Source organism: Apium graveolens, chromosome 3, assembly GCF_009905375.1.
Source record: "Apium graveolens cultivar Ventura chromosome 3, ASM990537v1, whole genome shotgun sequence".
Classification (NCBI taxonomy): domain Eukaryota; kingdom Viridiplantae; phylum Streptophyta; class Magnoliopsida; order Apiales; family Apiaceae; genus Apium; species Apium graveolens.
This window is the reverse complement of record NC_133649.1, coordinates 82,584,444-82,645,391: the sequence shown is the minus strand read 5'-3', so window position 1 is coordinate 82,645,391 and position 60,948 is coordinate 82,584,444. Positions and strand designations below refer to the sequence as shown.

The 60,948-nt window shown below is 35.0% G+C and overlaps 2 protein-coding genes across 2 annotated transcripts; both read right to left on the bottom strand.

The window, feature by feature from the left end:
- Window positions 1-20,135: 20,135 nt before the first annotated feature.
- On the bottom strand, window positions 20,136-20,837 carry LOC141714391 (uncharacterized). Its single transcript, XM_074517912.1, has one exon. It carries the CDS (start codon window positions 20,835-20,837, stop codon window positions 20,136-20,138), a length of 702 nt encoding a protein of 233 aa, XP_074374013.1.
- A 3,326-nt stretch (window positions 20,838-24,163) lies between these two features.
- Window positions 24,164-29,680, bottom strand: LOC141712510 (protein FATTY ACID EXPORT 1, chloroplastic). The gene is made up of 7 exons (XM_074515481.1): window positions 29,395-29,680; window positions 28,441-28,678; window positions 27,644-27,811; window positions 24,820-24,866; window positions 24,696-24,736; window positions 24,490-24,611; window positions 24,164-24,392 (listed from the first exon to the last, which is right to left on the bottom strand). Exons 1-6 carry the CDS (start codon window positions 29,479-29,481, stop codon window positions 24,518-24,520), a joined length of 675 nt encoding a protein of 224 aa, XP_074371582.1. The 5' UTR covers window positions 29,482-29,680; the 3' UTR covers window positions 24,164-24,392; window positions 24,490-24,517.
- Window positions 29,681-60,948: the final 31,268 nt, after the last annotated feature.

Below are 60,948 nucleotides of genomic sequence, written 5' to 3'. Positions count from 1 at the left end.
CTGCTTCTGCCCAAAAACTTCTAGGTAACTTGCTTTCTTGCAACAAAGTCCTTGCTGTCTCTTGCAGTGACCTATTCTTGCGTTCCACCACACCATTTTGTTGTGGAGTCCTTGGAGCCGAGAATTCATGTGATATTCCTCTTTCTTCACAGTAAGTAATAAAGTCTTTTTGGAATTCACCACCTCGATCACTCCTTATTCCTACAAGCTTTGTATTGAGCTTATTCTCAAGTAATTTAATTAGTTTCTCAAACTCATTAAAAGCAGCATCTTTAGTTCTAAGAAACAATACCCATGTAAAACGAGAATAATCATCAACAATTACAAAACCATATTGCTTACCTCCTATACTTTTATAAGCTTCTGGACCAAATAAGTCTAAATGTAAAAGTTATAAGGGTTTAGAAGTAGATACCATTTTCTTTGCTTTGTGAGTACTTCTAATTTGCTTGCCTAATTGGCATGCCGAACACACCTCAGTCTTGACATACTTGATTTTGGGTAAACCTCTGACTAGCTTCTTCTTTGAAAGCTTGTTAAGTAAGTCCATGTGAGCATGACCCAATCTTCTATGCCAAACATAAGGATCAGTGTCTATTGCAGCAAGACAGCAAGTATTTTCTGCAACTCAAAGTCCAAAATATATATATTTCCTTCCTTTCTAGCAACTAGGGGGACTTTGTTAGTACCAATAGTAATAATACACTTATCAATACCAAAGTTAACAGTATGACCATCATCATATAACTGACTTATGCTAAGCAGATTATATTTAAGGCCTTTAACATATTGAACTTTATCAATTGAAATGTGTTTATTACCTATTTTACCTTTGCCAAGAATTTGAAGAGTTTTGCTATCACCAATAGTCACTCTTCCACCCTTTTTTATCTGAAGACTCAAGAATTGTGCTTTGTCTCCACTCATATGTCTAGTACATCCGCTATCTAAAATCCATTGAGTTGATTTGACTCGAGCGGCAAGACACATCTACAAAACAAATAAAACAACTCAACCTTTTGGTACCCAAAGTTTGTTGGGTCCGACATGGTTAGTAGATAAAACATATAAAACATGTAAATCAGATTTCTTTATCCATTTTTGGATAAATCTAGGTGATTTAACTCTGCCAGCCTGATGATGGTAAGCTGTCTTTGTTCTGCCATTCTGATCATAGTAAGCTGTTTTCTGTTTGTTTCCTCCATGATATGATTTTTGTCCATTCTGAACTTTGCAATGCTTTTCAAGATGCCCTTTCTTTCCACATCTGTTGCATATCTTCCAAGGCATAGCATAATCATAGGGTATCCCATGTTTTCCTTCATATCTTAGAGTTTTATCCTTCTTGTTTGCATTCATTCCAATTCCTTCTCTGACCAATGGAATATTTGTGTTGTTCATCATAGATTTGAGACTTTCTTCTCCTTGAACAAACGATCCCATGCCCTTTTTCAGATCCTCCACTTCCTTTGTAAGCAGATCAATCTTTTCAGCTTGCTGACTTATGATTTCAGCTTGCTGAGATGGTTCTTCTGCTTGATTTGAAGGTGTTGCATCTATTGATTCTCTGAGTTTGAACATCTCCAAACATTCATCCCTTGCTTCAATCTCCTTCTTTAACTCTGTGATCTCCATTAATTGAGTCTTGTTTCTTTTGAGGAGAATTTTGTTGAAGTTTTCCACATGACTAACTTTAGCTTGAAGATCCTTGATTTCAGCCTCTTTGTCAGCTTGTGTAGGTACCTTCTTGTCAATCCAAGTATCTACTTTGCTCATCAAATCTTGAACCATAGTCTTGAGATAATTATTCTTCTCTTTTAGCTTGCTATTTTTAGCTTTAAGAGAATAATATTCACCCATAGATACATTCTTACATTCCTGCATGGTTAGTGGTTCCAAAACAATATTTTCAGAAGATAAATTATATTTACAAGAGTTTACCTCACTCTGATCTTCTTCTGAATCACTATCTAGGTATCCACTTTCTGAATTTCCTCGAACAGAATCATCATCAAGTCCAACTAGGGCAAGATTGACCATGTCTCCACTTGAATCATCACTGGAAACCGAGTCATCATCACTCCAAGTCATTAGAGCTTTAGCTTTCTTCTTATCCTTGAAGACATTTTGTTGTTTTGACTTCAATTTGTAGCAGTCCCGCTTATAATGGCCTGGCTTTCCACATTCAAAGCATGTCTGATCTTTAGAATCCTTGTTGGGCTTCTTGTTGTTGGAAAATCTGCCTTTATCTCTTTTCAGCTTGTTCTTCTTCTCGATCATCTTTCTGATCTTTCTGGATATTAAAGCTAGTTCTTCGTCTGACTCATCTTCAGATTCCAGTAAGCTATCATTAGTGTGAAGAGCTAATTGCTTCATTTGAGCAACTGGAGCTTGCATAGAACTTGATTGGCTTTCCTTGATTTTGCTTTCAAATTGTTCCAATTCTGCAAAAACAGCCAATTGATCCATAATATCTATAGTTGGAGAGGATTCTAGAGCTGTTACCTTTGGTTCATAGATAAATGGCACAGCACTAAGTATCTTCATGTTGATTTCCTCTTGTGGGATATGTTTGCCAAGCTGCTTTAAGGCATTCATATTTGTAAGTCATATGTCATAGCCTATTTGTATATTCGAGGATTCAACTCAACTCAAATAAGAATGTAATAAGTAAATAGTGGATCTACCGTCAGAGAGATCTCGCAAAATAATATCTGTCAAAGGATTCAGAAACAATGTTCATCTACAGACTTGAGGAGTTAATTCACTGGAAGAAGTTCAAGAAGTTGATCATGCCTCAGTGATATAAATCAAGATCGTGGATTTAATCAAGTGACAGAGATCTCGTCAGGGTATCAATAAATTACAAGGATTTAATCTGAAGAAAATCAAAGTGTCAAAGTCAAGACATGAAGAAACGTCACGGAAGTTAGTCACTCATGAACCAGACAGTACATCGAGTGTCAACGTTGAAGTGGTGGAATTGATTCATAATTTTCAGTGATTTTCAGAAGATTTGCAGAAGAATGGTTGCTGCTCAAGACTAGAATTAATTCTCTATTAATTAATTAAGTCATCTAATTTAATTAAGAAAATAAATTATATCTGCGAAGAATAATTTATTTATTAATTGAATTAATTGATTAATTAATTCTGAATTAATTCTAGGAATTTTCAGAAGTTTAATTGGATTAAATTCAAGCATTAAATCAGCAAGACAATTGAAAATGAACTAGCATGACAATCAGGATTGTCATACCGATTGTCATGCTAGGCCATATTCAATTGTCACACCGAAAGTTACTCTAGGAGGATGATTGTCTTGCTAGTTCATTCTGATTGTCTTGCTAGTTCATTCAGATTGTCTTGCTAGTTCATTCAATTGTCTCACCGAAAGTCTTGCCAGCTATAGGATTGTCATGCCAAGTCAATTCTATTCGTTTGTTGATTTAAAAAGAAGCAGAGAAGCAGCAACTTAATATTGAGAACACAGAAGTCAAGAAACAAGGCAGAAAAGAAAATCAAGAAGAAATATTTCATCTTTTCATCTGCATACTTCAAGATTAAATTTCTAGATTGTAAAGTTAAATCCAATCCACTAGAAATCTTTATCTTGCTCTTGTGTATCAATCTAGCGGATTAAAATCCCTAGAACTTAATCTCAAATCGCGTTTAGCATTTGATTCTAATTATTGCAAAAATAGAAAAAGTTCATGTCGAATTTATTCTAGATTTGTGATAATTGATTTGAGATTAATACCTTGTAATCGATACAGTTGTTGTAACACATTTCAAGTTTAATAATATTTTTATTTAACTTGAATTTTGTTTCACATTTTTTATTCCGCATTTTATTCGATTATTTGGTACTGTTTGTATTCAACCCCCCTTCTACAAACACATTGGGACCCAACAATTGGTATCAGAGCCTTCTGATTAACGAACAAATCAAGATCCTAGACTTTTGTGATTTTTCAACTCCTTGAATTTTTATTTATTCAAAAATTCATAATGACTTCACATAAAGTTGGAACCGTTAAAATTCCACAATTTGATAAAGAGAATTATATCATGTGGAAGAAGAAGATGCTATTATTTTTACAAGTTGCAAATCCCAAATATTCAAACTTGTTAAAGAAGGGTATAAAAACTCCGATGATTATTGAACCGGAGGTAATAATAGATGGTGTGGTGACTACTGAAGCTAGAACCTATCCAAAAGAGCCTGAAGATTTTACTCCTGCTGAGAAGGAAGAAACCTCCTTGGATGCCAGCCTTCAATTAATATTAATTGATTCCCTTGATCCCTTGATGAACAGACATGTGATGAACTGTAAAAATTCCAAACACATGTGGGAAACTATTGAGGTGATTAATGAAGGCACAGAGGAAGTTAGGGAGAACAAGTTGGAAATCCTAACCTCTGAATATGAACATTTCAAATCAAATCCAGGAGAAGGAATTACTGAAGTGTTTGAGAGGTACAATGCGTTGATCAACAACCTGAACATCAATGGAAAGTATTATTCAATCAGGGAGGTCAACAAAAAGTTCCTTTTAACACTGCCAGCTCATCTTGAACATAGAATCACTGCCATTAGAGAAGCTAGAGATCTGAGTGAGATTTCTTTGGACAGGCTCTATGGAGTGTTAAAAACTTATGAGTTGGAGCAGATTCAACAGAAGGAAGTCTACGGGAAGGATAGAATGGTCAGCACATCTAATGCACTTGTAGCTGAAGGTCAACAACAACAACAATCTCAACAGTTAGAAAGAATGGTACAGTTTTCCAAGGGTGAGGAAAATGAGTTAGTAGCAGAATATGATCCTCCTACTACAAATCAATCAAGTGATGATTTTTATTCCTTGGAAGAGCTGGAGCAATTGGAAGATGAATCAATGGCCCAAATTGTCAAGAGATTCTCCCATGTCAGATTCAGGAGGAATCCCAAGCTTAAGTACAAGTCCAACTACAACAAATTCCAGAAAGGTGGATCTTCATCCTTTAACACCAGCAGTGGTGGATACAAAACAGGGATGGTTGATCGGAGCACCATCAGATGCTATAACTGTAATGAGTTGGGACACTTTGCCACAGAATGTAGGAAGCCAAAGCAAGTAAGAAAGAACTCTGAAAGGGCTTATCTGGCAAAGGGAAGAAGCTGGGATGATACTGACAGTGAAGATGAAGATGAAGGAAATCTTGCTCTTATGGCTATTGATGGAAAAGCTTCATCGTCAAGAATAGAGGTAAAACTTTCTGATGCTGAAATGGTTTATCATCTAAGAGGTAACTTAGATTGTGCACGTCGTGATAATGAACTGTTAAGTTTACAGATCACAGACCTTGAGAAAGAGGTCAATGAATTAAGACTTGTGCACATTAATCAAGACAAATTAAAAAAACAGGTATTTTTTCTAGAGAATAGAGTTGACTGTTATAGAAAACTCGAAACTATTCTCAAAGACAAGATCACCGGTCTTGAGACTAAGGTTAGAGCCTACTTCAATTCTTGTTCGAAGGCTAAAGAGTTCTACAGTAAGCAAGCTGTTAATCAAACATCTGGAATAGGTTATGATTACAATGCTGCTATTGGAGAATTAGGCATAAACTCCCCTCCTCATGTCTGTGCTAAAGGGAGGGAAGTACCACATGTGCTTAAGGGTGTTGATGAACCCCTCTATAAAGCATCAATTGCTGAACCATTTGATGCGACCTCTTCTGTTATTCAAGAAGAAATACGTGCTGAGGATCATGCTTATGAGAAGATTGTTTCCAAGTCAAGTGAGTCGAAAGTTCCAGTCAAAATTGTGAAAGCAACTGAGACTAACTCAGACACACATGAGTTGGATAACAATAATGCCATGTCTACCATGCATAAATTGCCTGCTGTTAATCACTCTCATAAAGCATGTGGTGTTGCTAATTGTATGTCTTGTGCTTTTAATATGATGTATGCTTATTTTAATGGTAAGCATGTGTCTAATGATAAGACTACTCCTCGTCAGCATGTGAATAACAAGAAGCATGATAGGTCTAAGACTGCTAGTCCTTCTAAGGCTAGAAAGGAGACATTTGTGCCTAAGCTTAAACATAAATTTGTTAAGGCTGTTTACAAGGTCAAATGTTCAGTCATTGAGAAAGTTGAGATAATTAAAATTAAAAATGTTGTTTTGCCTGATAAAGGACAGTTCTATAAGTATGCCGGGCCCAACCAAGTTTGGGTTCCGAAGAAGGTCTAATCCATTTGAAGTGCAGGGCATTAAACAGGTGTAACCGGTAGTGTGGATTCTTGACAGTGGATCATCAAGACATATGACCGGAGATAGAGCCCTGCTATCAAATGTGGATTGAGAAAGCTGGCCCCCTGATTACCTTTGGAGATAACAGCAAAGGTTTATCTGAGGGATATGGCTGTTTGCAAGCTGGGAATGTTATCATTGTAATTTTTGTATATTGTGCTAGGTTATTATCAGGAAGCAGTATCTAACATATAGCACCAGTGACGAGACTTGAGAATATTACGACATATCAGGCACTTGCTGCACATTACACTTGGAATTGTACTCTAGTAAGATGTGTACAAGTGTACTCCTGGTTGGTGAGTTAAAAGAGGAAGTCAGTGCACCACAGTTCATGGACTTTGCAGCTGCAGATCTATTGGACTATGCAATCTCTTCTTCACAATCTCACTTCAGGTTGGTATGAACTAGTATACTGCTCAAGCAATCGTCAAGGACATGGTATGGCACTCTAACTGCAGTTACAATTTTATATGAATAAGTAGAGTCGTCATATTTATAACTCTCTTATCACTAAGCACAATCATATTGTTTTATATGTGCAGTGGTATATTATTATGCAACATAACAATTAGTATCTAAAGTACTTGACAAGTATCGGTCAATGATATCTTGTTAACATTATGTTGCAGATATTTGTAAGCTTTTGATATGAATGAGAATTACTTAGACTCTACCCTAAGTGATCAATGTTTTATCAAAAACTCATTCATATTGAAAAACAAAATCAAACTTCTTTCTACATTAGTGATTTCTTATTTCATGTAAAATCTTTTGAAATCACTATTGTAAATCATTTTCTCTCTATTACCATATGTTCTGTGTTACAGGTTCAGTCTCCAATGACTTTCTTTCATTGACAGTCATGAGGTTGAAAACCCACAACGTCTATCCCAGACTGTAAAGACAAACACAAAAACAGAACCAACCAACACTCTCTTACCACTAAATATAATATGAATGAGCGTGAGGGAGATAGTGCCTAGTGCACCACATAAGGAAGGTTCTGTAGTCAACCCAGTGGCTCTGTCTCATATATAGATGAGTAGTATTTAAACCGAGACAACTGCTAGCCCCCATACATCTCAAAAAGATGTAATGGCTGAAAAGGCACAAAAACAGTTACTAGATTCATTCTCTCAACAGGGTGAGTCTATTGAATTTTGCCTATCGGCCAAGGTATCCGATGTAGTGTCACCACTTCAAACATAATCAATTCTTGATGCACAAGGAGAGGTTACACACACAAAGGATGAGTTGACGGAAACAAGAGTTTCGACCATTTTAAGGTCAGATTCGATTGTTCAAGGTTCGTTAGTGGACCAATTGCCTTTACAGGTGTTAGGAGAGGATACTGATCCAAAAGCCATATGTCAGTGGTCAGTGTCTACCTCCCCAGGCTTAAATCCCCTGGATGCATCTGCGGATAGTGGATCTGACATAGGTGCAGATCGGCAACTTGTTGACAATGATTCAGATATTACCTGATAAGTCACAAGGAAATGTCTTCACAGACATTAGAAGGGAACTTTGATCTTTATGCTAAATTCGTTGGATCATTGTTTACCTTCCCAGAATTCAAATCTGGAACCCTAAAAGGGAAACTAGCAACTTGTAAATTATGACTCAGATTCATCTGACGAGTTTAACAAGGATGGGGATTTGCGAACTCCCATTGCACCACCTGTGACCTCCTTAAGGATGGCTAAGGTGATTTTCCTTGCAGGTACAGCTGGATTATGGAGCTATGAGAGAAGAGTGATACACTTGTGAGAATGAGTGTAAACACGAGTGGAGAGAAGAGTGAAACACATGTGAGGTACACTAAACAGGATCACACACTCACAGTGAGGAAGAAAAAGAAACTACTTGTTATTTCTTTTCCAACCAAGTGAATATGAGAACTCCTTCAGACGACGGCATACATTCTTTCTTTAAGGGGGAGATAAAAGCTTAAGTAATAGTTTGGAAGATTCCTCAACTAAGGGGGAGAAATAGCAGGGAGGAAGAAAAAGATCCTACATGTACACTACACCACACCATTGTTGTTTGTAACTACGGATCCTATTGTACGGGAGAGGTGGTAAACACAAGGTGATTTCCTAGTAAGGGAAGAAGCTGTTAGGGGAGTACCATTGGTTTTTATCTGCGGATCCTATTGTACGGGAGAGGTGGTAAAACGAAGGTGATCTTCTTTAATCAGTTGATTCTCATAGGGGGAGAAGCAAGAGATATGGGCTTCTCAACAGGAAATGTGGTTGTACAAATGAAGATGGAACTACTTGAAGATATGTTCAGTCTAGAGGAACATCTACTTGGAATCTGGAAAATGTTAAATCTCATCCAGAACTTTTCTGCTATTTACTTTGCATGTATGTTTATATCTTTTTCTTATTTGTTAGTTGAGTTATCCTCTAGGTATTTGTGTGTTATTGTCTAACAAACAAATAGGGGGAGATTGTAAGTCATATGTCATAGCCTATTTGTATATTCGAGGATTCAACTCAACTCAAATAAGAATGTAATAAGTAAATAGTGGATCTACCGTCAGAGAGATCTCGCAAAATAATATCTGTCAAAGGATTCAGAAACAATGTTCATCTACAGACTTGAGGAGTTAATTCACTGGAAGAAGTTTAAGAAGTTGATCATGCCTCAGTGATATAAATCAAGATCGTGGATTTAATCAAGTGACAGAGATCTCGTCAGGGTATCAATAAATTACAAGGATTTAATCTGAAGAAAATCAAAGTGTCAAAGTCAAGACATGAAGAAACGTCACGGAAGTTAGTCACTCATGAACCAGACAGTACATCGAGTGTCAACGTTGAAGTGGTGGAATTGATTCATAATTTTCAGTGATTTTCAGAAGATTTGCAGAAGAATGGTTGCTGCTCAAGACTAGAATTAATTCTCTATTAATTAATTAAGTCATCTAATTTAATTAAGAAAATAAATTATATCTGCGAAGAATAATTTATTTATTAATTGAATTAATTGATTAATTAATTCTGAATTAATTCTAGGAATTTTCAGAAGTTTAATTGGATTAAATTCAAGCATTAAATCAGCAAGACAATTGAAAATGAACTAGCATGACAATCAGGATTGTCATACCGATTGTCATGCTAGGCCATATTCAATTGTCACACCGAAAGTTACTCTAGGAGGATGATTGTCTTGCTAGTTCATTCTGATTGTCTTGCTAGTTCATTCAGATTGTCTTGCTAGTTCATTCAATTGTCTCACCGAAAGTCTTGCCAGCTATAGGATTGTCATGCCAAGTCAATTCTATTCGTTTGTTGATTTAAAAAGAAGCAGAGAAGCAGCAACTTAATATTGAGAACACAGAAGTCAAGAAACAAGGCAGAAAAGAAAATCAAGAAGAAATATTTCATCTTTTCATCTGCATACTTCAAGATTAAATTTCTAGATTGTAAAGTTAAATCCAATCCACTAGAAATCTTTATCTTGCTCTTGTGTATCAATCTAGCGGATTAAAATCCCTAGAACTTAATCTCAAATCGCGTTTAGCATTTGATTCTAATTATTGCAAAATAGAAAAAGTTCATGTCGAATTTATTCTAGATTTGTGATAATTGATTTGAGATTAATACCTTGTAATCGATACAGTTGTTGTAACACATTTCAAGTTTAATAATATTTTTATTTAACTTGAATTTTGTTTCACATTTTTTATTCCGCATTTTATTCGATTATTTGGTACTGTTTGTATTCAACCCCCCTTCTACAAACACATTGGGACCCAACAATATTTATTTGGAATCTAGCTTGACTTTCTCGAATAGTTTCTCCGTCTTGAAGCTTGAAATTTCCAAACTCATTCATTAGTTTACTCAATTTCACCTTTCTTAAACTCTTGGATCCTTCGTGATACAATTCCAGAGTATCCCATATCTCTTTAGCTGATTTGCATGAAGAGACTTTATCACATTCACTAGGACATAACTCATTCATGAGAGAATTCCTAGCCTTTCCATTGAAGTTGTATTTGATTAGTTCAGCCTCTGTGAGATCATCAACGTCTTTCACTTTGCCTTCTTTGTCCTTGAACTCAAAAGGACCCTTCTGAACAACTCTCAAAGCGAGTGGCTCCTTGGATAGATACACTTCCATGCGACCTTTCCACCAGTTATAGTTTTCTGTACCAAGCAAGAGAGGTGCTCGGTAATCTAAGGTTCCTTCGGGATATTTGTCAGCCATTTCGATCGAATACTATTCCTGTTACAGAAAGATTAGTATACCAAAGCTCTGATACCAACTGAAATTACACCTAGAGGGGGGGTGAATAGGTGATTATGGCTAACTAGGATTACTTTTAAATTTTACCCGATAATAGCTTACTGAGATTTTACCAACTGAACTATAATCTGACAATGATAGTAAGCTGAGATGACTAAATGCAATGCAGAAAATAATGTGCAGGAAAGTAAATAGAACACACAAGAATTTTAGCCAGGTTCGACCCCTAAGCCCCTATGGTCTACGTCCTGGTCCCTTACCAACTTGGTAAGAGAATATATTATTGATCAATGAAGGTTACAACTACAAGATACAACAATATATCTCCCTTTATCCCAGCTGCTGATAATGGCTTGCTGAAACCCTGTTTAAGAACCTGCTCTCTAAGTACTATACTACCCCGTAGTACAAACTCCTCTAGCAAGTACCACTAAACCCTTGTTTCCCTAGCCAACTTATCCAGCAACTAATCAATACAATTGAACAATACAAATCAGTGATAAAGCTTATAACTCAAACTATAAACTCTCTCTAAGATGAAACACGTGTATATATTTAGAGCTCGAGAGTATTTTTTAAATCAATAAAGATCAGGAGTTGTATGTGTTCTTGCTTGCCAAATCGTCCCCATAAAACTGCAAGAAAACCTCTTATATAACCACACATTAACATTTGAAACCTTCTCAACAACTTACAACGGCTAGAATCCAATTCTACCGTTTAAGATCATTAGGATGGTTTCCAACGTTCATGTGTACGTTAGATAGAAGAGAAAGAAAGATGTTCAACGTACAGAAAATATCTCTTCTATTAAGTAGAGGATAAAACGTTTTAATCAGTAGATAGAAGATAGAGTTTGAAAGAAAAACAAACTCCTATTCTTTAGGAAATCAATTTGAATGATTAAAAACGATTTATAATTGAGCTCTATATATATAATGCACGTATATTTATTAGAGAAGTCCTTACAACTGATATATATGAAGATCCTATAAAATCTCCATGAAATTCGACTTCCTTGTTGAATCTGGACTGTGCATCTTGGCTTGCTGTTATTCTGACAATCGTGATCATAGCTTGCTGAAATAGATTACTGTCTTATGATAGCTTGCTGTCATGATACTTAAACAGCAATGACATTAAGCTTTTATATCCTGCAAACATTCTCAAATAACAACATGATGGCTTGCTGTGTTGTGATCATCAAAATTAAGGATTTACAAATAAAATATTCTAAATATCACATAATATGTATACATATTTTTTTTAATTATATATATTTTTCCTAAATCTTCTCGAGTTTGATCAAAAAATTGAAAGTTGATGGAATTTGCACATTTCTATTTTCTTAAGTGTGTTTGTATCAATATTTCATAATTTCTCGGTTTTAGTAATGACTTTGAAAAAAAATACTTTATATTTTATTGTTATTGTACTTTTAAACATACTTTTATTAGATTTATATTTCAATTTTGAATTGTAATAATTTTGATTTGTTTGTTTATTTTTATAGCTTTCTGATATTTATTTAGGATTTTCATTTAAAATAATTGTGTATTATAAATGATTAGAAATGACCTTATGCTCACGACCAAACGATTTAACGATATCATTTTAGTTACCTTATACTAAATATATATAGATATAATGTCTCTTGAAATTTTATTTTATTTTTCAAAAATATTATGTTTATTAATTTAGTATTATGTTTTAATTTATTTAATTTTAATATTAGTAATATATATTTAAATTATTATTACATATTCAATTGTTAACCTGTAATAATAAAAATAATTGATAATGATGCTATGTATTTAAGTATTTGTTTTTTTTATTAATTTAGCTTGTATTCCATTTTCATATATCATTTTGTTGATGATATGTATTTAAGTATTAGATTTATTATTATTTTAGCTTGTATTCTATTTTTATATTTTTGTATAATTTGAAATTAATAAATATCAACATACCATTTTAGGTGGTTAAAAAGCATTTATTTTATATATTTTTCTTAAATTTTTTTCATGACAAAGTAGTGTAGAAATACTATTATAATAAGCCGCAACATTTAAAAAATGGAGTATGTGATCAATTTTGATCAATTGTTATTTTTACTTTCCTTAGAATTATTTAGATATTGTGTAATATTATGTTATTACTTAAATTACTATTTTTATTTTTATTAGTCGGTAATACATTTACATTTATTTAAAGTACAAGTATATATAAAGTATATTAATAAGTAAAAGTAGTGTTAATTTTAGGATTTCTTTTATAAATTTTAAATATATTAGAAATACTACTAAATAATAATTATAGAGGATTTCTTTATATGTTTTAGGCGGTTTAGTGGAAGGCACGCATATTCCTAAATTATGGTTGCACACATGGTACAGCCTACAGGTAACAGGATATCCTAATTAAGTTCAACTTTCCTGTTCAAGTCGAACTTTTGTGGCAGCAATGTTCTATTGGTATTACCCGCTAATCTTGTATTGGTATTACCTAATATTAATTAAAATAATTGTTTAAAATAAAAAATAATGAATATGTAAAATTTATCAAACTTTTAAAATGAAGTATTGCGATGGATTTGACTATAATAATTAATTATATTTTAAAAGTAATATGTTTTAATATTTTAAATTATTACAATTAGAATATTTTAATTTTATTTAGTAATAAATGATTAGGGCTCTCAATGGAGTGGATTCCGACATATATTGTAATCCGGTTTTCGGATTTTTATACTCACCCCTAATTTTTTGCCTCATTTTACCGCGAGAATTTATATTATATTCCCATACCCGCCCTACGGGGCAAAACTCAGTCCCCGCCCCGTCACCTCATTTAGTGATTAATTATTTTTGAAAAAATCGATAAAAATTAATTTTATAATATATTATATAACGTTAAAATAGATGCATACTTAATTTTAAATTAAATATTCAAAAAGTTTTATTATAATATATATAATAATAAATAAATTATAGTTTATTTTATACAATAAATAAATTATACTACATGCTATAAAATATTATATTATAAAAAAAATATATTATATTATATTTGAAGCGGGGAGGGTTTTCCCACGGGGATCATGAAAATACCATCAATGCCCCTATTTGAGTTAAAATTTCCCCTTCACTTCCCCATTTCCTATTTAAGCGAAGCGGGACACCCCAGATAGGGTTCCCTATTTTTCCTGTCTCATTCAGAAGCCTATAAATGATATATAGTTACACTAGAAGCCTATAAATGATGTGTAGTTACACTCTAGGTTATACTAGAAACCTATAAATGATGTGTAGCTACACTCCAAATAAGTAGAGTTTCGACAAATATAATCAATATCAAATGGTTAACTAAAATTATAAACAAAAATTTAGTACACTGGTTAACTAAAGATTTAGTACTTTAATCCATGGGAGTGATAAGTTTTTCACTATAAATTTTAATTTTGAAATGCCACGTAGATTTTTATCCAAGGGCTTGTCATGTTTAGAGATGCTAGCATGCCTATAAGCTCCTGGCATATGAAAAATCTAAATTAATATGTATTGGAACCTTATTATTTCGAGAAGGTCTTTTCGTTCACTACAACTTTCGTTCTTTATTTTTTTTCGAAAAATATCGTTTAGAGTGTCAAAATGCTTAAATAAAGATTTAACTATAATTAAATATTTTAATTTTCTAAAATAACCATGAGAATTTTAACAAATTTAACAAAAAATGGTATAATTTGTCGTGCCGAAAATAATAAAGGGATATAAAGTACAGTTATATAATGTATAAGTAAAGAAGTGCATTTGGACTATAAGGGGATATATTTTACAAATAACTCTTGAAAAGATAAATTGAATAAGCATGTACGTATTCTTAGTTAAATTAAAAAAAAACTTAATATGCATCCTCCCAATGCTTCGTGGGTATTTTGGAAGGTTCGTCCCGTCTATGGATATTTTGATAATAAAAACTTAAAAGTGATATATTTTGGATATTGTTTCGGGCCTAAATAGCAGAGGATTACATGGTATACAACACCCCTTTGACAAAATTTAGCCTTGAATTCTCGAATTAGAATTAGATATTTTTTTGGAATTTTATATTATCGTATATGCAAGTAATAATAACAAGAAAAGATGATTCTGATTCTACTTTGATAAAAAAACGCTGAAATGCCGAATATAAGTTAGATAATAAGATGCTGATAAAAAAACAAAATGATAGACTGATATCTTGGCAGACAATTAGTATATTGGAGTGTCTAATGTTTTTAGACTTAATTGCATATTGATGGCTTGAACTTTGTTCATTTTGCACGAAAATGATTAAATCTTTATTTGTGCCAATATGATGGCTAATTGTTGAATATGTCAGCGGTTTGGTGGCTCTTCGCCCCTCTCGTTAAATTTTCCGTTAAATATAACGGATGCTTATATTATATGAATAAATAACCCAAAATTGAAAGTTAGGGTTCATGTTATAAAAATTAGCCACCATAACAAATCAAAATCTCAATATCAACCATTATATGCTGTTAGTTATTTGTTAATGGAGAAATGGAGGCTTAAGTGGAGACCTCATTGGTCGGAGGCCAAACCGACGGTTGGGAATGTAGTTTTGTGTGTGATAGTGTGGCGGTGTATGTGTGCGGTCTTGTCTTGTGTTGTGTTCGGGATGACAGGGAGAGACGAACGGAGAGAGAGTTTCAAAAAGAGAGGGAAAGAGAGAAACGAGGGAGATTGAGGTTTGAGAAGAGAGGGAAAAAGAGAGACGAAGGATATTGATAGTGATTAAAGGATGTGTGTGAATTATGTGTGAATGATATGTATGTGTGAGTGCTGTGTATGTGCGTGATATGTGTTTTGTGGGTGGAGCAGGGGAGCCACCACCACTACGGTGGTGGCGATGTCCATGAAAAGAGAGGGATGGGAGAGGCAGAGAGATTGAACAGAGATGATAGATGGAGTGAAGAAAGAGATTGAGAGAGTGAGATGCTGCTAGAGAGGGAGAAAGTTTATTACGGTATTACCCCTACAACCGTTAACATTTAACGTTGAATTTAACGGGAGGGATACAGAGCCACCATAATACTAAGAAATTAATCAATTAGCCACCATTTTGACACAACTAAAAATTTAACCATTTTCGTGCAAAACGAACAAAGTTCAAGCCAACACAGTGCAATTAAGTCATGTTTTTATATAGTAAAATATAGATATTTTATACTCCCTCTGTCCCTCTCATTTCTTTACATTTTCCTTTTTGGGATGTCCCATCCAATTGTTTATATTTCAAAATTTTCCAAAAATAGTAAAGTTTTTATTATTTTTAAAATAACTACATCCACTACTTCTCTCCACTATATCCACTTTATACATATAATATTATTCGGTCCCACTACTTTACTCACTTTTTTAATTTTCATCCACTACTTTATCATTTTTATTAAACTCCGTGCCCAACCCAAATGTAAACATTTGGGAGGGACGGAGGGAGTAGTTTTTAGTGAATGCTTAATAAAATGAAATTTTATTCACTTTCAACTACATTTATTTTTAACTAATATTTATAACCTTCCGATGTGCATTATATATATATGTACATATATGTATATATGTATATATATGTGTGTATGTATTTATAAATTATGATCAATTCTTATTTTTACTCTCCTTACTTATTTTTAAAGACAAATATTGAATGCAAAAGTGATTAAAATGAAGAAAAACTTTTCACAGACTAATACTTAAACATGTTTTTTTTAAATCTGTCTCTTACATTTTACTTAGTCTGCTATATAACCACCCAATGAGAATCTTCTCCGAACAACCTCAAAATTCTTTTACAATCATATCCCTAATAATTGGGTAAAACAAAATAACAACTACAAATTGATAGGCTAATAAAAGACACACTGCTGTAAAGTAGTGACAAAAAGGATTTGCAGTTGAGCTGCATATGTGACACTGAGGTCCCCTCAATACTCCCCCTCAAGCTGAGCTGAAGTTGGAACCAAAACTCCAAGCTTGCCTAGAAGGTTGTAATGTTGTTTGATGGATAAAGGTTTTGTGAGCACATCTGCAACCTATGAATGGGAGGGAACATGGTGGGTAATGATGGAACCAGATGCAATCTTGTCTCTCACAAAGTGGCAGTCCAATTCTATGTGCTTCGTTTTCTCATGCAAAACAGGATTGGCAGCAATTGATAGAGCAACCATGTTGTCACACTATAGAACAGTAGGTGGAAGATTGTTGAGTCCCATATCTTTCAGCACGACTATTATCCAAGTGATCTCGCAAGCTGTGAGGGTCATTGCCCTGTACTCGGCCTCAGCTGTCGATCTGGCCACCACACACTACTTCTTTGACTTCCAGGATATAGGAGAGTTCCCTAGAAGTATGCAGAACCCAATTGTTGATCTTCTAGTGGTTGGGCAACTGGTCCAATCACCGTCACAATATGCTTGAATCTATGCTGCCAAGGAGGATGCCAGGAGAATGCCTTGACTGGGATTAGTCAAGAGGTAGCGGAGAACTCTTTTGGCTGCCTACATGTGTACATTGGTGGGATGCTGCATAAATTGGCTGAGAACATGGACTGGATAAGTGATATCTGGTCTTGTGACAGTTAAATAGAGAAGTTTGCCAAGTAATTTTTGGTATGGGTGGGGGTTTGAGAGGGGTTCTCCTTTAGTTGGTGTGTTTCAAATGCACATCCATAGGTAGTTTCAATGCAGTAGCATTTTGCATCCCAAATTCAGCAATTAGGTCCATTGTGTACTTCTTTTGAGAGATAAAGAAACCAGCACTTGATCTATCAATCTCTAGGCCCAAGAAGTATCGTATATCACCAAGGTCTTTCATGTGAAAAGATTTGGAAAGAAAATCTTTCAGCTCATTTATTTTCTCAATGGAGGTCCCTGCAATCAGAAGGTCGTCTACATAAACCAACACCAGGGTGATAGAGAGATCAGTGGTTTTGTGAACAGACTATAATCTGTTTTTGACTGAACATAGTCAAGGCACAGTAATGTTTCTGAAAGTTTGCTAAACTATCTTCTAGAACTTTGTTTCAATCCATACAAGGACTTTACCAGATTACATATCAGGTTTACTTCGGCTCTAGTATCTTCATCAGATGGATCGTATGGAATTCGACTTCCCAAGCCTCAGTAGCCCTTTGGAAATTTCATGTACACTACTTCTTGGAGGTCACCATGCAAGAAGGCATTGGTGACATCCATTTGAATTACTTTCCAGTCTTGAATAACAGCCACTGCTAGTAATGTTCGAACAATACTTAATTTTTCCACAGGTGTAAACGTGTCTAGGTAGTCCACACCATACACTTGATTGCATCCCAATATGACTAACCTTTCCTTGTGTCTCTCAACACAGCCATCCGGGTTGAACTTAGTCTTGAAGAGCCATTTGCAACCTATAGCTCTTTTATGAAGAGGAAGAGTGGTTATCTCCCATGTGTTATTTTCCTCCAAGGCCTGCAATTCTTTATTCATAGTGTCTATCCAGCAGTAGTATTGAGAGGCTTGTTTAAAAGTCACAGGGTCTGAGCTTTTCTCAATAGAAGCCAAGAAGCAATATAATGGTTGCGGAATGGTGAGGTCCCTCACTTGGACTATATTGGCACTGGTATTAAGAGAGTGCACATAATTGTCCAACCACACTGGTTTCTGGGTGACCCTGGTGGATTTTCTTAACACGGTTGCAGGTGGTGTAAAGATATGAGTGTTATGTGTTAAGGTATGTGGAGGTGTAGGAAAGCTTTCTTCTGGTTCAGCATCCCTATCATCATCATCAGGTATAAACAGATCATCAAAATCTGTCATATTTTGTTTGGATGTCTCAGGTAAGGGCCAAGGTATAAGTTCAGTGTATGAGTTTTTTGAGAATGTGTTTAAGGGAAAAATATATTCATTAAAAATTACATCTTGAGAGGTAAATGTTTTCATGGTTGTGAGGTCCAGAAGTTTATACCCTTTGGTGTTTACTGGATATCCAATTAGCACGCATGGCATACCTCTTGGTTGTAATTTATCACTGGTTTGGGATGGATTAGATGAAATTGCAAGGCAACCATAAGCTTTCAAGTGACTGTAGTCAGCTGGTTCTCTGTGTAGAATCTCGTAAGGAAATTTAAATTGCAGAACTCTGGTAGGGAGCCGATTTATAATGTGAACAACTGTCATCACAAAATCACCCCAGAAAGACAGTGACAGTCTTGACTGAAATATTAAGCTTCTAGCTACCTGCAAGACATGTTTATGCTTACGCTCGGCTCTAGCATTTTGTTGTGGGCGGTTCATACAAGAGGTTTGGTGTGTAATGCTATTAGCAATTTAGAATGATTGACATTTAGAATCAGAAAATTCAGGAGCGTTATATGTCCTTATAGTTTTGAGTTTGGCAGAAAAGTGTGTGAGGGCATAATTATGAAAGCTTTGGAGGTATGTAAGGAAGTCAGATTTGTGCTTCATCGCATACAACCAAGTGACCCTAGAGTGGTCATCTACCAATGTTAGAAAGTACATATAGTGTTCTCTAGTTTTTACTTGATATGACCCCCAAATATCAATATGCACAAGATCAAACACACTACTAGCATATGAAGTACTCAATGCATAAGGAAACTTTGTAAATTTTTCCATAGGGCATGTAAGACATACCTGATCAGCTTTTGGATGTATGATTTTGATGTGAGAAATATGTTGAATGGTTGGTACAACAGCATGCCCCATCCTCAAATGCCAAGTTTCTGCTGTAGCACCGACCAAATTACAGTGATGGTAGGTTCCTTGATCTTCATTGTCAACCAGGTAGTACAGCCCTTGATGGATGTAGCCAATGGCTTGTGTCTTTGCAGTTTCCAAATGTGTAATTTCACAAGTCTGAGGTGTGAACTTTATTGCACATTGAATGACTTTCAGTAGTTTATGGATGGTGAGTAAATTGTGCTTGAACTCTGGCACCACCAACACATTCTTCAGCATCAACCCACACTTGAGTTTAACATCTCCAACATGAGTTCTGTGTGACACATCACTAGTTGGAAAAAGGTTCCTAGCTGCAGTCTTGATATTGGTTAGGGACTTTGTACTTGAAGTCATGTGGTCGCTCACACCAGAGTGTACAATACAAGGGTCATTGTCTTTGGAAGTCACATTGCTAGAAACCATTTCAGAGAACACGTTTTCCAGTTCTTCATCTGAATCAGTGCGCTTCAAAGATTGTAAGCATTTTCAGGAAATAATTTTAGAAATTTTTCAAGTTGCCGTGCACTAAATACAACATCCTGAGAGGCTTGTGAAGACACACTATTCGCTATTCTTTGGGGTCGTGGCTTGTTCCCCCCTGCTCTGTTGTGTATTGGTGAAGCATTGTTTCGAACACCTGGGGTCGATATTTGAAGTCCCATTTTGGGTAGCCCCCAATGGACCAACATTTATCAGTCATATGACCCCTGCCTCCACACGCCTTGCACATGTTTGTACCATTGTGTTTTATCTTAGATAGGCCTCTGCTGGTCATTGTCATATGCTCCATTTATGTGCTTTGTAGGACTGCTATTTGAGACTCTTCTTGTTGGATAACTGCATAGGCTGCTTCCACAGTGGGAAGTGTTTGTTTCATCAACAGCTGGCTCCTTAGAGGCCCATACACATCGTCTAACCTATTCAAGAAGACAAATAATTTTGACTCTTCTTTTTGTTTAGCAATCGCTTCTAACAAAGCAGTTTCATCAGTGGCCACAGATGTGACAACATGTAGCACATTCATGGAATCGATTTCTTCCCATAGGCTAGCCATGTTTGAGTAATATTCGGTTACTTTCATCTTGTTCTGAGTTAAACTAAACATATCTATATTCAGTTTATATTTTCTTGACCCGTTACTCAACTGATCACGCCGTTCTAAATGCTTCCATATCTCGAAAGCAGAATTTATGAAAAGTATAGATTTTCTAATGTTATCAAAAACATTAGCATGTAACCATGAAATAACCAAGTTATTACAAGTATCCCATTGCATACCTTGATTTTCATCAGTCAGGTGCCTAGTGACTGTGCCATCTACGAAGCCAAGCTTCCGTTTTGAGGCGAGTTGGATCCCCGATGATCTCCTCCAGCTCCTATAGTCACCCGCCCCTTCTAACTTTGCAACACTTACCGACAATGGGCCATCAGAGGGGTGTAAAAATAAAGGGTTTTGTAGATCAGTAAACGAGAAGCGTCCTCCATTAGTCATTACTATGTTTCAAAGGTTTAAGCAGGGTGTGTTATATAAGAGATTGAATATGTTTTTAAGAGTTGAAAATATGGCATTCACATCTCTGATACCATAAAGACAAATATTGAATGCAAAAGTGATAAAAATGGGGAAAAGTTTTTCACAGACTAATACTTAAACATATGGTTTTCAATTAATCTCTTACATTTTACTTAGTCTGCTATATAATCACCCAATGTGAATCTTCTCCTAACAACCTCAAAGTTGTTTTACAATCATATCCCTAATAATTGGGTAAGACAAAATAACAGCTACAAATTGATAGGGTAATAAAAGACACACTGTGACAAAATAGATTTGCAACTGAGCTGCATACGTGGCGCTGAGGTCCCTCAATAATTTTAGATATTATGTAATATTAAGTATTAGTTATGTTATTATTTTTAATTGTATTAGTCAGTATTACATATAAATTTATTTAAATTACAAGTATATGTATTAAGTACATTAAGTAATAAAAGTAGTGTTATTTTTTAGGATTTCTTTTATAAATTTTAAGGTTTTTGTGTGATTATATGTTGGAAATACTTCTAACAGAAGATACATTTGTTTATATGTGATGATTGTATAGGTAAATAAGATATTAAGGATATTAAAGTTCAAATTTTGTGGAAGTGATTGCTCTTATCTCCCTGAGATTATAAACTACTAGCATACCAAAAATCTATACTATACTATTATAAGCAGAATACCCTCTATTTGGTAGTCGGTTGCTCGGTACAGTTGTTTGTTATGACAAATAACAACCGTCAGATCTAAAGTCAGAAAGATGAGAACTGTTGGATGTAATAATAAAATATTATTATATTAATATTTAAACTGCTCTCATGGATTCAGGGTTCGAACCCCGTCAAAAACTTATTATTTTTAAACTTTTATATTTTTTATTTTAACAATTTCTACAGGTTACAGGGTTCGAGTCCCGTGAACAACATATTATATTATATTATTTATTTTTAGTCAAGTCTCAAATTATTATAAAACATATATTATTATAATTTATTATGTTCTTCAATTTATTTTTCCACTATTGAAAATTATATTATAAAATATATTATTAAAAATTATCGAATGTTAAAAGCAATCCGTACATCGCACGGGTTAAAGACTAGTATATATTAATCGGTAATTTCAAATAAAATTTGGTTTAGAAAGCCGGATGCTATGTTAAATACATTGTACTGAAGAATACGTAAAATGTCCTCGGTGGTAACAGACTATGAATGCTTGGCCTGCTGCTGCTATTACAAAGAAACACAGTTTTAGAAATAACTGTAAATAAATAATTTGTGGCTCCTTGGTGTGTAGCATTTGGTAAGAAAATTGGCATAGTAATTTGCAGCCTCTTCCAACCCACCAGTCGTACAAGAAGACTAAAGCACCAGTTTGCTTGGTGCAGATTTGGAAATTGAAAGAAATTTGCTGAAAAAGTGCAGGCAGTCCCCATCTTATTACTTTTGAAACACACAACCTGTGTGCATATGCTGCTCTTTCTCTCACTCTACTTCCACTATACATGCGTGAATAGGTTTTCGATTGTGATTAGTCACAATCTTAGCTTATCATTTCCATTGAAAATGAGATCTCTCTGCATGTGAGATATACCCCCATTTTTTTGAGTGTGTTAGGTATTTAGGTTCATAGTACCATATATCACTACTTTCCTTGTGGGATGTTATAGCCCTACACTTTTTATGTTTGTTTCACACAAGAATCACGATTAGATTTATTCTCAAGGTCCGAGAATGCAACCGATAGAAGTATCAATCATTTAGAGTCTGCAATAAGGAAAACTTACAAGAATTTTGAACCAAAACAAAAAGTTCTAAACTTTAAACCAGTAATTCTGCACCATTGTTCATATTTTGGAGTTATCGTTGTGTAAACATTTAATTTCGGAGTAGTTTCATAATTAGTTACACAAATACAGCAACACAGGATCTCCACTAGTCTGTAATCATATAAACTTCGGCAGAATTAGTACTAGTGCAATTTTCATAGGGGAGATATGGAGATAAAGCATTGGAACTCTTTAAAGTCAAGACTATATCACTGGACATGAATATTTGCATGTGACTGACAGAAATCAACTTACCAAAGCTTTTAAAACAGTCTGCACAAGCTTCCAAATGTAGGCTTCGCCCACCTAGCAGGGTAGCAAAGAATAAAATGTGTAAACAGTGGTAAAATTCAACATTTTGCTAGGAGGGGTAAAGAAATTCCTCAAAGTGGAACAACTAGGTAGGGGTGTCCTGTTCTGGGGCTCAAATGGCATCTTACTCACTTGTTTCTGTTGCTGCTACTATTTCCAACAGGAATTTGGTATTGAAATAAAAGACTTGGAGAAGTAAAAAGTTAGTTGGAAGTTAGTCATACAGTTAGTTATACTTTCATTTAGAGGTACCTGTCTCTCCATGCCCACACCTCTGTTTACGTGGCCTATAACCATTGCTTGACACGTTCAAGCTTTTACTATTTTTTGCATAAAACTACAGCTATGGACCAGTATCTATTTTTTTCCCCATCTCATCAAGCAGTACTACTAGTAATAGCCCACTTGGTATAGCATGTTGAATGAGATACCTCTAATGTCATTTCAAGAGCCATTTTGTTTCCCTAAAAAAGGGTTGCATTTTACTTTACTTTGTTTGGTATTGTCATGTTCAACAGCTTACATTTCATGAGCCTTCATATGAGCCCCTACCAAACTCTTTCAAGAATTCAAGTTTCTGCCTCTTAGAGCTTCTAATTCCATATACTCCCACTACTAACGAATTATTACAAAATAGTGAAAAAACTATGTCATGAGTTAATAGTTTCAGAACAATATTTGATCCAAAAGCCCAGCTAAATTTAAACAGCTTCAGACTAGTATCATCCTACAGTTAGAATCTAAACTTGATATTAGGTCACTATAAAGCAAACTAAGGTGTTTTAAAAAAAATAGTGTCCCAGGAGACTATAAAATTTTGAACTAAAACAGGTCTTTAATAATTACGTATCAAAAAGTGGTACACAACCATCATCAAATCAATGTTCCCCTCTTATTATTGGCTGCACCACCTCCATGAACTATAGTTGAAACATGCATGCATACAAGGTCATTAGATCTTAGTTATGCAACCAACTTTCTTTCTTCTTTTTTTGGCCAGAAGAGCATTAATGATGAATTTTGAATAAGCAAATATAATGATAATAAGTATGATAATGAATTTCAAATTACTACGCCAAATGCCATCTGAATTGAACTTGTAAAAATATATAAAATAATCTAATTCATCAAGGAAAAAACAATGTAACACACATACATTTAAAATTAAAATGTATAAGTGTCCTTTCCTATTAATATTCAAATAAAGTAGTGACAGCACTCCATATAAGTTACAAGTTGCCAATTTATTGCGTCTAAATTATTGAAGAACACACTGCTTAACCCTAGTAACATTTTCATCTCATCTTTCATACAGATACGCAAAAATCTATCAGAATATATCATATCTCTTCAAAGCTAGCCTGCAGCGAGAATTTAAATAAGTAAAAGCCACACATAACAGTGTTTATTGTAGAAATACTCTAGTGATAACAGTAGTAAGAAAATAAAAACCTGCACCTCAAATGGCAATATGCAGTGGTCTCAATTATGAAGGGGCAACTTCAGATGACTTTAACTTCTTTGGTGGGGGGTTTCCACCAGATATCACCACATAAGTATAGAAACATAGCATTGCAGCACTATCAAAAAAGAAAAAGAAATTGCATAAATGTTATAGATTGCTCAAGTAAAAACTCGAAAGGATATTAGGATTAGATGTGTACCTAACACCAGCATACACTAATATCGGAAATACTTTCTTAGTCTGCATAAACAAAAACCACTTTCAAGTTAATTTCAAGGACAAAGCATATAACAAGTGGGAATCTTTTGTGATGTAATTAGTACCATTGTGTAAGATTGAAAATTCTTCCAGAGCAAGACAACCGAAAGTACTGCAAAGTTGTAGGCACCCGAAACAGAAAGAAAGATTGGTTAATGTTATCGGTCAAAGAAAAACAAATAAGAGAATACTTCAAACATGTTTTTATAATTAGATTCTGAAGTGGCATTCAATAGTTCACTAACAAAATAACGGACTTCAGAAGGCAGTAAATTCTGTTAGTTCTTGATGAAGATCTTGTAAAGAAGGGTGTAGTATCCAATTCAGAAGGTCACAAGAAAAAATACAGAAGAAACTGACATGTAGTTGGCTATATCTGAATCCTATACAAGTCACATAGATTCTCCATGCACAACCAAAAAACACTAACCTGGCAAAGGGTCTTCCTAGCAGTAATGCCCTCACCCCCTTAATGGGAGATTGAGGGTGCAAGTCTTGTCAAATGGTGCAAGTGTGTTCAATAATCAGAACAATATTTTATTAAAAAAGAACAACTCAAAACCTCAACATCATTGATTCAAATTTGTATACATTCTAAAATGATACTTCGATGCCAGAAGTTAGCCAGATATATCATGACCGACAGCATTGATGGTAAATCAAATTATTTTGGTTTTAAAAAAAGGTGGAACTATTTTAATTATCACAGTAAAACTGTATTGTCGATGTCATACCAACATTAAAGATGGTAAATCGGTTGGGTTCAACTATAGAAGATAGATGCACAGCTCCTCTTTTAATGTCATATGAATTTAGTTTCTAACTTTTTCTTATTTTTCTAGCATAATTTGAGCACCTAGGTCATAACCCCGTAGCGGGTTCCTTTTTTTTTGTGAAGGTCAATGACAGATATTTAAAGACACTCGCTCTCCGCCTCCAATTGGGTTCAAAGCCTCAACCTCTTATTACCAAGAGGAGAGGAGTCACTGCTAGGCTAAGCCTTGCAGATCTCGTTGAGCATTCTGATTTAGTTTCAGGAAAATATTTTCCTGCTTTTTATTTGTTTGTTTGGTTTCATAATAAATAAAAATATTTTGAAAGTATATACCTTTAAAAATTGTTAATATTACAAGGAAAACGACTTCCCCTTTTCAAAAGAGGAAATCATTTTTCAAATTTAAACACCACGCCCCAATCGAATTCAGTTTTTGGCGGAGCAAAGTGTACTGGTCATTTTTTATTATGAAAAGTAAAAAAAATATAATCTTTCTCATGTCCCCATAGAAGTCGGTTTTGAGAGGCTATGTTCATTTATCCACCCCCACGCTCAATAAAATGTAAAGTAGAAAAGATTATTTTTCCACCCAATTTTGTAATGCTTTATTGAAGATATTTTATACAATACTCCTAATAAACAAGGAGTGAAAGAAGTGTGCTACTGAATCACAGGGTTTAATGCGCGCAATTTGCACTTGTTCAGCAGATGGAATGTTAATCCTCAAAACTGTAAAAAAGAATACATTCTATGCTTGTTCAGAAGAAGTGAAATTGAAAAATATCGTGCACAAAGATTAAAGGTGGAAGAGGGGGAGGGAAGAGATGGAGTGCAATATATAGAAGATTGCACATTTTCTATGATGAGATAAGTGAAGAAAATGAGTAGTAAGGTGAATAGTTTATTAAATTTTTAATTTTGTGGGTTTGAGCTCTAGTTCAAATTGGTAGAACGGAGGAAAAAATAGAAATGTAAACAATTCTCACACAATATTACAGACTTCCATTACATTTCATCCAATTTCATTCATCACAACCAAAAATGTGTTAAATTTTATTTTTAATATCTTACGAACACAAGGAGAAGCTGGACAAGTACTAAAGTTCAATCTTACTTGCAAGTTCAGATCAACACACTCATATCATATCTACTAAAGAAGTTTTTGGCCAATACGATGCCTTTATAAATCAGCCTTACTTAACTGGATGAGTGGATCAACACAGAAAGAGAACAGGGAAGACTAATGATTGACATAAAAGATAAGGAAGGTGACAACACAGGCTAAATCATCTTTTACAGTGACTGATCTGCTAAAGCGACCACAAGTTGAAGACTATATAGTTTATATATAAGACTGCATAGTCCTGATATTCTTGAGTCTTGACTATATCGTGACATACAATATCCAAGTAGCTTATACTATTAATAAGGTAGACCAGAGAGTTTATGCAATTAGATGCAGTAGAGTGAAGGTGCAACATAAAATGTTTCTTTAAGAATGAAATAATAAAAATTGAAAGTTCTATAATAGTTCATATGAAAATACTAAAACCTTATAGTTACTTTTCTACTATCTGTCAATGTTTCAAAATTTATAATATCTGTGCCAACCCATTGTTTCACTGGTCCAATTTATTTTAAAAACAGTCTTTACCTTTAGTTTTATTCTTCCCCCCTTCACTCAGATATCTACATTAGATTATAACATAATTAATTGCTGGGACAAATTACCTGAAAAACTCTTTACTTTGAAATATCATGAACTAGTCACGAATGAACTTCTATTTATACAAGGGGCAGAGTGGCATAGCAAGTTACAGATATACTGCTCTATAATTTTTACTGCAAAACATACAGAACTCTCTAATTTACTAGTCTTCAAAGTCTAAAAGAATGTGCAAGACTTCATGAAAAAAACTAGATATACATGACACAAACAGGCCTATTGAGTATTGACTATGAAATCATAAACCACTGCCTTAGTCTATTATATACGCCTAGCTTTTTTTGACACAAACAACACAAGGAACTTTGATAGAAAGACATTCTTCACTTAGGGAATCTAATGACTTAAGCACAAGCTGTTGTTAAACAGCCAGATTTCAAAACAATACCTGCTTGTCCCAGTACATAAGGAATGCTCGACTTCCCTTGTCTCCAGACCTTTAAGCTATAAATGCTAAGGGCCAACAGAGCACCTCCAAAGATCAAGCCATTGCCTAAAGTAGAAAGGTTTCTCGAGAAAATAGAACCTATTAGCCCCCAGCTTAAGACAAATCCACCTGGCATGAGAAACAACAATGTTATGCATATGAGTACAAAAAATTTCCACCCAAGTAAACATTTGTAAACTTCAGTTTTCGGGTAATATAATATAACATAATCATACACTAATTTATCATAGAAGAATTCGAAAATACCCGAATAAGATTACTTAAATATCTAATATACTGCAAGTCCTTAAGCAACATAATTACTGTGGATATTTGACGTGTGATGTTCCAGACATGATTAATATAATGGATAGATCAGTCTAAATTCAGTATCTCCATTTTCAATGAAATAGTAGTTTTTATAGAATATACTTCGCAAAATAATAAGTTTCGTTATATTTTGATTGCCGAACATATATGATCTCCAAGGTCTACGATAAAATAGTGGTCTCCATACTGTATGTATATATATAAGAGATACAACCAGAAAATGGAAACTACCAGTAGATAATATAAGAGATAATAGTGAACCATTGATTAATTTTTTTTGTAGAAAGTGGATCACTAGAGTTTGTTGGACAATATCATAGATAATGAAAACCACAATTGTAATAAATTGGTGATTAAACTTTTCAAGTGAATACCTTTCAGTATGATCTAGCTCTCGAAAGTTGACAATTTACTTTAAAAGAACTAACCATATGGTATTCCAAAACAAAAATCATGAATCTTTGCTCCTTTCTTGTCTTCAGCGACAACATCATCTACAGGGCCACTTGTCAAATTTTCATTGATATGCTCTTCTTCCTCAGAATATATGTTCTCCGATATACCATTGTTTGATACCACTGGATCTTCTGTATAGCTAACACTGGCCTTACTCTCGGAACAGGATACTGCAATGTTACGTGCACCTAGACTTTTAACAGCAAGTACCTATTAAAAGGAAAAGAAAGACTTCTCAGTAAATAAAATCACCTAAATAAATGTGTCAAATCACTGTTAGCACCCTATAGTAATTTAAGACCTTTTGCATCATGGGTTCAAGCCGATTAATGGGAATGAGATTCTAATACATATTTGTATCATTCCCATTCATATCAACCGGGCATAAATTCCATGATTTGGACAGCACCTTAGTTGACAAACCAGTTTCACCCATGAATAGGTGATATTTCTACCTAACAATAAGATTGAATTTTCCCATTAACTAGGTTAAAATCCCATGATCTAAACGCCACCAAAGTTCACCAACCGGTATGACCCTCGAATATGTGATATTTCTAGCTAAAAATAACATCAATTTTCCCATTACCGGGTAGAAATCCCATGATCCAAACGACCGCTAAAGTCTTACATACCCGGTTTCACCCAGGAACACATGACATTTCAAGCTAACTATAACAACAAAATTTCTGCAAAACAAATAGATAACATATACATCCAGTAATTCCAACATTAACCGAAACTTATTACGGAAAACTACACAAGAATCAAATCAAACCAAATTAAAAAGCTGCAAACAGTACATGATCATAATTCTCAGATTTAACATCGAAAACTAGAACCAATTTCAGTAAAAATTACTACTCAGAACTGACAATTAACAATCAAGCACGAGAAATTAGGGTTTTAAAAAAGACAAAAATAACCTTGGTGCGCAAGTACAATCGGGCGTGAAAATTGTGTCGCCGGTGGATTGAAAAGAAACAAGATAGCTGAGAGATGGCCAACGACATCGCAAATTACAAGATCAAACAGAGAAATAATAATTCCGAGATACTCCAAAAATTAATGCGTGTCGCCTGTGTGTGTATATAAACGCGCTTCTATAGTTGTTAGAGTCTTGATTACGAACAGAGATACCAGGTCCAGGTACTGCAATTTTCAAAGATGTCTGCAACTACCTCCATTATTTTTTTTCAGTTTCCACTTTCTGTTTTGCAAAAGAAATTAATTTTTTTAAATAAATTGAATATTAAAATTTTTATCTAGTTAAAGAACAAAGAATATTTAAATATAATTTTTTAAGCATCTAAAAATACATATAAAATAGAAAAAGGAGTTATTAATTTGAGATGGAAGTATATTTTGAAAAAAAGAAATCATATTTAGCAAAAAGAGAAATTTAATATCTATACATATTTTCTATTACTAAATAGTCAGATTAAGCTAAAACTAGCTTGCTTGGCAGGCATATTGAAGAACAAATTTGAGCTAAAATTAATTTATAAGCTGCGTTTAATGAAAATTAGGTTACTTTTCAGTTGCTTTGTTTTATTTTATTTTTACAATTCAACTTAAAATATCAATCTTTGAACATTTAATTTTTTTTGTGTTTTTTGCTATACTCTGTTTTAATTATCCACGTGAATCATTTACTTGGCAGAAAACTTGATCTTAGTTTTTTTGCTCTTTTGGCATCCTCTTTTTCAATTTCTTTTTGCCGAAGTCATCGAAAGTTATATGAGCATTGACTAGTTTTTTTTTCTTTTATAATTAATTTTTTTTATTAAAAAGGTTGGTTATACACTTATACTCCATGACCAAGATCAAGGAGCCCAATGTAACCCATATACAAACCCAATAAAAATGGACATGGGAAGGAAACGAACTGCTACATCGCTAAGAGAGGAAGTAATGTGAGGTTCACGGTCAGAATCGAAATCTGCAGTGATGGTCGACAATCAAAGAAATTATCGAAGTTCGGTGATTTGTACTTAAAAATAGGTTGAAAATTTCAAGAGTTTATGTTTGCCTTATTAGAGCACTCCAACAAATAACCTTACAATTTATATACGTACATCTTTTTATAGATTTTTCGGATATTATTTCAACCTCTTAAAAATAGGTTGAAATTATCAAGCCGGATATTGGGGACAAGAAACCAATATGTACTTGGCTTCCCAATCCGAGGCCTAATAAATTTTTTTGAACCAACTTCCTGATATAACTCGAATATTAATTTATTTTAGGATTATCTAGCCATGGGGCCTAGTCACAAAGACCCAAGTCTCGATTACAACTTCGGAACTTCATGAATAAGAAAACTCTCTACCGGTGGATATCCCATTCGCTACCTCTATTTTCGTCGATCGTAATCGCAGATTTAATCATGACTTACCGCAAATGTTTAAGCACGTCCTTATCCCCGATGAGAATAACCTACTAGGCTACAGTACAAGTGATCCCAAACGTATCAGTGCAAATTGCGAGATAACCTCGAAGTCTCCCGACGAGAAAAGTCCGTCGACTGCAGAGACAACGCTCCCAAGACATACACTAAGATTAACAACCATTCCCCGGAGAAAACAACTCGCAACTACAAAACGACGCCTTCAAATACCTTTTTCGGGAGAACGGACTCCCGGAGGCCCCTCCTTACCCTCAAAGTGCGCCTTGAGGGGTTGGAGTGTGGAGTGTGAAGCCCCTCCAGGGGTTCCTCCTTATGCCTTGTATAATTCTTTTGTTTAATTCTCTTCCCGTTTAAGTTGTAGGAGCAACCTTCTTACTAACTTTTATCATTATCCACTTCATATTGCGGAGCGGCCATCCCGGGACGCCATATAGCACGGGGAGCACCCTAGGGGGTACGAGGACACTTTCCCGGAGCCCGGATCATTATTTGCTGTAACACCCCCAGATCCGGGGTCAGGGATCCGGGTCGTCACGGTCTTTCTTTCCACAATATCACTTAACTGAATTAATAATAAATAACCTCATGCTGTGACCCCACACTAACACACACCACAACCCGTTATAGTCTCACAGATGAAATTGGAATAAGTACAAGTCCTTGAATCCACAATTTAAAAGTTATTACAACCCAAATTGATTACTTGATAAGTTTATAGTTAATTTCCATTATCTGCCACAAGTTATAATTATACAATATTTGGTTCCCAAAAGTAGAATGCCTGATCTACCAATAGATCTACCTCTGCAGCTATAGCAGCTACAACATCAACGGGAAGACGCGGGACGCTTCCCACGCGCTTGCGCTGGGTCTGCTTGAGTCTGACCATCTTTCCTAACTGTTGTTGTGTGATGAAGAAATAAAGCAAGAGTGAGCATTACATCTCGCAAGATAATATATAGTGTAAATAATAATGCAAGTATCTAAATGGATAACTTACTAAAATTCTTTATCAAGTGTAAGATAATTACTTACTGGATATAAGCAAAAATAAGGGATGAAGTCACCAAATACTTCATTATACTTATATCATTTATAAAACTACTTGAACTACCATTGTTCAAAGTATACTGAGTTTTCGACAGTTCATCACATAGATGAGACTACAAGATAAGATTTGAATAGATTAAATCTTTGAAATATTATTGAATGAAATGAAGTTATGAGATACTTCATTAAGACTCGATATATATATCCACATATATATCTCTTATACATTTCCTGAAAACCTCTGTCATGTAAGGTATGAACAGAGTTTGTAACATCCAATGAATTTTTGGAAAGGAAAAAGAATTGTGGCATAAACCCGATATCTTGCTGATCAGGCAAAGATACCAATAAGTAACCTTTTATACTGTAGATGGATGAATTCCTCGCCGGTCATCACCCTGGTCGCATTCGGACCTCGCGCTAGACCGTTACCCGGCCACTCACGCGTGGATGGACTATTACCCAACCACTTACACCTTCATAGACCGTACCCCGGCCTGTCGCTTATGCCGACTCAATCAGATGGACTTACTTCCCGAACATTGGGCAAGTAATCAAATTGTTTTCTCAAAACAGCAACCATGTTGCGAATATAAAATACACCACAGAGCCGGATCCCTTAGATTTTTGAGCGAGTATTCAAGTCCCCTTTGAAAGGAAGAGCTTAAATTTGAAAACGAGTTTTGGGATCCGCTCTAACTTTTAAAATCATTTTGAAGACTCGAAAACATTTTTAAGAATGTTTGGAGTAATGCCGATTTAATAAAATAAATCAGTCCCAATATATTAGAAAATATCTGAATATTATTATTTAAATAATATTCCCATAAGGATAATCCTTATAAAAATAATTGAAGTAAAAGTTTTAAAACTCATACTTGAAATGGATATAAAATAACCAAAGATATACTTATACGAAAGTATGATCTTTATTTGAATAATCGAAAATAAGTCTGATTATCGAAACATTATTCTTTAATAAAATAAAGAATATTATTTAATAAATAAGCGGAGTCATAAGTCCTCAAATGAATATTCAAAATAATATTCATTAAATAAAATAAAGCGAGTCATAAGTCCTCAAATGAATATTCAAATATTATTCATTAAATAAAATAAACCGAGTCATAAGTCCTCGAATGAATACTCAACTAATATTCATTAGATAAAATAAAGTTATCGAATAAACCTTATTCGATTAATAGTTTTGAAAACTATATCAATATATATATATGTAAATATATATATATATATATATATATATATATATATAATATACTCGCGAACATCGACTCCCGGTTTTAGAAAATGTTCACCTTAGGGTCCCATATACTAAGGGTATACGCAATTACTGCTTATCTCTAGCATAGGTATTATGCAACTGAATCAACATATATATATCAAGATTACGAAACATGCATGCATATATACCATATCACATGCTCCAATATATCGCAAGAATTTTCTAATTAACCATCATGCATCTATCACAAGATAATGCATATACATATGTATACATCACAACAACAGTATAACGGGTAGAAAACTTGTCTGAGCTACTGGGGGTGACGAATGGCTTGGGACGAGTCTGGTAACCTATAAACAACATATAAGTTGGAATTAAACCAAAGTCGCTTATGAATCTATACTTTAACCAATTAGACTCTAACACTCGCTTTGCGCTCAACGATTCCCTTAAGTCGCTCGAGTACCCTCGGCTCCACCATTTTTATTAAATTAACCATTAATGGGTTTAAGGCGATTCTTTCGCGAGTGCCTTACCAACTGCCTAATACACTTTACATAAATGATTCATACTCCAATTAGTCCTTTAAGGTCTTTAACTTATGTTTCAAAGTAAGGCGAGGGGTAATGGTTCGTTCGCGAAACGCCGTTACTTAAAACAGTCGTTTCTCCTAAACCGTACATCGGATTCAAACGAACCACATATCAAAACGAAGCTCGTAACATGAAATATCTAATCATGGCAATGGTAAAAATTTAACAGGGAGTTCTCGGGTCCTAATGTTAAGAGCAAAAACAGTCTAAAGTAAATCGGACATTACGACGGCTATGTTTACGCGATTACCAATTTTTATTCTACTCCAATCCAACCACCAATCAACCACAATTCATTCATACAACCAAAATCCATCCATACCATACTACAACAGCCCCAACAACTCAATATTACCAATTCATACTTATTTCTCAATCATGAACTAAGAGTTTACTTAAGTTTATTAACTAATCATCAAGATTTACAACTCCAAAACATAATAAAACCAACCAATTTCTAAGTCTACAAGAATCATGATTCTCATGAACCATAACAACAAAACTAAACCTAATACTCAAGTAAAGTTAGGGTTTGGAGGGGTTATACCTTCCTTGGAGAGTGGAGAATCAAGTAATTAGCTTGGAATCACCCTTAAAAGTCCTTATCCAAGCTTAATCTAAACAAAAACTCAAGAACAAAAATTTAAGTTCTTGAAAAACACTATTCACCCTCTTCTTCCATGATTTTTAGGAAGAGATTGTGAATGAATTAGAAGCTCAAACTTATAGGATAACTATATCTATGCATAAGGAGTCTTAGATAATTACCTCACTAATTAATGAAGCTTGGAACTAGGATTTTGGATTTTTCTTTCTTTGAAGAAGAAGAAAGCCGAGAGCTTTTGATGAAGAAAGTGAAATAAACTTTGTGTTTTGGTGAAATGATTTGTTGGTTGGTTGATTTTGTTTGTTTTGATCATTTTTAACCATGAAAATTTGTGTGGTTATTAATGAACCACACCTCCTTCCCTTATGTCATGCTTAGGTCATCCTGTGATGTCACCCTCCCACACTTGTCCTCTTCTTGTTGGTGAGGTGATATCACTCCCCTCTAACCCTTTGCTTAACTCTTAATCACTTGGCTAATGACCGCTGATCTGTTATACGGTTCGCTTAACTTTCGTTCTCATTTATCGTTTGAGGGATCACCCGGGATCTTATTACTTGGGTTTCCTTAACCTTTCTCAATACATTATATCCCTTTTATGATCCTCTCTTATAATCCTTGAATTTAAATCCTTTTTATCCTGTTATCTTATACTCAATTCTTTCGGTATCTGGTGGATTTTCGGGAAAAATCAAAGTGTTCGAATTTGGATTCTGACGATCTTTACATACACTTATTTATCATATAGAGTACTAATACGATCTCAGAATATCAATAAAAGAACCCCTACATAGCGTGGCATGAAAAGTTTTCTTATTCACCAATATCAGCAAAAACACTATTCATAAGGGTTACAAAAAAATTCAAAAATTTTGGGGTTATTACAGTCTCCCCTCCTTAAAAGGATTCCGTCCCGGAATCAAATAGAAAACAAGTGGGGGTACTTTTCTAGCATTGTGCTCTCTAGTTCCCAAGTTGATTCTTTCACATTATGATTCTGCCATAGCACTCTGACTAGCTTGATCACTTTGTTCCGAAGCACCTGCTCCTTCTTATCCGTAATCTTTACTGGTTTCTCCACGTAAGTCAGATCTGGTTGCATATCCACATGCTCGTACTCCACTATGTGTCTGGCATCCCGATGATACTTCCTTAGCATTGACACATGAAACACATTATGAACTTGTTGTAGGTTCGGGGGTAAGGCTAGCTCGTAAGCTAACTTCCCAATCCGTCTTAGTATCTCAAAAGGTCCAATGTATCTTGGGCTTAGTTTTCCTTTCTTTCCGAACCTCATTAACCCCTTCCAAGGGGATACTTTTAGTAGTACTAAGTCCCCTACTTCATACTCCTTGTCCTTTCTGGCTAGGTCTGTATATTTCTTCTGTCTGTCTTGGGCTGCTACCAGCCGTCCTCTGATGAGATCCACTATGTCTTTGGTCCTTTGGACCACTTCGGGTCCGAGCATCTTCCGCTCTCCTACTTCATTCCAGTATAAGGGAGATCGACACCTTCTTCCGTACAGGGCCTCATAAGGCGGCATTCCGATGCTAGCATGAAAGCTATTGTTATAAGAAAACTCGATCAACGGCAAGTGATCATCCCAACTTCCTTTAAAGTCTATTGCACAGACTCTCAACATATCCTCTAGTGTCTGGATGGTCCTTTCACTCTGCCCATCCGTCTGGGGATGGTAAGCGGTACTCATATTTAACTTGGTCCCCGCACATTCTTGAAAGCTCCTCCAAAATCTGGAGTTGAACCTGGGGTCTCGGTCTGAGACAATGGACGCTGGGACTCCATGTCGCGTCACTATTTCCTTAAGGTAGATGTCCACCAGTCTATCGAATGTGTATCTCTCATTGATAGGAATGAAATGAGCTGACTTTGTCAGTCGGTCTATAATCACCCATATGGCATCATGGTTGGCTTTCGTCCTTGGTAAACCGACAACAAAATCCATCGCTATTTGTTCCCATTTCCACTCGGGAATCTCCAGGGGTCGTAAAAGTCCACTGGGTCTCTGGTACTCTACCTTTACTCTTTGGCAAGTCAAACATTTGCTTACCCATTCTGCTACGTCCCTCTTCATATTGGGCCACCAGTAATACTCCTTCAAATCCCTATACATCTTGGTGCTTCCCGGGTGAATGGAATACCTTGAACTATGGCTTTCATCCAAAATCTCGTCTTTAAGTTCTTGAACATTCGGAACCCAAATCCTGTAGGAATACCTCATTATCCCCTTATTATCTCTCTCAGTATGGATCTCTTCTCCAGTCATTGACTCTCTGCCTCCATTCATTACTTTTTCTTGGCACAATCTAATCTTTTCCAATAACTCTGGCTGCATCGAGATCTCAAACAGCTTTTCAGTTCCGGTTCCGGTTACCTTTACTTCTATTTCAATTTTCTCGAAATCCTTTATCAATTCTTCCGAAGTCGTTATCATTCTGAGTATTTCCTTTCTACTAAGGGCATCAACCACCACATTGGCTTTCCCCGGATGATAGAGAATCTCACAATCATAGTCCTTGATTAGCTCTAACCATCTCCTCTGGCGCATGTTGAGCTCTTTCTGCGTAAATATGTACTTGAGGCTCTTATGGTCTGTGAAAATCTCACACTTCTCTCCATACAAGTAGTGCCTCCAAATTTTTAGGGCAAAAACTATTGCCGCGAGCTCAAGGTCATGAGTAGGATATCTAATCTCGTATTCCTTCAGTTGTCTCGACGCATACGCAATCACTTTACCGTGCTGCATAAGCACACACCCTAATCCTTTGTGCGACGCGTCACTATATATCACAAAATCTCCTTTTCCGTCCGGCAATGCCAACACAGGGGCCGTCACCAATCTTCTCTTCAATTCTTGAAAACTATTCTCGCATTTTTCTGTCCATTCGAACTTCTCTGTCTTGCGAGTAAGTCGTGTCAAAGGGGCTGCGATCTTCGCAAAATCCTGCACAAATCTACGATAGTAGCCGACCAATCCTATGAAACTCCTTACCTCTGTGGGTGTGGTTGGCCTTTCTCAATTCGAGACCGCCTCTACCTTGGAGGGGTCGACCAATACTCCTTCCTTATTGATCACATGTCCTAAAAACTGTACTTCTTTCCGCCAGAATTCACACTTTGAGAATTTGGCAAACAACTGTTCCTCTCTGAGTATCCCTAGAGCTATCCTCAAATGCTCTGCATGTTCTGACTCGGTCCTCGAGTAGATTAAAATATCATCGATAAAAACTATCACACACTTGTCCAAGTACTTCTTAAATACTCTGTTCATTAAATCCATGAAAGTCGTCGGGGCGTTGGTTAATCCAAAGGACATTACCAAGAACTCATAGTGCCTATACCTGGTACGGAACACAGTCTTTGGAATAACTTCGGGTTTAATCTTTAGTTGGTGATATCCTGTTCTCAGGTCAATCTTGGAAAAATAAACAGCATCCTTTAGTTGGTCGAACAAATCGTCTATTCTAGGTAACGGGTACCTGTTCTTTATGGTTAGCTTGTTCAACTCTCGGTAATCGATGCACAGCCTCATGCTCCCATCTTTCTTCTTAACAAATAACACTGGTGCTCCCCACGGAGATACACTGGGTCTTCTCATACCCTTATCCAAAAGTTCTTGTAATTGGGTAGCCAATTCCTTCATTTCTAATGGGGCTAACCGGTATGGTGCCTTTGAAACTGGTGCCGTCCCTGGGGCCAACTCAATAGCAAATTCAATCACTCTATCGGGTGGTAGTCCCGGAAGGTCTTGTGGGAATACATCTTCAAATTCGTTGACTACCGGAATATCTTGTAAGTTGGGCACCTCTTTTTGCATGTCTACCACATAGGCTAGGTAAGCCTCGTTTCCTTTTCGTAGCATCCTTTTGGCCTGGGCCATGGTCAAAAATTTCTGCGTCTGCCTCTTTCCTCTAAATATGACTTCTTTCTTTCTTGGGATATTTAACTTAACTTTCTTCCCCTTACAGTCTATCTGAGCATCATTGCTAGATAGCCAGTCCATTCCCAAAATTACATCAAACTCCCCTAATTTAAAAGGAATCAGATCAATACTAAAAGATTGTTCCCCTATGCCTAACTCACAGGCGGGGTGAATCTTGTTAACAAGAATAACTTCATGCTTGGCTATTTCTACTTGTAAGGGTTCTATCAAGGGTTCAGCCTTAAGTCTTAATTTACGCACAAAGTCTCTTGATATAAAAGATTTAGTTGCTCCCGAATCAAATAAAACATTTGCACTAGCTGAATTTAGAGAAAGGGTACCTGCTATGACATCTGAGTCTTTCATAGCATCCTGGACTGTCATGTTGAAAGTCCTCGCAGTAGGTGGCTTATTAGAAGCATCCCTGCTTGCTCCTAAAGCTGTTGGTTTATTCCCTGGGCATTCCCTCCTCATGTGGCCTGGTCTTCCACACTGATAACAGATGGTGGTCGGGCTGACACTAGGGGGTTGTGAAGTACACTTGTTAGAATAGTGACCCTCTCGACCACACTTAAAGCAGGTTACTGGCTTCCCCTTACACTCCCCAGAATGCATCCTACCACAAGTGTTACAGGCTGGTAATGGGGGTCGAGACTGGTTGGAATAGGACATTCTTGACTTCTGGCCACTCTGGCTCACATTCACACTCATTGGTCGCTTAAACCCAGTGTTCTTTCCCGGTAGGGACACTGCTCCTCGATTAAATCTAGTTGGGAAGCTCCTTCCTGCGGAACCTCCACCCATGATCATACTTTTCCTTTTTATTCCCTTCTTCTCTCTTTCCTTCTGCATCTGTTCACTTCCGGCTTCTACAATTGTTGCCTTTTGCACCAGAGTGGCATAATCAGTAAGCTCAAGGATTGCCACCCTATTCTGAATCCACGGTTTCAGTCCCTGCTGAAACCTCCTAGCTTTCTTTTCCTCGGTGCTCACAAACTCCGGCACAAACCTTGATAACTCAGTAAATTTCGCTTCGTACTCTGCTACAGATAAGCTATTCTGCTTTAGCTCCAAGAACTTGAGCTCCATCTGGTTTTCCATACACCTCGGGAAATATTTTCCTAGAAACAACTGACTGAATCTCTCCCAGGTTATAATAGCATCTGTCTCCATGTTTTTCTTAGCCTCCCACCAGTAGTTAACCTCTCCTTTCAGAAGGTAGGTAGCAAATACAGTCTTCTGTGCCTCATCGGTACTCAGAATCTCAAAGGATTTTTCCATTTCCTTTAACCATGCCCTTGCCTCAACTGGGTCGGCTGATCCGTGGAACTCAGGGGGCTTAAGGGACTTGAAAGCCCTGAAAGAGTTTGCCACAACATTTTTATTTCCTTGAGGGGGTGGGTTGGGTTGACGTTCCAAGTTCTGCCTTAGTAGTTGCATGAACTGGCCCATGGGATCCATGCCTGGGTTTGGTACTGGTTGCTCAACCTCAATTTCTCCTTCTTCAGCCTCTATCTCAAATCCCTCAACATCATATGTTTCCTCCTCCTCTTCATACAGGGAGTCATCCTGTTCAACATAATCCTCATCTTCCTCTTCACTGTGTTCCTGGTTCCTATCGTCCTGGTTATGGCTTCCCTGGTCCTCAGATCCAGGGTTCGCCCTAGTTCCAATCTTTCTTGGCGGCATGATACTGATAATTATTTGGGAAATTCAATGTTAGGTCACAATCATACACAACATTGTGCCTTGCACAGTTCTATAATGGGGAGAATATATCTCGCAATTCTATTATATTATGACAGTTCTAATAAGAAGAACAGTAATAATAATGATAAAAATAGTGATCTCGTCACTAAGGAACTGAACTGAAAGGAAACAAATATATACATAATGCGAGAAATATATAGTTTGATCTGGTCAAAAGTACAACAGTGCTACAGCCATCTGCCCCAAAAGTGATACACAAGAGTCTATCTGTCTAGTCAGAAAAAAGGATGCTATATACAAGTCAACTATCCCGAAAAATTGGCTCTTACTAAGGCCTCGACTAACTAGACAACTAGACTATCCCATCGTCAGTCCTGAATCACACACCGGAGCGGGTCAACTCCCATACCCTTTTCATCGCACGACGGAAGATATAGTCAGCCTGCCGCCTGGAGATCCTACCATGCCTGTCCCCCTGGAGCGATCGGAGTCTCGCTCGGGACGTGAGCTCTATCCCCGTCAGCTCCCTCCTCAAGGATCGGGGTATAGTAGCCCTGGTCTCATAAGCTCAGGCACGCCTACCCGCCCTCTCCGCATCCAACTCCCTCCTGACCTCATCCAGCCGGGCCTCGGCAACAACCACTCGAGTCCTCAGTACATCCTGAACATAGCCGTGGGCTAACAAAGACTGCCTATGGGCAGGGTCTAGAGGTGGTGAATCCGGAGCCGCTGGGGGTGCCTCCTCGGTCTGCTTAGGCTCGGGAGTATGGGTCTCTGAGCTGTCATCATAGGGGCTCCACGATAGTGGTGGAGGGGTAGGAGCTCTGACCACCAGGAGTGTGGGTAAAGGGATACCAGTATACTCCACTAAAGCTCCGACATGCTCCTCAGCTACTGGGACCTCATCCTGGTCCTCCTCATCTGAAATAACAATAACCTTTGTCTCTGACTCCTCTGAGGGGTCCACCTCATCCTTCTCAATCTCAGGCTCCTCCTGATCCTCGGCATCTAGCAGTGCCTCATCATGCTCACGCTCGAACATCTCAGGGTCCTCTATCTCATGTGCCTACATATTAAACGAGCTAAGTTACTATCATGATACTTATAAGGGTTTCCGTAAGGGTTTTAACTGTCAGCGCTACTTTAAGTAGTCCGACCATGAACTTGGCAAGAGTTCTTATTATCTTTGTGAGTTTATTATTATATCGTCGCATCATCTCTGAGGTTTATAATGCGTAGCTCTGATACCATTTCTGTAACACCCCCAGATCCGGGGTTAGGGATCCGGGTCATCACGGTCTTTCTTTCCACAATATCACTTAACTGAATTAATAATAAATAACCTCATGCTGTGACCCCACACTAACACACACCACAACCCGTTATAGTCTCACAGATGAAATTGGAATAAGTACAAGTCCTTGAATCCACAATTTAAAAGTTATTACAACCCAAATTGATTACTTGATAAGTTTACAGTTAATTTCCATTATCTGCCACAAGTTATAATTATACAATATTTGGTTCCCAAAAGTAGAATGCCTGATCTACCAATAGATCTACCTCTGCAGCTATAGCAGCTACAACATCAACGGGAAGACGCATGACGCTTCTCATGCGCTTGCGCCGGGTCTGCTTGAGTCTGGCCATCTTTCCTAACTGTTGTTGTGTGATGAAGAAATAAAGCAAGAGTGAGCATTACAGCTCGCAAGATAATATATAGTGTAAATAATAATGCAAGTATCTAAATGAATAACTTACTAAAATTCTTTATCAAGTGTAAGATAATTACTTACTGGATATAAGCAAAAACAAGGGATGAAGTCACCAAATACTTCACTATACTTATATCATTTATAAAACTACTTGAACTACCATTGTTCAAAGTATACTGAGTTTTCGACAGTTCATCACATAGATGAGACTACAAGATTAGATTTGAATAGATTAAATCTTTTAAATATTATTGAATGAAATGAAGTTATGAGATACTTCATTAAGTCCCGATATATATATCCACATATATATCTCTTATACATTTCCTGAAAACCTCTGTCATGTAAGGTATGAATAGAGTTTGTAACATCCAATGAATTTTTGGAAGGAAAAAGAATTGTGGCATAAATCCGATATCTTGCTGATCAGGCAAAGATACCAATAAGTAACCTTTTCTACTGTAGATGGATGAATTCCTCGCCGGTCATCACCCTGGTCGCATTCGGACCTCGCGCTAGACCGTTACCCGGCCACTCACGCGTGGATGGACTGTTACCCAGCCACTTACACCTTCATAGACCGTACCCCGGCCTGTCGCTTATGCCGACTCAATCAGATGGACTTACTTTCCGAACATTGGGCAAGTAATCAAATTGTTTTCTCAAAACAGCAACCATGTTGCGAATATAAAATACACCACAGAGCCGGATCCCTTATATTTTTGAGCGAGTATTCAAGTCCCCTTTGAAAGGAAGAGCTTAAATTTGAAAACGAGTTTTGGGATCATTTTGAAGACTCGAAAACATTTTTAAGAATGTTTGGAGTAATTGCCGATTTAATAAAATAAATCAGTCCCAATATATTAGAAAATATCTGAATATTATTATTTAAATAATATTCCCATAAGGATAATCCTTATAAAAATAATTGAAGTAAAAGTTTTAAAACTCATACTTGAAATGGATATTAAATAACCAAAGATATACTTATACGAAAGTATGATCTTTATTTGAATAATAAAAAATAAGTCTGATTATCGAAACATTATTCTTTAATAAAATAAAGAATATTATTTAATAAATAAGTGGAGTCATAAGTCCTCAAATGAATATTCAAAATAATATTCATTAAATAAAATAAAGCGAGTCATAAGTCCTCGAATGAATATTCAAATATTATTCATTAAATAAAATAAACCGAGTCATAAGTCCTCGAATGAATACTCAACTAATATTCATTAAATAAAATAAAGTTATCGAATAAACCTTATTCGATTAATAGTTTTGAAAACTATATCAATATTTATATATGTAAATATATATATATATATATAATATACTCGGGAACATCGACTCCCGGTTTTTGGGTCCCCTATACTAAGGGTATACGCAATTACTGCTTATCTCTAGCATAGGTATTATGCAACTGAATCAATAGATATATATCACGATTACGAAACAGGCATGCATATATACCATATCACATGCTCCAATATATCGCAAGAATTTGCTAATTAACCATCATGCATCTATCACAAGATAATGCATATACATATGTATACATCACAACAACAGTATAACGGGTAGAAAACTTGTCTGAGCTACTGGGGGTGACGAATGGCTTGGGACGAGTCTGGTAACCTATAAACAACATATAAGTTGGAATTAAACCAAAGTCGCTTATGAATCTATACTTTAACCAATTAGACTCTAACACTCGCTTTGCGCTCAACGATTCCCTTAAGTCGCTCGAGTACCCTCGGCTCCACCATTTTTATTAAATTAACCATTAAGGGTTTTAAGGCGATTCTTTCGCGAGTGCCTTACCAACTGCCTAATACACTTTACATAAATGATTCATACTCCAATTAGTCCTTTAAGGTCTTTAACCTATGTTTCAAAGTAAGGCGAGGGGTAATGGTTCGTTCGCGAAACGCCATTACTTAAAACGGTCGTTTCTCCTAAACCGTACATCGGATTCAAACGAACCACATATCAAAACGAAGCTCGTAACATGAAATATCTAATCATGGCAATGGTCAAAATTTAACAGGGAGTTCTCGGGTCCTAATGTTAAGAGAAAAAACAGTCTAAAGTAAATCGGACATTACGACGGCTATGTTTATGCGATTACCAATTTTTATTCTACTCCAATCCAACCACCAATCAACCACAATTCATTCATACAACCAAAATCCATCCATACCATACTACAACAGCCCCAACAACTCAATATTACCAATTCATACTTATTTCTCAATCATGAACTAAGAGTTTACTTAAGTTTATTAACTAATCATCAAGATTTACAACTCCAAAACATAATAAAACCAACCAATCTCTAAGTCTACAAGAATCATGATTCTCATGAACCATAACAACAAAAATAAACCTAATACTCAAGTAAAGTTAGGGTTTGGAGGGGTTATACCTTCCTTGGAGAGTGGAGAATCAAGTAATTAGCTTGGAATCACCATTAAAAGTCCTTATCCAAGCTTAATCTAAACAAAAACTCAAGATCAAAAATTTAAGTTCTTGAAAAACACTATTCACCCTCTTCTTCCATGATTTTTAGGAAGAGATTGTGAATGAATTAGAAGCTCAAACTTATAGGATAGCTATATCTATGCATAAGGAGTCTTAGATAATTACCTCTCTAATTAATGAAGCTTGGAACTAGGATTTTGAATTTTTCTTTCTTTGAAGAAGAAGAAAGTCGAGAGCTTTTGATGAAAAAAGTGAAATAAACTTTGTATTTTGGTGAAATGATTTGTTGGTTGGTTGATTTTGTTTGTTTTGATCATTTTTAACCATGAAAATTTGTGTGGTTATTAATCAACCACACCTCCTTCCCTTATGTCATGCTTAGGTCATCCTGTGATGTCACCCTCCCACACTTGTCCTCTTCTTGTTGGTGAGGTGACATCACTCCCCTCTAACCCTTTGCTTAACTCTTAATCACTTGGCTAATGACCGCTGATCTGTTATACGGTTCGCTTAACTTTAGTTCTCGTTTATCGTTTGAGGGATCATACCCGGGATCTTATTACTTGGGTTTCCTTAACCTTTCTCAATACATTATATTCCTTTTATGATCCTCTCTTATAATCCTTGAATTTAAATCCTTTTTATCCTGTTATATTATACTCAATTCTTTCGGTATCTGGTGGATTTTCGGGAAAAATCAAAGTGTTCGAAATTGGATTCTGACGATATTTACATACACTTATTTATCATATAGAGTACTAATACGATCTCAGAATATCAATAAAAGAACCCCTACATAGCGTGTCATGAAAAGTTTTCTTATTCAGCAATATCAGCAAAAACACAATTCATAAGGGTTACAAAAAAATTCAAAAATTTTGGGGTTATTACATTTGCTCTTTAATAGTTGTCTTCATTATCTCTTAGTTTTGAAACATCTTCTATGGACTTCTTCATCAATATTCACTCTTCATCGTCAACTTCTATCATAGCGACCGTTGTAGACTCCTTGCCGAGTGAATCTTCATTGTAATGACCTTCATAAACCTTCACCTAAAACATCACAAATTGTCTTCGCAACTCACAAACGGCCACCCACAGGGCTAGCCCCATGTAGGCGTTCCCGGGGCTCCGGAAAAGCGTTTTTCGGAGCTCCATTCATTCCTTTCTCGAAAATAGTCCGACCCATTTCCTTAAGACCTAATAAAGTATCCATGACGATTTTATGCCGTAACATTTTTGAATAAAACTAGAAAGTGAAATGAAAAGGTGGGTTGTAATAACAAAAAGCATGCAACAAGAGCCATACAACAATATCATACAGTCGCAACAACATCATCACTAGTCTCAGACCGGAGATCTTGGACTTCCATCGCACCATGGAACACCACAACGCCTGAGCAAAATCTCTCACAAATCCATTAGCATCATTGGGGATATGGGAGATTTATAGCTAAGGATAGTTGGGCCAAAAGGCTGAAAGATCACGTGCATAGCATCCCAGTTGTTGAGGCCAACTGCAGTCAGGTAATGAGCTGAATGGTTCTCTGACTCAGCCACAAAGTGGAGATTGTTTTCCCACTAAGGATTGAACCCTAAAGCTTCCTAATCTGCTCAACAATCCAGAAGCAGGCCCTGTCCCCTCTCTCATCCTTGCATTTAGTGTCAAAGTAGGGTTGAAATTATCAGTCTCTAGTGCAAGGAGCTCACGGTTTTTGAGATGAGCTTGGTTCAGACCTAGGCGAATCACCCAAAGTTGTGTTGCCAAAGGGGAGAGGTCACACATTGTCCCAGAATATGCTATGATCTGATCACTCAAATACCGTTGTTATTACCTTTGTATTGTCGAGCTGTGTGGAATACATGAACATTAACCTTGAAATCTCCACGATGGGGTGCAGACCATGTGTAGAAAGCCATAATGGAGTGAGAGAGTGAGATGACAAATCATGGCAGCTCTATATCCGGCAAAAGGACTTTTCAAACTTAGCTGTAAAGGGGAGAACCAGGTTGTATAAAAAATGTTACAACTTTTATTTCAATCAACATTAAACCATTTTCTAGCTAACTTACAATTAGATCAACCTGCTCTGTAATATGTATACACATCGCGCAACTGAATCTGTCAACTGTCAGAAGAAAGAAATGGGAATCACTTGAAGGTGACACCGTGATACTGAAGAAGTGGACATGTCGTCCAGTCATGCAATATCTGAAAAGTGAAAAGTAAAATAATTGGAGCATGGACAACATAGACAATTTGTTTCTCAAGTCAAACAGTTATGCTTCCTTATGGGACTTGGAGAGCAAAAGTAAAACGATACATTTAAGCATTTTGGTTTCATCCCAAAACACATGCTTGTCTAGTATTAATATGAGCGCTAATAAGAGGTTCAATATTTCCATCCAAAATAGAATTCAGATTAGGCAGCTGGTGTTAGGGGGAATACACACAAATATACAACCAAACAAACAATGCAAAATACACACACAATATATGACGCGGAAAAATCTACGTCGCAACTTGTATTATTAATACAAATAAATATCAATAATACAATGAATCTCTCCAAATGGTATTCACTCAAGCGATACTTAAGTTAAACAATACTCAAGCATATATCAAAATAATAACATGACTATGTATATATTACCATCACAAACTTGACCACTAAATCTAATAACCTAATCCCATTATAATAATAATTGTCTACCCAATACCCATCAATTATTACCCAACTCAATTATGATAATAATTGTCTACCCATACAATTATTACCCAATCCAATTATATTTTCTATCACTAAGCCCATACTACCTATTGGGTTTAACCCCAACAACCCATTCAACCCAATATGGTTTCATGCACAATTGAATTAACGGTCACCATCAAGCCATCGACGTCGATCCGACAATACCTCCCCTCGAATAATAACCCCTCCTTCTAGTACAAAAAGATTTATCTTATCTTTTCGACCTTTGAGTATCTCTAAATCTCCTTTAGTGACTTTCAACATATTGTTCTTCATCATAATAGTATATCCCAAATTAACTAATTTACCCAAGGAAATTAGATTTTGATTTAACTCTGGTATGTATCTTACTTGAGTTAACTTCTGAACACGACCATTGTGACATTTCATTGTTACCTCACCAATGCCAGCAACCTTTACCGTTTTACCATTCAGTAAAGTTACCATCTTTCCCTTACACTTTTTGTAGGACGAGAACCACTCCCTCCTATCACATATGTGATGAGAACATCCCGAGTCAAGTACTTATTCTTCTTTTGATCCCTTCCCTTCTTGAACCAAAAGAACATCTCCATCAGCTTCTACAAGCGAAACACTACTCCCTCCTTGATTTTTCTTCAACTCTCTCAAGTCTTCTCTTGCCTTTGGACATATAAATTGTATATGACCCAATTCCTCACACAATAAAAACACCTGAAATTAGGGTTATGTTTCTTAACATACTTCTTTTCCGTGTCACGCGCATGTACCACGAATGCACTTCCATCAGATATGTCACTTGATTCTTGTTTCATCAATCTTTCGGCCTCCAAAAGAACAACAATAGTCTCATCCAAATCTAACTTTGTTTTCCCAACTAATAAAGAAGTCATCACAGTATTATACTTCTTCAGTAGAGACACTAGTAGTAAAACAGCTTTGTCCTCATCCTTCAATTTTTCATCCAAATTATTCAGCTGGTTGATTAAGCTATTAAAATGATTCAGATGATCTCTTAAATTTCCGTCTTCTTCCATCTTAAGCCTGAACAAATCTTTCTTGAGAAACAGCTTGTTGGCCAAAGACTTTGAGTGATAAGTCTTCGTTAACTTCTCCCACAAATTCTTGGGATTGTCCTCTTCAAGAACATCATACTTGATATCTGGTGCAAGGGCCAACCAGATCGTTGATGCTGCACGTAACTTCATGTCTCCCCACTTTGTATCATCAACTTCAATAGGCTTCTTCACTCCGGGAGTTGCATATAACTCTCATTGAATTAATAGATCTTTCACCGTGCTTTGCCACAAGGTAAAATTATTTCTTTCATTAAACAATTCAATCTAAAATCCCCCAACCTTCTCCATCATAAACCTTGGCTCTTGATACCACTTGTTATGGGGAATACACACAAATATACAACTAAACGAACAATACAAAATACACACACAATATATGACACGGAAAAACCCACATCCCAACTTGTATTATTAGTCCAAACAATTTTCAATAATACAATCAATCTCTCCAAACGATTTTCACTCAAGCGATGCTTAAGTCAAACAATACTCAAGCATACATCAAAACAATAACATGACTGTGTATATATAGCCATCACAAACTTGACCACCAAACCTAATAACCTAATCCCATTATAATATTAATTGTCTACCCAATACCCATACAATTATTACCCAACTCAATTATGATAATTATCTACCCATACAATTAATACCCAATTCAATTATGTTTTCTATCACCAAGCCCATACTACCTATTGGGTCAACAACTGGATCCTTGTTTTTACATCATGTATAAATAACAAGTTTGTTCGGGTAAAATATAAACTACGAGTTTCTTGATGCCACATATTGAGGATGGAATTTCTATCTATGCTTCTTAAATTGGAAATGCTCTGATCATGCAGAATTAAGAGGAGTGTGGCTTTTAAACGGTTAAGGGGGCTTCATCTTATTTGCAAATCTGCTCCTTTCACTTGCACATGAAAGCTTATAGTTTCACTTATTTACTTATTGCTTACTACTACAAACAAGAATTTACAGAAGAGGAAAGGGAATGCACAGAAAAGTTAGAGGGTTATATTATAAAGAATGAAAGTCCATTATTATGGTCACGTGTAGAAAAAATTAGTTCGTTCATGTGTCATGTGATTGTTGTTTCTTCACAGTGCAAGCACAATAATTAAAGCATCTCCAAATACTTACACTTGTCAGTTGTCATAAACTACAAGATCCTTCTAATGGTCTCCAAGGACTGAGAGGTAACCAGTTTATGATTAAGATATTAATAAGAACATATAATAAACTTTTGATGATCACAGTTGACTATACAATAGCCGCTTATACCTTCTACATGACTAACTTGTATGTGCAATTCTTATAAATTTGTTTTACAAAGAGAAAAGATGGGGTTTTAAAAATAAAAAGATAGTAGACAAAATATGACAATAAGATTTAAGGATCAATTCATTATACTGATCATGAATATAACAAATTATTGTTATCAATCTTGTACGCTATAGACATTATTATATATATCGAATACGTAACTAATTCACAAGAACATAGCTAATTCTTAAATCACATAAGCATATAAGAATTAACAATTAAGTTAGGAGAAGGGTTCGAGAAAACAAACAGAGATTGGAATTAATCTCGAGTCCAGAAAATTGTCTCATTAAAGCAGTTTCGCCCCGCACCATGTGTGTTTAGCGACCTGCTTCCCAGGATAAAACGAGATACTAGTATAATCGATAAATCAAAAATACTCTCAGCGAACTTGAACTGAGCCCAAGAACTATCACCGGAATATTTGGAAAATTTAAGACTGCAGAGACCGAGAATTAAAGAGACGACTCTCATTTTCCTCGACTTAATAAAACTGGTGCCCTAAGACTCTATTTATTAAGTGAGGCTTTAAAGGACTTGTTTTTCTTTTTGATTTGGTACATGGTATTTATAAGAAAAAATCAAGGAATGGGTTTGTGCTACTCTCGATGTGGTACAAAATCCATTTTTAACACTAAAAGGTCATATTTTAGAACATCAGTTCTCATTCACCTTTTACTCAATTTGAGCGTGTAAATATGCGTTGGAATCCCCTCGAAGAGGGAATTACGTTCCAATAAAAACACACCACTAACACATAATGTGTCTCACTCATATAGAGTCTCAAAATGATTCATAACTTAGTCTAAAATAATAAGTTTGTCCAACAATCCCTCACAAATGAGATTGATGGTCCAGTAGCACGCACCACATAGACAGACAGACGCAGAGCTTGACTTGGTGATAGTTCCAGTGGTCAGATATATAACATACGATAGGTAGAGAATTCTCCTTGAACCTTCACTCGAATAAATATATCGACTATACTGGTAGACAGTATGACTCGGTGTCCTTGAACTGTTCGACCGTTTGTGTAAACGATGATATACTTATCACTATATCTTTCCTGACTCATTCAGTTCTCATGATTATGTCCATTTTGGCCCTGGAACATCATTCTAGTTCTGCAAGAGTTTCTAAAGAACTGTGTCTCGCAATTCTCCTTTGAAGCGACCCCACTTCTTTCTCACATATGTGATCTTTATCTTATAGATTAACCCATGTTTACTCAATCGAATTCCATGTATTCAAACTTAAAATCCATGTATTCTTCAAAGATCATTAAAATCATAAAGTTTAACCTCGTACCTTACGGGTCTCACTGTTTTATCATCATAGAAATAGGCCAGGGGTTACACCCCACAGTGATTTGGTCATCATAATTTAGTTTTCCCATTGAACCAAGTTCTTGGGATCTCCAGTCAGCAAGGTTGGGTGTCCACCATGATGCCGTTAAGCAATAGGCAAGGCCCATTCCTCTCGATAATTATACAACTCTCTCCCGGTCTAACTAGATTCCCTTGGCTTAAACAAATTCGCTCAGTTTAACCATCTAGTTAGTGGATCCAAACATTATCATTTGACTTTACATGGTCAATCATGATAATTCTCGTTGAGAATAGTTGTTTAATGGTATTATTTCCTCATCATAGATATGAGACATACCATTGCACACAAAACAATGTAATTTCCCAGTTTGCAGAATGATTACATAATATATGCATTTTGAAGACACATTTTCTTGTCATTTAGGAACATCCTTTACAAAGTGACTATTATTTAAGCCCTTTACGTGCATTTATCTTATGCACCGGACTCGTATTCCATCATGAATCGAATTAGTTTAGGATTTCCATGACACGGTGGCTAAGTGTGAAATGTATTCACTAATGACTTTTTAAGTTCTTAAAGTCAAATATCTAATTTACATACTATATCCGCATAGCACAATTAGATATCTCCCGTATTGCAGTCCAAGCTCACGAGCACATATCATACACCTTAAATGCCATTACAATCACTTCCAAGTGACCAATTTTTGTTGTACTCGTGCATCTACTCAGTTTACCAACTGTGTAGCCTATGTTTGATTTTGTACAATTTTAGAAACTACAACAGACTTGTAATACTTCTTGAGAGATCTTTGTTCATCTATACTTGGATAGATACAAATCCATTATAGCTATAACAAATTTAACTCCATTGATCTCTTCAAGATTCACATCACCATCATGTGACAGGTATTATTTAAGAATTTTAACACGAAGATTATAATCTTCAAATTAATACTTTCAATCTCATAAAGATTTTCAAAGATGATCATTTTGTCAGTACTTCTCGTATTGATCAGATCACTCATGTGCAGTCAATCATGGCTTACATATCATGTGTAAATAACACATACACATTTTGTCAATCCTCTGATCTTAAATTAGTTTGACATCTCAATATTGACATATTTCATATTTCTGAAATGATTTTACCAGTCATTCATCAAGGCTTCAACTAGTTATTGACATTACCAGTTTTTACCGTCTCAAAACTAGAAATTTCAATTTATATCATTACCGAGTTTAAGCGTCCTTAAATCAACAATCCTCATTCATCTAGTTACCAATTTCGAGCGTCCTCAAAATGGCAACTATGTCGTGTATTTTGAAGCCATTGCTTATCATAACAATACCAAATTTTAATATGCCACTTTTACGTTTCTATGTTGTTTCACTCAACATGATCACCAAAATACAAACTTTCTACTCTTCTCTAGACAGAGAAACCCTCAAGTTTACATAAAATATTTCTCTAGATCTCTGCTAAGAAAGACTATCTAAATGTTCGTTGATGTACTTTTTAAATTTCACAATACGAAATTATAAATATCATCTTGATGAACATTATTCTCATAACTCGAGAATATTTCTTGAAGTATATTAGACCATCACTTTTGAATGTAATCTCTTATTATCAGTCTGACCTTTTACTTTTCTTCGACCCACATGCATTTTCACAATTTGAAAATTCGTTGGGTCCAAATGGCTTCTATCTCATAAGAAGATCCATATATTTTAAACAAGTTTTTGTCAAACAGAACCACTCTCTCTATTTCTTAACATCCTTTTGCCCTCACAAGGACATAGAGAGATCATACAAAAGCCATTTTCTAGTATATAGTTGCTAGAAAATTGTGATTTCTTGACTTTTTAACTTTAGTCAATATCTCTCTTGATATATTCGTTTATCAAGGAACTATACCAGAAGTGCATGACTTCTATCAAACTTAGAGATTTACCTTCAAGCAAATTATCAAGACATTCAGGACTAGCAACTACCCAAGTCTTTTGCTCTCTACAGGTTCATCCTCATATTCATCCAATAACTCGTAAGTTCATTTAGATGACTTTTATTTATAGATCTACCAGGAACTACTAGCTTATTGCATAAACATTCCTAAATTCTGTAATAGTATTCTTACGAATCTCACAAATTAGATCCCTATACTGGATATCATTAGACTCAAGCATTGTCTATGTATCCATCCAAAATATCTCAACTAATTTTGGATCTCATTTTATCATTAGAGGTATTGGTTTCAAGATCCGAGATACCCCACATTTCAATTATTTTCAAGAATGTTTCACTACATTCCACTATTCATAGAAAATTCAATAATTTTCTATTCTAGATACCCCCATAATTTTAATATTTCAAAGAATGTTAAAATAAATTTCAAAACTAGGAAATTCATTATTTCCTTTGGTGGTATCTTATTTAAAGAATGATTAGTCACTCCCTAACTAATTTCCTCAATTTCAGTGATAGTTTGAACTGATTACAATTGTTTTACATCTCCTTTAGAGCGCAACTAAAGCATGCATCTACTCCATTTATTTAATGCGAGTAAGGTACAATGGCATCATGAAAATTCACTTTGTGAACAAAATTCACCCGGTAATTTTCCATCATTGATTCTCTACCATCTTAATTATCCAAATTAAAATGGTTTTCAATCTTCAGCTTATAGAGCACATTCCTCTCTATTTAGCTTCATCATTTACTCGTTAATAAGTACACGTGGCCAATGCTTTACTATCAAACTAGAAAGTAAGCACATATCATGTCACTACCTCTCATCTGAGCAGGTTTCACGTCATTCATTAAGAACCTCTAAGATTTTAATATCAGGTTTAAAGAGCTCGCGTAGTTCTTGTCACAATAAATTTAATTACTGAATTTCTCTAAAATTTTTACATGGTTCACAATAACCAATAGGGTTCACAATAACCAACATTTCAGGCTCACCGACTGTTACAACCAGAAGAGGCCCAAGGAAGAACATAGACTTCCAATAAACCCACATTCAGTGATCCTTGATCAACCGATGCGTTAGGGTCAACAACTTCCCGGATTCTCTCCAAAATTCAGCATAAATAACTGACATCAATATTTATCGTATTAAGTATCACATGGATCAATATAATAGGTTCGTCTGTCACTGCCACAGCAGACCGACACCAACATGAGAAATAATAATTTAACTGGAGAAAATTCAACCATAAATATTAATCTCATGCCGACCCATGACCTGTACTTGGTACCAGGCCCATTAGGTTTTTAACATTCCGCACATCCATGAAGGATTAAGTTCATCTAAAGTGACATGGTTATCAAATACCCATATCTCCTTATTGCCTCATGATGCCTCCCTGTAGGCTGAAATCATTAAAATCTTAACAGAGAATTGTCAATTAAATTCGTTGCTAAATAAAACATGGTCATTAGTTAACAAGATACCACGAGTTAACAAACATTACAATTTAAGTCATGCATTAATAAAATGCATTTTCATAACCAGTCAATCTTACTTAGTTAAAACTAAATAAGAAATAACAATTGTGAACATAATTGTCGAATTATCAGTTATATCTCCAATACTGCTTGTATAACATAACTTTCCATGAGTAAATAAAATATAAACTCACTAAGATTCTCTATAATAAAGTTCTTGATTTCCCACCATGTCTAAATTACCAGGAAACCATTTTTGTATACAAAAGAGTTATATCCATGCATTTATTATAAAACCGCCAGTCCATATAAATGTTACAACATGGTAACTGAGGTTGTTTGATATTCAGTTATCGAACCAAAGCAATTCACGCAGGCAAACAAGTTTTCCATCTATCATGTTATACACATCAAATGTGAAGTAATAAAATAAGACAATTAACATCACCGTGATCATGATAAAAGGTTTAATAATCATTGTCAACTTTATTTGACATATATGCGATCTGTCAGTGATATACACTCTTATTCTAAGAGTAATAATTACACATCAGTCCATATCACTCATGAATAGATAGATATGTATTAGTTATCCAAGCAAAGGCTTATCATTAATAAACATGGCACACAATTAATTAATAATGAAAACAATTCCAATGTTAAAGACCATATTATGTGAAGCACAAGTTCATAAATCCATATTGTGGCATGCCATAAAAGGTTATGTATTTGCTATGCATGTACCAACAAACATGGTAGACCATGATAATAAACTAACCTTTTGCAAAATCATGTTCAGGAAAATCCAGAACATTCAATTGCTGTGACATACTGTTTAAACTTTAACCATGTAACATAAAAAAAATAGTCTGAAACTTATATAAAGGAAACTGCTTTAAGATTGTTATCAATCTTGTACGCTATAGACATTATTATATATATCAAATATATAACTAATTCACAAGAACATAGCTAATTCTTAAATCATATAAGCATATAAGAATTAACAATTAAATTAGGAGAAGGGTTCGAGAAAACAAACAGAGATTGGATTTAATTTTGAGTCCAGAAAACTGCCTTCTTAAAGCAGTTTCACCCCGCAACATCCGTGTTTAGCGACCTGCTTCCCAAGATAAAACGAGATACTAGTATAATCGATAAATCGAAAATACTCTCAGCGAACTTGAACTGAGCCCGAGAACTATCACCAAAATATTTGGAAAATTTAAGACCGAAGAGATCGAGAATCAAAGAGACGACTCTTATTTTCCTCGACTTAATAAAACTGGTTTCCTAAGACTCTATTTATAAAGAGAGGCTTTAAAGGACTTATTTTTATTTTCAATGTGGTATATGGTATTTATATGAAAAACTGAAAAGGTTTGTGCTACTCTCGATGTGGTATAAAATCCACTTTTCACATTAAAAGATCACACTTTGGAATATCAGTTCTCATTCACCTTTTACTCATTTTGAGCGTGTAAATATGCGTTGGAATCCCCTCGCTGAGGATAATACGTTCCAATAAATAGACACCACTAACACATAATGTATCTCACTCATATAGAGTATCAAAATGATTCACAACTTAGTCTAAAATATTAAGTTTGTCCAATAATTATTTGTAAAATTTTTGCTAAATATATATCATCTTTCCAATCGAGCCAGAGCCTACAACAATATAAACTATAACTTTGTTAGGAAAATTTATATAATTAACTAGATGAGACATTTAGAAAACTTGTTGACACTACTAAACCAATCACGAAATTATCTTTCGACCTACCTTCATGAATCAAATCAACTTCCAAACAATACTAAATCTTAATTTCATTCAGAATATCATAATGGTTATAACTCATATAAGGTTAAAATAGAAGCCTTATCATATGTCAAAAGATTAAAGGGGGTAATGGATGTGATTAAAAGAGAAAATGTTATGATAGAATTTTAATTTCTGCCAAGAAAGCTTATAATTAAAGATCAGAAGCTTTGAAAAGAGAAAAGCCAAGTAATTTTGTCAAAACTTCGTTAATCAATAATAATATAAGAGGAATTGATTGGTCTTCACTAACCCGCACTTTCAAGCCAGTTGGTGTGTGTTGTATGCAGACCGACTCCATTACACACTGCTTATGTTTAGAAGACACTGTAATTGAGATATCTAAATCCATATCATCAACGATCAAGTCAGGAGCTGCATGCGTTGAGGAATAGAGGGATAACATCATTGTAGCCAAGCTGACCTGCAGATCAAGGTCAAAGATGAATTCATTGTGGATCAATTATACGAACTAGAAAGATATATTATCCATAACTGAAAAAAGAAGAAGAGAATTTTAGGGTCAAGTATAAAATTTATATTTTTAAGGAAAGCGTAAACTACCTATCTTTACATATTTACCAGAAAACATTCAAAAGGAAATGCAAACATAAGTAGGTTTGTGCTTTGCAGGATACCATAAAACATAATTAACGTATAAGTGCACAAAATAAATGGTATGATAAATAATATGACATGCATGGTTAATTGATTAAGGGCACTCTTTGCTTTTTACTAATTAAGAGCAACTCCAATAGTATCCGTGTGTTCCTTAAAAATAATATAAATTAATAGGATCCTAGTTATTTAAAACATTATAAGGTAGCCCAACTCCAACAACAATTCTTATTTTGGTTCCTTACTATTATTATAATATTAAATTCAAATTCTATTCATATTTTTTAAAGAAGAGAGAGAAAAAGGAGTGTGAAAAAAAGAGGGAAATAAATATTTAATTAATAAAAGTAAGATAAGGAATGATTAAGCATCCCTTATTTTTAAGTGAGCAAAGAAGGATCTTAATATTTTAGGAAATTACTAGGATGCTGTTGGAGTTCTAGTTTTGATTGAATTCTTATAATTTTAGGTAAGGATGCTTTATAAGTAAGTTGTTGAAGTTACTATATGGGCACTAACTTTAGCATACTAAACAAGCTTCTTAAATATGATCTTATTAATTGGGAGTTACTCTTGAATTAAGTCTTTTTTATTTCAGGCAAATTCAAAATTGTTCGAGTCGTGTAATCGTTAATTATTGACATCGGTAAATGCCCTAAAGCAATTTGATTATAATTCAATTCGTGATGATCATATGTAGAAAGTTCATATTCTTCAGTCATTGATAAACAATTTGTTGGATAATACTCAACGTAATTACCACAAAATATACAGATTCCAAAATCGATACTGTAATTAAGCAATTGTTTCTTTCTAATATCCGTTTCCAATTTCCAATCTACAACAGGTAGATAAGATATATAGCATGTTTTGTTATAGATCTACAAAGCACATACATATCTGAATAAAAAAAATACGATAAGCATAAAATCGCAGTATACATTTGAAGGGAGCTAAAATTCATCCCTCGTCGCACTGAAATTGACTTTTAGTATTTCCGGTTACCGGATTGAAGGGGGGCCCATTCCGTGTACTTTCCGTCCCAAAATATAAATTTGTTTGACTTTTAACACGTACTTTAAGGCGTGCAAAATTTATAGTTTTGTATATTTTTAAAAAAATTATTTACTTGAATTAAAATTTAATATGTATATTTTTATTCAGAAAAAAAGAATTTGAAAAATAATTTTTAGAGTTATTTTTTTATTCATATTAAAATATGCGTAAAAAGTTAAAGAGATTTTGGAACGGAGTGAAAGTACATTTTTAATAGTTGATGATCTGACCATATCTTGTTCTGCAAATTTACCACACCCAACTGAAAATACAGTATTGTCTGAGAAATAAAGATAATATGCGTACAATGTACACTTTGAATCAGGGGTGTAGCCACAAAATTTTGTTAGGGGGGGTCAAATGACAATTTTTTATGTAATTGCTTCGATAACAATATTTTTAAACACAATATTTTTGATATATATTTCACAAAATTATTATTAAAGGTTTATCTCCTATTTGATATATTTAATCTCTTTTGTCAAACATTATGTATCCTTTACGAGTTATATAATTAAGGGGATCAATAATAAAATTTAAGTGAGATTAAAATTATTAAATATGGTCAAATTTTACATTTTGAGGTCAAAAAATAAAATTTTAAATTTTATCTAATGTAAATAAGAAGACACTTAAAAGTTAAGGGGTGCAAGCGACCCCTATGATTCCCCTAACAACGCCCCTACTTTGAATCATGTGTTACATTCTACGATGCAATATGCTAATAAGATGAAGAAAAGATGGTGTATAAGATTCTTAAATGTAACTAAACTAACTATCCTTGATGAGCCTTCATATAGATCGTGGGTTTTCAAATATTTCATGGATAGAACTATTTGATGATGATGTGATCACAAATATGAGAATATAAAAAACTACTGGAAATTTTCAGCTAATGTGCGACATGTATGGGTTTTTTTGTTAAAACCCATAATTGACAACATTTCAACGACTTTATATGGGTAATTATACACTACCCTTTTAAGAATCTGATGCTCTTGAGCGGGGTTATTGCTATAGCTGAACACGAAGAAAAGGTTGTATACTACGACATTCATTTTAGAAGTAGCTTTATCTGGTGCTATATCAGCTAACTTAAGAAAAATATCAGTCCTATTTAAGTCATCCCACAAACCGTAATCATACATTATTTTTTCTTGCATGTTGGGCGTTGCTTCTTCAGCTTCCAATGATGTGGGCGCCAACATCTCTGCATTGATAACGAATACCTCTAGTATCTTTCTCAACGAAAACAAACCTACAGATTGCACAAATTAACTCAATAATATTGTCAACAACTAAAATATAAGAGAAGAAAGAATGCCAAATGCATCAAACTATAAATAAAAGGCCCGGGGCATTGATTAACAAAACATTTAAGTGAATCTACACTCAGTTGGTAATATGATATAATGATGAAAACTTTGACTTCAAATAGACATAAAAGTATGTGGGAGAGATACCTAATTCTTGTAGAGCCTGATCTTGTTACTGACAAGCTAGAATTGAACAAGTTGAGCGACAGTGATTAAAAGGATATAGCGTCCGTACTCGGCTTTATCCGTAATTTGAAACACTCGACTTCGTGCCAGTGACAGTCACCACTAGAACCTCTATCGCAAAAATTTATTTCAACTTTAGAGAATTATGATCTCTTTTTCAAACCGTAATATTTAATTAAATCAAAAAATTAAGGGGTTTCCGTAAATATCCAAGTTTTATGTCGTTTTTGTAAAAAAACTATTACTTTTTAGAAGTATTTGCAAAAATATGTTCTGTAACTTTGAAACCATTTTACAATCACGTTTGAAAATTAAGTTTTAAAAAAAAAATTGCGGAAATACATTAGGCCAATTTACAATCATATTTACAACCTAAAATGCAACATATAATGTAACTTGAAATACAACCTAAAACAGTTGCACAATTGAGATTAAATGCAATCTATTTTGCAACATCGTATTTTTGTAAATAATTTTAGAAAAAAATAATATTTTAGTAAAAAAATTCAGATTTTGGTAAAATCGCAAATAATTTTACAAAATACTATCAATTTTCAAAAATATGTTCCGCAACTTTGAAGCCATTTTGCAACCAAGTTTGCAAATTGAGTTTTAAAAAATATTTTTGGAAAATACATTTTGTAAATTTACAATCATATTTGCAAGCAAAAATGCAATATTTAATGCAACTTGAAATATGACCTAAAACATTTCCATAATTCAGACTAAATGTAATCTATCATACATTATCGTATGTTTACAAATATTTTTTTAAAAATAATACTTTTGTAAAAAATCAGAATTTGGTAAATTCGTAAATAATTTTATAAGAAATTGTATTTTTGATAAATTCCCAAAAATTAAAGAAATTTATCTTATTTTTTATTATTTTCGAGTTATAGTCCCCCCACCAATTTACTTACATTTTAAAAAATACAAATATATAATTTCCATTCCTAAGAGCATTACTAACGAGGTTGATTATAATAATTAGTTAAAGTAATACAAAATATTGATAATATAAAATTTATCAAATCACGTGTGTGTACCCCAATGAAATTGGATATCAATACAAAAAATCTGGGCATTTACGACAGGAAATTTACGACGGAATAAAGTGTGCGCCTAACTTACGGCGGAATAATATTTCCGTTGTAATGACTTACGTCGGAAATCATCATCTGTCGTAAGTTTATTATTTTATTATTAAAACCTATCGGCAAATGAATAAAAAGTTTGATAATCAGTCTCGCAGGAGAACGACGTTGTGTAAACTTTATAAAGAAAAGATTGTTTCGTCGTAAGTTAAATATTTTATTATTATTCTGTTATACAATTTAATTACAAAAAGAAAAATAAAAGTTTCGTTAAATTCGACGACATCGTTTTAACTATAATTTATGACGAAAATGTTTTCCGTCATAAATTTGCCTACCTTCCACAATAAATGCCACCTACTAGCATTTGTTAGTCGTTCGAAAATAATATTTTTTAATAAAATATAGGATGAAAAATTAATTTCATCGTAAATTAATATGTGCAAAATGCTACTGGCCCTTTTGGCAATTCACTCTTTCTGCTTGTTTTTTCTCACAAAAATATATCTTCATATTATTCAAAATACATGATGACATAGCAACAACGAATTTAACAATCTTCAATATAAGTATTAAATTTTAATCTTCTCTGACATTGTTTATATGCATTTAAATATGTGATTTAAATTTTTATGTTTACATGTTCAACACATCTATATGTATGTATGTGTGCTTATATGTTATTGACTTAGCATTTTATTT

Bases quoted from the DNA above. Each gene is read 5' to 3' on its own strand.
- LOC141712510 (XM_074515481.1), bottom strand. From the start codon at position 29,481: ATGTCGTTGGCCATCTCTCAGCTATCTTGTTTCTTTTCAATCCACCGG. The intron at 28,679-29,394 runs GTTATTTTTGTC...TCCTTTTAATAG, and splicing joins GATTGTACTTGCGCACCAAG to GTACTTGCTGTTAAAAGTCT. The intron at 27,812-28,440 runs GTTAGTTCTTTT...TTCTCATGCCAG, and splicing joins TTGTTTTGGAATACCATATG to GTGGATTTGTCTTAAGCTGG.
- LOC141714391 (XM_074517912.1), bottom strand. From the start codon at position 20,837: ATGACTAATGGAGGACGCTTCTCGTTTACTGATCTACAAAACCCTTTA.